At 47.3% G+C, this 72,089-nt stretch overlaps 1 protein-coding gene across 2 annotated transcripts; it reads right to left on the bottom strand.

The window, feature by feature from the left end:
• Nucleotides 1–17,825: 17,825 nt before the first annotated feature.
• AKAP8L (A-kinase anchoring protein 8 like) lies at nt 17,826–70,958 on the bottom strand. Of its 2 annotated transcripts, XM_044995067.1 has the most exons (13): nt 70,361–70,958; nt 45,129–45,161; nt 42,308–42,536; nt 38,433–38,901; nt 37,804–37,927; nt 37,552–37,598; nt 36,909–36,945; nt 34,752–34,860; nt 33,553–33,694; nt 32,973–33,078; nt 28,731–28,861; nt 27,192–27,287; nt 17,826–18,799 (listed from the first exon to the last, which is right to left on the bottom strand). In XM_044995067.1, exons 1-13 carry the CDS (start codon nt 70,512–70,514, stop codon nt 18,434–18,436), a joined length of 2,043 nt encoding a protein of 680 aa, XP_044851002.1. In that variant the 5' UTR covers nt 70,515–70,958; the 3' UTR covers nt 17,826–18,433. The 2 variants fall into 2 exon arrangements, with proteins under 2 accessions (XP_044851002.1, XP_044851003.1); XM_044995068.1 differs by lacking the exon at nt 45,129–45,161 and having other exon boundaries at nt 70,361–70,957.
• Nucleotides 70,959–72,089: the final 1,131 nt, after the last annotated feature.

The raw sequence follows: 72,089 nt of genomic DNA, 5'->3' as shown, positions 1-72,089 counted from the left end.
TGTTGCAGAATACCAGTTTTCAAGACAATCTCACTATGCATGTGGGTTTTAGACCAATGTGAATATTACATTCAACTTCTTATTGGGAAACTGTATCTGAGAAGTCCCTTGACCTAATGACCCCAAATTTTCAATACAATGTACACCTCTACCTTTGTTGTGGCATACTAGCATTCAAGCTAATCTCACTATGTGCATGGATTTGAGAGTGTGTTGAAAATTTTAAAAAGCTCATTTTGTGGTAGGCAATATATTGGGAACCCTTTGATCAAATAACCCCAAATTTGTACCACAAATTTTATCCAGCTCTACTGTAACACACCTCTTTTTAAGGCAATTTCAATATGTATATGGATTATAGACCAGAAGTTCTCAAACTGGGGGTGTGTGGAATGTATTCTGGGGGGCGTGTGAACAGCTTTAGGAGAAAAAAACGTATAGCGTACATTTTACCCACAGAAATTAATAAACTAGTAAAGCTGATTCCTCCAGGCATAGGTCCTCAGCTGGCACTGTGCATTTTGATAGATTTCTGTTAAGCATGCACAGCATTATACAAAGTCATTGCCATCTGTATGTTAATCCATTTGCTACGACACGGTATGTACATTTCATAGAATCATAGAATATTAGGGTTGGAAGAGACCTCAGGAGGTCATCTAGTCCAATCCCCTGCTCAAAGCAGGACCAACACCAACTAAATCAACCCAGCCAAGGCTTTGTCAAGCCAGGCCTTAAAAACCTGGATGGAAAAAGGATGGAAATTCCACCACCTCCCTAGGTAACCCATTCTAGTGCTTCACCACCCTCCTAGTGAAATAGTTTTTCCTGATATCCAACCTAGACCTCCCCCACTGCAACTTGAGACCATTGCTTCTTGTTCTGTCATCTGCCACCACCAGGGCTGGCTCCAGACCCCAGCTCGCCAAGCGCGTGCTTGGGGCGGCGTGCCACGGGAGGGTGGCAGGCGGCTCTGGTGGACCTCCCGCAGGCATGCCTGCGGAGGGTCCGTTGGTCCCACGGCTTCGGTGGAGCATCCGCAGGCGTGCCTGCGGAAGGTCCACCAGAGCCGTGGGACCAGCGGACCCTCTGCAGGCACGTCTGCAGGAGGTCCACCGGAGCCGCAGGACCGGCTACCGCCAGAGCGCCCCCCGCGGTGTGCCACCCTGCTTGGGGCGGCGCAATTCATAGAGCCGCCCTTGGCCACCACTGAGAACAGCCTAGCTCCAGCCTCTTTGGAACTTCCCTTCAGGTAGCTGAAGGCTGCTATCAAATCTGAGGAGTCCATGTACCAGCTGGAGATAGCAAATGGAAAGAGAGTGGAGATTCAGAATCCCCATCCCAAATCTGGCCCTAGTCCATTGGGAAGGAGCCCTGCATAGACCTCTGCAGCATAGGAGATTCCCAGAGGTGTGAAGCAGTCATTCATCGCTATGGAATGTTCTCAGATGAAAGACAACACAGTTTGAAATATTAGCTCTGAGATGTGTGAACTGCTCCATTCATCTCAATGGATTCTCTCATCCACCTTCTTTGTCTTAGTGCTTTGATGCCAGTGCTAAGCACCAAGCATACTGATTCTCAGCTCCCCAGTGCCATTCAGCTCCATTCAGTGCCTAGTAGGTGAATTGAACATGCCTATTCTCAGTGTCCAGCACAGATCTGGTGCATCATGCCTCATGTTGCTCAGCCTGAGTTCAGCAAATCTAGCTCATCAGATCACACATTCATCTTGGCTCAGACGCCTGCACTGGCCTCTCTTGTTTCATTATCAATGTATCAGCTAGTCCCTGCCATATCAGCCCAGCCCCATGCCCACTATACTGGGTTTCATGTCACAGACGTAGGACGAGTCTACACTACAAAATAATGTAACTTAGGTCTTACATTGTCTTACATGGTCTTACATGGTACTTAGACATACAGCCACCACAGAAATTAAATCACTTTTGTATGTCCACACTATACTCCTTGTGTTTGCAGTGCTTGCTTTGCTGCAGGGAACAGCGTGCTGTGGGTAGCTATCGCACTGTGCAACTTGCCATCATCTAGCACAGAGTGTTTTGGGAAGGGTTTGCAAGGCCTCATGGGGGCCTAATCTAATTTAGTCTAATCATAGAAGTGTGCTTGTCTTTAGCACTCAGATGCCCAACTCCCAATGGGGTCTAAACACAAATAAATCCATTTTACCCTGTATAAAGCTTATGCAGGGTAAACTCATAAATTGTTCACCCTCTATAACACTGATAGAGAGATATGCACAGCTGCTTGCTCCCCCAGGTATTAATACACACTCTGGGTTAATTAATAAGTAAAAAGTGATTTTATTAAATACAGAAAGTAGGATTTAAGTGGTTCCAAGTAGTAACAGACAGAACAAAGTAAGTCACCAATCAAAATAAAATAAAATGTGCAAATCTATGTCTAATTAAACTGAATACAGATAATCTCACCCTCAGAGATGCTTCAGCAAGTGTTTTTCCTCAGACTGGACACCTTCCAGGCCTGGGCACAATTCTTTCCCCAGGTACAGCTGTTGTTCCAGCTCAGGTGGTAGCTAGGGGATTCTTCATGATGGCTCCTCTCCTCCCTTTGTTCTGTTCCACCCCTTTATATATCTTTTGCATAAGGCGGGAATCCTTTGTCCCTCTCTGGGTTCCCACCCCCTCCTTCTCAATGGAAAGACACTAGGTTAAAGATGGATTCCAGTTCAGGTGATATGATAACATGTCACTGCAAGACTTCATTGCCCACTTGCCAGCACACAGGTATACAGGAAGACTTGCAAGTAAAACACACCCATCTGCAGTCAATTGTCATGGTTAATGTGAGTCATCAAGATTCCAAACCACCATTAATGGCCCACACTTTGCATAATTACAATAGGGCCTCAGAGTTATATTTCGTATTTCTAGTTTCAGATACAGGAATGTTACATTTATACAAATAGGATGATCACACTCAGTAGATTATAAGCTTTGTAATGATACCTTACAAGAGACCTTTTGCATGAAGCATATTCCAGTTACATTATATTCACTCATTAGCATATTTTTATAAAACCATATAGACTGCAACGTCACACCACCATGCCACTTTCTCTATCCCATAACTCCTCCCACAGCCTCCTACAGTGCTTTTGGCCCGTGCCATATCTCTGACAGACATATGGAGCTGTAGAGCTCAGCATGATTAAGGCTATGATTATGTCATGGAGGTCTCAGAATCCATGACTTCCATTCATCTCTGTGACATTTTCTGCCTCGGGGCTGGAGCTCCCATCCAGTCCCCCCACAGCTCACAGCCCCTGCCCTGGTGGGGGGACCCTGCAGCTGCCCAGCTGCAGCAGGGAGACCTGCATATCCAAGCAGGGGGACCCTGCAGCTCCCAGCCACAGTGGGGGCAAAGGGATCCCACAGCAGCCCAACCCCCACCGGCGGCCAGGGACCCTGGTGTTCCTACTCTCTGCAGGTGGCAGGGAAGCCCCTGGAGCTCCCTGCTGCTGGTGGCAGGGGCTCCCCAGAGCTGCTCAGCCACCACTGAGCACCCACTGAACCCACCTCCCTATTTTGTCAGGGATATTTTTAGTGAAAATCGTATTGTTGGGGACCTGGCCATGACTTTTACTAAAAATATCCCTGACAAAATCTTAGCCTTATTCATGAGTATTGCTAATACAGGATGCATGATTCTCCTGTATTTGCACAGCTCGAAGGAGTACTACAATTGGAATTGTGATGAGGAAGATGTGGAGCTTTTGGAGCACAATAACTGGAATCTGATGGACTAAGTGAAAAAAAAATGCTGGCTTGTTACTAGCGTTCACAGAACAGCTCTACATGGTGGATCACTTCTTCTGGGTGTGAGAAACAAGCACTGTTTGGTGGGATCGCATTGCAATGCAGTTTTGGGTTGTCAAGCAGTGGCTGCAGCTCTTCTGGATGTGAAAGGCCACGTTCCTAAATCTGTGTGCTGAGCTTGTCCCAGACCTCCAGTGCAGGGACATCAGAATGCAAGCTGCATTGACAGTGGAGAAATGACAAGTGATCATGCTCTAGAAGCTTGGAAAGCCAGATTGCTATCAGTCAGCAATCAGTTTACAGTTTGAAAATCCACACAGCTTTGAGTTGGCAACGCCAGAATGTGAGCCATTGTAATCCAAGTGTATAAGGTTATTAGTGTTTCCTTCTACACAAGACTCTTGGAAATGTCTGGGAAATAGTGAATGGCATTGCAACAATGGGATTCCTAAACTGTGGTGAGTCAATAGATAGCACACCTTATCCCTATTTTGGCACCATCTCATCTTGCCACAAATACCCCTACATAAAGCAATAATTTTCTGTGGTTATGCAAACACTACTGGGTCACAGGGGACATTTCACTGATATCATCGTGGGCCGGTCAGGGATGGTGTGAGATGCATGCATCTTTAAGAGCAAGGGTATTTTCAAAAAGCTGCAAGCAGGGACATTCTTTCCCAGTTGGTGGATTGCCACTGGCAATGATGAAATGCCAGGAGTGATCCTGGGGGACCCAGCCTACCTTTTTGGCCTCCTTGGCTCATGAAGCTGTACACTGGTCACCTCAACAGCACCAATGGAATATTCAGCTACCGACTCAGCAGGGTTGTTGGCACTGTGTCTTCACTAAATTGAATCTCAGCAAGAAAGACACTCCCATGGTCATAGCTGCAAGTTGAGTACTGCATAATATCTATGAGGCAAAGGGAGTAAAGCTGCTACCAGTGTGGAGGGGCAAGGTGGACTGTCTGTCTGCTGAATTTGAACAGGTAAACACAAAGGGTATGACTACGTTTTAAAGTAAGCCCAGAGTAAGTAGAACTCAAGTTCAAAGACTCTGGGTTTGTTAACCTAGGGCTTGAACGTCTACACCAGTGGTCCCCAACCTTTTTTGTCTCGCGCGCACAAGACGATGAGCCACGGAGGATCATGGCGGCGGATGAGCATCCGCCGAAATTCCGCCAACAAGCAGTAATGTCAATAGGTGTTGCTGCCGAAATGCTGCCAAGTAGCGTCATCCAGAGGCGTCACCACCGAAATACCGCCGAAAATCGGCATTTCAGCGGCAACGCCTTTGGATGACACAGCTTGGCGGCATTTCGGCGGATGGTCATCCACTGGCCAGTATGTGGGTGCACTTAGACGCCCCTGGGGGTGTCATGGTGCCCACAGGCATCACATTGGGGACCCCAGTCTACACTCATTTGTAACTCCAGGTTAGGAATTGTTGAAACCACAGCTGGTCCCAACCTGGGGCTCCAGCATCTATACTTCATTATGTAGGCCTAAGTCTGCATATCCTAGTCTTCCTAGCGCACTCCAAAAATGTGGCCACTCTATCCCTTTGTTCACATTGCCATGTGGGAAAACTTGACTGTCCACCAAACTTGACTGTTCAGATGACAAAAAGACAGCCTGTGGGATTGTGGGATACTGCTGATGGACCTCACAGAGCATGAGTCTAATGGGACTATAATGCAAAGCAACGGGGTTTGAACCCAAGGCCCCAGCTTGACTCAGGCTCAGACCTTCCACCCGTTGGGTCCTGGGACCAACCCCTGGGTTAGTGTGATTTGTGTTTAGACAAAAGGAGGGTTAGGCTTGAGTCTTAGTTTGAACCCTGGGCTTATATTATAGTGTAGACATACCAAAGGCTATTAGAAAGGCCAATTATAGAGCTCGGCAGCTGAGGAAGGCTGTAAAAGACCATTTCAACAGTCAGCCACAGTAGTGTCTGACGCTTTTATGAAAGTGTTTGTTGTGCACACTTTCCAAGATTAACTTTGCCTCCTACTATAAATTCTATAATGGTTGGTGTAAACTAATAAATATGCGGGGGGTCCTTTGCCTCCTGCTATGTATTCTGTAATTCTTGGTGTAAATTAATACATGAGGGGAAGAGGGTTGCCTACTTGATTGTGTGCAAAGAAGCAAGGAACAAAATTAAAGTGCAAACTATCATATACAAGTTAAAAAGCTTTTACCAACACCTCTCGAAGAACACAATAGGTGATTCCAAGCTATATCTGTTGGAAGTAGGTAGAAGGTCACAGACTCCAGGGACGGAGTACAGCCCTGCGGAACCCGTCATCCTCCCTGGTTTGGAGACAATCGCATAATGCGAGGTGAAAGTGTGAACTGAAGACCATGTAGCAGCCCGACAAATGTCCTGGATGGGGACATGGGCCAGAAAGGCAGCCAACGAGGCCTGCGCCCTAGTAGAATGTGCCCTCACAATTGACGGCGGGGGGATTCCCGCCTGGTCATAACAGGTACCGATGCACAATGTGATCCAATTGGAGAGCCGCTGAGTGGAGATCAGCCGACCCTTCCTGCGTTTGTCCGAGGTGATGAACAGCAGCGAGGATTTTCTGAACGGTTTTGTCAACTCATGGTAGAAAGCCAGAGCCCATTGCACATCCAGCATGTGGAGGTGGCACTCCTCACTGGATGCATGGGGTTTGCGGCAGAGGACCGGAAGGAAAACATCTTTACCCATGTGGTAGACAGAGACCACCTTTGGGAGGAACGAAGAATGTGGGCAGATCTGGACCTTATCCTTATGTAACACCATGTATAGGGGCTTGGACGTCAGGGCCCTGAGTTCCGAGACCCGCCTAACTGATGTGATCACCACCAGGAAGGCTACTTTCCATGACAGGTGCGACCTGGAGCATGTAGCTAGCAGCTCAAATGGGGGGCCCGTAAGGCAGGCCAGCACCAGGTTAAGGTCCCACTGTGGGACTGGGGGCCTGAAGTATGGGAAGCGCTGATTCAATCCCTTACGGAATCAGCCAGTCATAGAATGGGAGAATATTGTTTGGCCCTGCACTGGCAGGTGGAAGGCTGATATGGCCACCAAGTGCACCTTGATAGATGAGGGCGCCAGGCCCTGGGCTCTAAGGTGAAGGAGGTAGTTCAGAATGAGCTGCATTGGGGCAGCCAAGGGGGAAACGCCCTGCTCATCCGTCCATGGGGAGAACTGAGACCACTTTGCCAAGTAGGCCCGGCACGTGGAGGGTCGCCTGCTTTCTAAGAGGATGCGCTGAACCCCTTCCGAGCACGTCCTCTCCTCCCGGCCTAACCAATGAGCAGCCACGCCGTGAGGTGGAGTGCCGCTAGGTTGGGGTGAAGGCGGCCCTGGTCCTGGGAGAGCAGGTACGGGTGGGATGGCAATGGCCTCAGCGGGGCGACCGCCAGGCCCATGAGGGTCCTGTACCAATGCTGCCTGGGCCATGCCATGGCAATCAGTAGGACCCGAGCCCGGTCTGTCTTTATCTTTTCCAGGATCTTGCCTATCAGTGGGAACAGGAGGAAAGCATAGAGAAACCGGCCCAACCAGGACAGTAGGAAGGCACTGGAGATAGTGCCCCATCCCAGCCTCCCCAGGGAGCAGAACCAGGGAGAGCGACGGTTCTGCCGGGTCACAAACAGGTCTACCTGGGGAGTTCTCCACTCTTGGAAAAAAGTCTGTACACCACCTCTGGGTGAAGGGACCACTCGTGCTGAGAGGAGAAGTCCCTGTTTAAGCGATCCACCCACGAGTTCCGGGCTCCTGAAAGGTAGTAGGCCGGTAAGCAAATGTGGGCTATACTGAAGTCCCACAACCTGAGGGCTTCCTGGCAGAAGACAGAGGATTGGACCCCGCATTGCCTGTTGATGTAAAACATTCAGGCTCTGTTGTCCATGAGAACCCTGACCACCTAGCCTTCCAGGTGCTATTGGAAGGCCATGCATGCCAGCTGCACTGCCCTGAGCTCCTTGACGTTTATGTGGAGGGCCAGGTACGGTGCAGACCACAGACCTTGGGTCTGAACGTCCCCCACATGGCTCCCCACCCCAGGTCCAATGCATCGGACACCAGCTCTATCTACAGTGCCCTGCCTCTGAACAGGACCATGTGGAGCATGATCCCTGGGGAGGATCACGATCTTAGGGAGGTGATTACCGGTTCAGGCACAGTGAGGACTTTGTCCATCCTGTCTCTGGCCTGGAAGAATGCCAGGGCCAATCAGAGCTGGAGGGGCCTTATCCTAAGTCTGGCGTGGTGGACCACATATGTGCACGCTGACATATGACCCAAGAGCTAGAGGCATGCTCTGGCTGTTGTCACTGGAAACTTTGTGACCACGTTGATGAGCCCTTTTGGGGTCTCGAGCCTGTCCTGTGGGAGGGAGGCTCTAGCCGACGAGGCGTCCAGGACCGCCCCGATAAACTCTATGCATTGTACCGGGACCAATGTGGACTTAGCATTGTTTACCAGCAGGCCCAAAGTGGCGCACGTGGACAGAAGGAGCACCATGTGATCCCACACCTGCGACCAGGAGCTGCCCTTGACCAACCAGTTGTTGAGGTAGGCTACTACCACCAACATACACTTTGTAAATACCCTGCTTGAGGAGAGCCTCGTGAGAGGGGTCCCCCAGGAGGGACGGGGGCAGAGGGTGGTTGGGCAGGGTGGAGGTAAACTGGAGGGTATAACCCCAGGAGATGGTGTTGAGGACTCATCGGTCCAAAGTCAGCCACAACCACTCCTGGAGGAAAGCACACAACCGGTTGGAGAAGGGAACCTTTATTGTGGGTGGATCCCTGATAAGAACTGGCAACCCCCGGGCATCCCGTCAAAACTGCTGTTTCCCTGCCTGTTTGCCCTTGGAGGACACAGGCTAGGGGTCAGGCCAAGACCACCTCTGAAGGCGTTTCTTATAGTCCCATGACTTTTTATAAGTAGGCTCATATTTAGAGTGGGCGGCCTAGGTGGGACCCTGCTGTGGCTTAAACTTAGGTTTAGCCAGAACATAGTGACCCAGAGTCTGAAGTGTCATGCGGGAGTCTTTCAGGCCTTGCAGTTTTATATCTATTTGTTCTGCAAACAGAGCTTTGCCGTTAAACAGAAGGTCTTGCAAGGAGGTCTGCGCCTCACTGGACAGCCCAGAGAGCAGGAGTCACAACGTCCTCATGAACACCGCAGAGGCCATGGACCGCACAGCTGTGTCCGCCACACCCGACACTGCCTGCAGGGTTGCCCTGGCAGCCGCTGTACCCTCCTCCACCAGCGCTTTGAATTCCTTCCTGTCACGCTCCTGGAGGGAGTCCTCGAACTTGGCCCAGAAGAGCCTGATGGTTCGTCATCTGTAACTAGAAGCTCGAGGACAATTTTTTTTTTCCTTCCAAATGAGTCCAGCCTCCTTGAATCTTTATTTTTCAGTGTAGGGGCTGGTTGGCCCTGCTGCTCCCCGTGGTTGACCAACTCGATCACCAGGGAGTTAGGGGCAGGGTGGGTGTATAGGTATTCATGTCCCTTGGCAGGCACAGAATACTTGCATTCTGTTCTCTTAGAGATGGGGGCCGATGAGGCTGGGGTTTGCCACAGGGCATTTGAAATTTTCGCCACCCCTTTGTGGAGAGGCAAGGCCACCCTGCGTGGTACCGAAGCAGACAGTACGTTAAACAGGACCCACCCACACTAAAGGTTCCCTTCTCCAACCGGTTGTGTGCTTTCCTCCAGGAGTGGTTGTGACTGACTTTGGACCGATGGGTCCTCAACACCATCTCCTTGGGTTATACCCTCCAGTTTACCTCCACCCTGCCCAACCACCCTCCGCCCCCATCCCTCCTGGGGGACCCCTCTCACGAGGCTCTCCTCAAGCAGGGTATTTACAAAGTGTATGTTGGTGGTAGCAGCCTACCTCAGGCGCTGTAGGGTCCAGATCCTCTGCCTGGAGGTGAGGCTTGATGCCACCCTTTTTAATAGTTCTTGGTGAGCCTTAGAGTCCTCCTGCGGGACAGAGGGACTGTAATTGCCTCATCAGGGGAGGGCGAGGACTTTGCATGTCCACCAGCACCGGAGGATCCACCACTTGGTTGGTTTTGGGCACGGTGCCGAGGATGTACGTCCCACCGACTCCTTCCTCTGACATTGGGAGAGGGAGGCCAAAGGCCCTTCTGAGGCTTCAGCCACCGAGTAAATTCCCACTGGGGGCTGCACTGGGGGCCACGATGCCCACTGGTACCATTGCACTGGCCACGGGGCCCGGTGCCACTGCACCTGCTGTGGCACCGGCGGAGCGGGCTGTTCGGCCTGAGCCATCGATGGACGGCTACGAAGGGAGGCCGAGCTGACGTATGACCTACCTCCGTCCCTGGACTGGGAGGAGCGGTGGCACTGGGAGCGGTGGCACTGGGAGCAGTGCTGACCCTGAGACTGACACCACGACCTCGAAATGGAGGACCGCAACCGTCGGTAACAGCTGCTCAGCGATCGGCTCCAATGGGCAGATCTGTGACAGCGACTCGCTAGTGATCGACGCCTGGGGCTGCGGAAGCGGTGCTGTGGCGGGGTCGTGGTGTGGGACAATGAACGGGAACGGTGTCAATGTTTGTGTCGCAACCGGCTATGAAAGCCCCTCCGAGACAAGGACCTTCGGCCGTGTCTGCCACGGTCCCATTGGTGTTCGCTTCTCCAGGTGGAGCGGTGCCTGGAGTCTTGGTCAGACAGAACCCAGCCAGACAACCTGGTGGGAGTTGATGGTGACCCACATTGACTATGCATGGAATGGTTGCTGAGCGCCGAATGAGAACATTCCCTTGACTGAGACTGGTACCGAGTCAGGGGCGACTGAGGAGATCCCAGCGGCGGCTTGCCTCTAGAGCATGGGGCCAACATTGGCGGTGCTCATGGTACTGGCATGGACATGATGTCCCAGGCCACCTGCAGGGCCTCCGGCGTGGAGGGCATCTGGACATCTGGGGAAGCCTGCTCCAACTAGGCCAGGCTACTCTGCTTGACTTGAGTTGGAGATCTACAGGCCGATGGGGATCGAGGACTGCCCAACACGGGTCTAGTCTCTGCCCCAGATTTACTCCAGTGCTGCATTGGAGAAGGCCTTTTCTTAGCCTTCTTGACATGCCCCGTGGACAGGGAGCGGTGCTGACTAGTAATGGCGCTGAGGGGTCGCTGTGCACCAACATCACAGTGCTTGGTGCCAATTCAGAGCAGCGCGCTGGAGTCAGGATCAACGCTGACTCCATCAGGATAGCCCGGAGCCTAATGTCTCTCTCTCGGTCCAAGGCTTAAACAACTTGCAAATCTTACAGCGATCGCTGAGATGAATTTCACCCAAGCAGCGTAGACAGTCCGTGTGCGGATCACTAACTGGCATCGGGCACCTACAAGTGTTGCACGACTTAAAACCTGGGGCATGCCCCGGCCTGGGTGCACTAGCTGAACTAAATTATAACTAATTGAGTACTAACTACAGGTCACATATGCTGAACGAACAAGAGTTCTGGGGACAAGCTACAGCAAAGCTAGAGCAGAGCAGTTTCGAAGCACCTTCACTGGCGGCAAGAAGGAACTGAGGGTGGGGGGAGTGCGCAGCGCCCCTTATACCACACCATGGAGGCGTCATTCCATGGGTTGCTGGGGCACTCCCCTACAGGTACTGCTAGGGGAAAAACTTCCAACACCGGTGCACGTGGCGAGCATGCATACCTATTGTGGAATACACATGAGCAATCACTCAAAAAAGGATGTATACCTTGATCCCACATGGTATGTTGCGGGATGTAGGGAGCAGCAACCATGGAGTTCTCCAAAGACTGGAAAGGCTACTGAGTCCAGGGTCTTTGGGTATGTAAGTCAATAATGCTTTGCAACATTTGAGTTTGGTGCCTGAGGAAACCTATCATCTCCATATGCACCTCTTGGTTCTTCTGCTTCTCCTGCAGCAACTGCTCTCTCCATTCTCAGTCTTTCTGCATGGCCGCATTTAGATGGGTCCTCCAAGTCCTTGTTCACTGGGCTGTAAAGGATGGAATATCCTGCAGAACATATTCTCCCTAGTCCTCTTCTTTCTCTTCCTGATCAGTGTCAGATGTTCACTCAGCATGGAGGGGGCACCCCTCAAGGCCACCATGCCAGAAGTTGCTAATTAAAACAGACAAATGCACCATTAGATTTACTGTCACAACAAAAAGGGAAAGATAAGTCTCAAAACTCCCTTACATTATTCCCATAAATCCTTTTAATAAGAAATGCTTATTGGCACTTGAGCTTTGCAGTGCCTCATGACAGCACCGCTCTGCAGCTTAAACCATGGTGAGTGTGGCCTGGGGGGGGGGGGATTCTGTTGCAAGGAAGCTATAACCTTTAGGGCCTGCTCCCTGGGGACTGATATAGGGAAAGTACAGTGAATATTAGCTCTATTTTCACAGGCAATGGTGATTTTAGCTGATATCTCACTCCTAAGGGTGACAAAGGCACACAGAATCCAACTGCTACTGGCATGCTGAAGCCACCTGAGATCACATGCCACTAGCCTGTTTACTGTAACAGTGTCAGCCAAACTCATTGCAGAGTGTCATGGGAAGGTCTCCTAGAGCAGTGAAAGAAACAAGACTGCGATCCCTAGCAATATTCATAAGAGGACTGTGGAGTATGTCCATGAAAGTTTCATCAAGATGTCTCAAGAGGCTTAAAGAGACATCCCTAGTCAGATAAACAAAGTATTCTGCATTCCCCACCCCCTGCCGAGCCCAACAAGAAAAAAAAAATGAAAGGTGGATGCTGACTCTACCTGTTTGTTCTACCTCTGCCTGAGCACAGAACACTGATATAGATGTGCAATGTGTAACTGGACTGCTACAGAATTCTTTTTGAATTTATTTCCTAACATTGTATTTTGTAACATTAAAGCAATTAGAACTCAATGTCTCTCTTCTATAAACTTGTGGATGGGATGGGAGACATATTTAAATGGGGCAGGAAGGGAGATGAGGTTTCAGGGGGGGAAAAAAAACAAACCAAAAAAACCTTTGTAAGGAACAATGCATGTACACACTTACCCAAGCTCTCTTCTTGCTCATTAGCGGGCTCATCTACGCTCACCTGGCTTGACTCCATCAGAGTTTCAAACAGTTCCTGGTTCATGGCATAGGTTGAGTCCCCCTGCTGCATTCCCCCTGCCCCCTTGCTGTTTGTGGTAGGGGTCTCTGCCTTGGGCTCCTCTGAAGCTGTCCACAGTGGTCCTCGGAGTGCTGGTGGGGTCACGGCCAAGTATGGCATGCAGTTTGTTGTAAAAGTGGCAGGTCTGCAGCCCAAGGTTTCTTGTTGACTTCTCTTGCTTTATGGTATGCCTGGTGAAGTTCCATCATTTTCACATGCCCCTGCTGCTCAGCCCTGTCATGCCCCTGTTCCAGCACCCCTTGTGAAATCTGCAGTGTTGATATTTCAACAGCTGTTCCATTTCTGGGCTCACACTGCCTTGTCTCTCCACAGTGTAAGAAGAGCCACAACTTTTTGCTTGCTCCACAAAGGAGCTGCATGTATGGAACCAGCATGGTCAGATGTACACAACAAAGGTGAGCTGCTAGGTGTACTCATCAAGGCAGGCAATCAGGAAAAGGCATTTAAAACATGAGGGAAGGGTGGTTTAAAGTGGGGGGTATGGAAGTCTCTGACCCTTGGGCAGTGGAGTTCAAAAACTGATCAGAGCAATCACTGTCATGGGGACAGGATCATGACAGCTGGGGTTGGGGTAGTCCCCCCATCCTGTGAGTATGGCCTACATTCTTTGTTCCTACATGTACACATTTACATTTAGCTGTATTAAAATGCATAGTTTGCTTGTGCTCAGCTTATCAAATGATCCAGTTTCCTTTGTATCTTGAGATAACCGGCTCTGTGGATGAGGGGAAAGCAGTGGATGTGCTATTTCTGGACTTTAGCAAAGCTTTTGATACAGTCTCCCACAGTATTCTTGCCAGCAAGTTAAAGAAGTATGGGCTGGATGAATGGACGGTAAGGTGGATAGAAAACTGGCTAGATGGTTGGGCTCAACGGGTAGTGATCAATGGTTCCATGTCTAGTTGGCAGCCGGTATCAAGTGGAGTGCCCCAAGGGTCGGTGCTGGGGCTGGTTTTATTCAATATCTTCATTAACGATCTGGAGGATGGTGTGGACTTCACCCTTAGCAAGTTTGCAGATGACACTAAACTGGGAGGAGTGGTTGATATGCTGGAGGGTAGGGCTAGGATACAGAGGGACCTAGACAAATTAGAGGATTGGGCCAAAAGAAATATGATGAGGTTCAACAAGGACAAGTGCAGAGTCCTGCACTTAGGACGGAAGAATCCCATGCACTGCTACAGACTAGGGACCGAATGGCTGGGCAGCAGTTCTGCAGAAAAGGACCTAGGGGTTACAGTGGACGAAAAGCTGAATGAGAGTCAACAGTGTGCCCTTGTTGCCAAGAAGGCTAATGGCATTTTGGGTTGTATAAGTAGGGGCATTTCCAGCAGATCAAGGGATGTGATCATTCCCCTCTACTCAGCACTGGTGAGGCCTCATTTGGAGTACTGTGTCCAGTTTTGGGCCCCACACTATAAGAAGGATGTGGATAAATTGGAGAGAGTCCAGCGGAGGGCAACAAAAATGATTAGGGGGCTGGAGCACATGACTTATGAGGAGAGGCTGAGGGAACTGGGATTGTTTAGTCTGCAGAAGAGAAGAATGAGGGGGGATTTGATAGCTGCTTTCAACTACCTGAAAGGGGGTTCCAAAGAGGATGGATCTAGACTGTTCTCAGTGGTAGAAGATGACAGAACAAGAAGTAATGGTCTCAAGTTGCAGAGGGGGACGTTTAGGTTGGATATTAGGAAAAACTTTTTCACTAGTAGGGTGGTGAAGAACTGGAATGGGTTACCTAGGGAGGTAGTGGAATCTCCTTCCTTAGAGGTTTTTAAGGTCAGGCTTGACAAAGCCCTGGCTGGGATGATTTAGTTGGGTTTGGTCCTGCTTTGAGCAGGGGGTTGGACTAGATGACCTCCTGAGGTCCCTTCCAACTCTGAGATTCTATGATTCTATGACCTGTGCTCTTCATTATTTACCACCCTCAAGGTTGTGTGTCCTTTGCAAACTTTATCATAGTAATTTTGTGTTTACTTTCAGGTCATTGGAAAAAAAAAAGTTAAATGGCATAGAGCCAAGAATGGATCGCTGTGGTACCTCACCAGAAACACTCACTCGATGATTCCTCATTTACAATTATATTTTGAGATCAGTTAGCCTTTGTTTAATCCATTTAATGTGGGCCATGTTATTTTTCTATCATTCACATTTTTTAATCAAAATATCGTGAAGTACCAAATGCCTTACAAAAGTCTAAATATATTACAAACACCACCATTACCTTTATCAACCTAACTTGTAATCTCAAAGATATCAAGTTAGTTTGACAGAATCTATTTTCTGTGACATGCAGCCAGTGCATTCTGGGGCCAGGATAATGACTGCCAAGGAGACAGAAGCAGTGGAGGAGGAGAGCTGAGCAACATGGGGATGGTGTGGTTTTAGTTTTTTTATTTTTTTAAAACCACAGGAATTAAATTCTCCAAAAACTTAATTAACACAGAGTTAAGGTTGTCCAGCACTGACACATACCCTTCCAGAATATGGAGAGCAGCTAAATTTAAACCTCTGAAAATCAGGAAATACCAAGATACATGCCACCCCCACAGCACAATCTTAAGTCTGCCCCCTGGAGCTGGCAATAGCCATTAGAATGGTTCAGTAAGGGGGAAGGTCCTTTTCTGCAGAACTGCTGTTTAGCCAGTCAGTTCTTCACTCGGGAAACTGTACCCTAGTCTACAGCATGTTTGATGGCTCTCTCTCACACATACAGCTACTATCATGCTGGGCACAGTCCATCACCCAAACACCTATGCAGGCTGCTGCATTAACTGCTATAGGGAGGAACAGCAACAGTGATAAATGTCTGCTTCATGCTGATGTATTTAGGGAACACAACTTTTAAAAAATTTAAAGAGCAAAACAGAGAAGTAATACCTGCTTCTAACTGGTATTGTTCTAAGTAGCAGGTGTAAAGTTAAGAGGACCAAATTCTTTTTTTTTTTTTTTTTAAATGTGACTACAGCTTATAGATTTTTTGCAAGATCCCACTAAATATACTTTTTTTAAAAGTGTGTTTTGTTTTTTTTAAAACCTTTGAGTATCACCCCAAGATTAGGTCACTAGCCAGAAAACCCATCTTCAGTATAGTACTTCTAGCTTTACCTACTTAAAAATGCCATTAGAATTTGAGTCACAGGCAAATTCCCAAAACTTCACTTGTTTACAAAAATTGGCCTTGGCCTTTCCTATTGTGATGGATGACTATAACATCTATTGCAGAGCCAGGAAGAAGGAGAAGTCTGCAGATACTTGCTGAGCTCCAGAAAGAGGAAGAACTGGTGTGTTTGTGGGGGATGGCAGGGAGTGAAGATCAACAATTGTAAACAGAGACTAATATAGTCTCAGCCAAATCAGGGAGCTGCATGAAAGAGTTGAGTCCAATTTTTATATGGATGCTAAGAAGCAAGATGTTATCTTACTTGCCTTTGAGTGCTAGGGGATGGGTGAACTGGAGGGTGAGTTGTAGGATATCAGTGGTGGTTCTAGGAGAGCTAGAAATAAGAAATCCGTATGAATGAAGATGGGTGTAAGAAGAGTTCTGGTGCCTAAAATGAGGTAGGGAGAAACAGAAACAGTTATTTAAAATGCCATTTGATGTATTCTAACATAATTGGGGTATATGAATATTCATATGTTTAACTCATTTCTACATATATTTTTTCTAAAAAGTAATCTTAGCAACCTTTTAATCCAGTAAATTTCTATGGATTTGACAAAATCCCACTTTAGTATAGTTTTTTCAGTAACTTACTGTAGTCAACCTCCTAATTCCTTTCTCTTCATAATTAATACCTTAAAGTCAAATTCCTGAAGCCAACGTAGGTATATGCATGTAAGCACAGTCTTAGAGGCCTTGTTCAAAATGGCAATACGCCACAAGCTTCCGATCACTGCATGGTGAACTATCCCAGAAAAAAAAAAAAACAACCCCTACTGATCAGGCTTAAAGTGGCCTCTGGTATCAGGCCACATTTAAGAGGTCAATAGTGACTACTATGCCATACTGGTGTCCCTACTTCAGACCACTGTAGTAAACATTTTGAAATTTGACCCTGTGCCTCAACATTTACACTAGAACAGGTTTAACAAGCTGCTTGTCATATTAACACTGTGTTGCAAGATCATGACAGAAAATTCTACACCTATAGTTTAGAAGCTGTGCAGTTCTACTGTATACCGATAACTAGGCTAACTTCCACGTTATGGAGGAATGAATGCAAGTAGGGAGGAAGAAGAAGTCAGGTTTATAAAGAAAACTGATCAGCTACAGCTACCAGCACTCTATATTCAAGGGAAGTTCCACAGATGTTGGAGCCATTAAAGAAGCCCAAGGCAGCTTGTCCCAAAATGGTGCCCTGCCATCCAGCAGAGATGTGCCCCCCTTTTCTACACATGCATCCATGATGGCGCATAAGCCAGCACAGATTTGTCTCTACAAAATTGGTTCAGTTTCCTGCAGGGGCACGCTTTGAAATATCATGGAAGTGTTAAACTTTTGATTTGTGAGCTTGACAAATATACTCAGAATTAAAAAGTCAATGACAACTTTAGGAAATATTTGTGAATATTCACAAGGCACAATTCAGTTGGAGATCTCAGAAGGGTTATATTAGCCTTACAGATGAGAACAAACAAAAGAGAAGTGACTTTTTCCAAATCAGCAGCAAAATTGAGTGGAGCTCAGATCTCAGTGCAGCAGACCACAGCTATTGCACAGCATTGCTTCAGTTTAGGAACAGTTCCATTTCAAGATCTCCACCTATTAAGAGCATCACCAGGATACATACTACTCACCTCCACCTTCAGAAATTAAGGCGCACACAGAGGGGTAATATCAGTGTAGTGCTTTATCTCCACCCACCGAAAACATTCACCTTTAAGTGAAAGCATTTTACAAACAATACAATGTTGACACCACTTATTTTTGCTTTGCATTAAAAAGGAAGAGTAAAACATTGGGAAGAGTACTACAGTCACATGGAAATTATGCAGAATTTTACAGCATACACTGTAGATTTTTAAACCCTGGATTTGAGACTCCTTTTGCTTCCAGGAAGGCTGGCTAAAGGACAACCCACTCTTTTTAAATATATAAAAGTTTTACAGGAACAATAGTAAGAGGTTTAATCTGCCGGATTGTGATTTAGTACGTAGTGCATTAGGCACAATTTGTTTTGTACACATGCTCAAAAGGAAATTCTTCTAGTACAAAGCCATCTAAAAACTTGGACTGCACAAAACCTAGCTACTAAAATGAAGGTTTGGTAAAAAAAATCTATTTCCAAAAACACTTTACAGATAGAGGCTTTCAACTGCCATAACTAGGTGAAAGTTTAGTAGAATGATAACCAAAAACATACTATGAAGTTTCACAGATAGTTATGCTTTAAAAAACTTAATGCTGGGTCTTAAACAGGTCAGCTTTCTCATCCAGAGTCTACTCCAAGGGCTCATCCTCTTCTGCTGCAGTAACTCCTTTGCTTTCTTCCTCACTTCCTTCCAGCAGTTGCTCTTCCTCCTCAGCAGTGAGGGTTTCCTCTGCAACTTGTGAATTCTTCTCCTCTGTGTAGCCTGCTTCTACTTCTGCCTGTGCCTCTGCCTGAATCTCCTCTTGCTCCCCATGATTCTCAGTTGCTTCTGGGTTCTCCTCGTGGTCTTGGCTTTCCTCATCTTTATTTTCTTCATCTTGGTTTTCTTCATCAATTTTGTTTCCATCTGCTCCTTCAGCATTTCGACTTGTTCCACTCTCTCCTTCCTCATGCTCCTCTTTCTCTTCTGGATCATCTGTGAAGGGATTCTCACCCTGTAAGTCAAAACAGAATTATGTTGAAGCTGGACAGATTCGCGGCAGATATTAGCTAAGACCTTCTCACTTAATTTCACACAAATGCCAGGTACATGAGATCCTCCTTCAGGGCATGAATATTTCTGATCACTAGGCTGGAACCAGCACTTGGAAGTTCCCTGTACCTGAAAGTATTTGTACATAACCAGAGGGTTTAACCCTGGCCAGCTGTAAGTTAGTGAACTTTATAGCAGTGTGTGGTGAAGGTACCCATGAGGTTTGCCTTGTTACTGAGAGTTAATTTTATATTATGTGGACATTACTTGTAGCTCCCCTGTTGTTCCTTCTCCCAGCAAGGTCCAATAAACTATTGGAGTGCCATGCTTCTGCTGATATAAGCAGACTGCTTTCAGACCAACGAAGTTACAAGAAAAGTAAAAAAGACTTGGTATACTTGGTCTATTGAAAGCAGAGCTGTTTGTAATGTCAGGAACAGGGGATGTTCAGATTCTGGGAGTCCTCCTGACAAAGCTGAGCTATTGGAGATTTATTCTGTGTCAAATGTAAAATGATACTCTCCCATCCCCTATTTTAGAAGGTTTTTACCAGGCCTCATCTATACTGAGAATTCATACCAGTTACAGACAGCAGTGTCACTGTACTGATACAAACCGGCAAAACTGTTATAAACCAGTGTTTGCATTGGTGCAAATCACCTCTTCTCAAAGCAGGGTGAGCTGCAGTGGCACACACTGCAGCTTAGTGTGGACAAGCAAAACTACAATAGGTGTATGTGGTGGTGCAGCTACACCAATGCCTACATTGGGGATTTCAGACAGCCAAGAGCTTAGTCTTGCAACCCATTTCCAATTCTGACGTGATTTAAGCAACCAACATTCAAGAAGTCTATCCATAGTAGAGTTGGATACCAATCTAAAGATGAGGTTCCAAGCTACCCAATGTTGTTCAGCACCAATGCTAACTGACAGTTTGGAGAAGAACTACTAAAAACCAAGCTGTAACTGAAGACAGGAAGATACAAGCCTTATTAGAATGCCAATGATAGAGGCATTTTAAGTACTAACAGAAAGACATGCTCAAACCATGAACACCACAGATCAGCAAAGCTATAGACAAATGCTATCACAAGTGGAAAGCCAGGCTTTCTAACGATGTGCATACTATTAGTTCCTAGCCCTCATGCTTGGCAAGGTATTAGCCTTCAGAATGGTCACTAAACGCAGAGACAAGTGGTGACTTTTTGGTGCTAGCCCTGGACTTTCCAGACAGTCCCAACCCATGGACCAACTATTGCCTTGGCATCAATGACAAGTTTGTGTGTTTATGTGGATCATAGGCCCCAACCTAAAAAGGAGTGGGTTACTCACCTTGTGCAGTACTTAAAAAGTTTGAGATGTGCGTCCCTGTAGGTGCTCCACTTCAGATGTTGGTGAGTTTCGGTAGCAGTGCCTGGTCGGGACATGCATGTGCAGTAGCGGTCTCGTGGCACTGTTGGCGCCTCATCTCGTGTGCACACAGTCTGACCCCTTCAGTTTCTTTTCTACCGTCGAGTCTTTAATGCAAACTCTGAAATAGAGGGGAGGGTGGCGGCAGTGGGGCTACTTCTTCGGGTGCTGACCCTGTGGGTGGTCCACTTCAGGTGACTGTAAAGCAGTGCCCTACTGTGGATGGAAGGGCTTCCGAGTTGTATTCATAGTTGATGCTAGCACTGTTAGGCCTAGTACTGCATCTGAGTTTTGCATTATTGCATAGCGATTAATTGAATGTGTGTTCAGACGCCCAAGCAGTGGCCCAACATATCTCTGTGATTGATAAATTATTTAAAAAGACTGTTGAGGTCCACATTGATCTGTTCAAATGGGCTCCGATCTCTGTCTGGGATTCTCTTTTTTGCTGTTGATAGCACAGATGGATGCAATTTGAAATCCATTTTGAAAGTCGTCATTTTGATATTGCGGATCCCTTTGACCTTTCAGCCGTGGAGACGAAGTCTTCAGAGTGGTTTCATTCTATCTAGATAGAATGCTAATGCATGTCTAACATCTAGAATGTGGAGGATGGTCTCTTGTGCAGTCTCATGTGGTTTAGGGTAAGTGAACTGATTGGTTGAACTGACAACTGAAAGGATGATGAAACCTTGGGGACAAATTTTGGGTGTGATCATGTCACTTTGTCTTTCAGCCTCTATTTCACAAATTTGTCGTGCAGAAATAATCACGACCAGGAATGCAACTTTCATTGAGAGGTGTAGTAGAGTACAAGTCGTAAGTGGGTTCGAATGGTATTTTGGTAAAGCCTCTAAGGAGCAGGCTTAGATCCCATGCTGGTGTAGGGTTCTGTATTCCCGAGTGCATGTTCTGTATTCCCATGAGGAAATGCTTTGTGATCGGATGTGTGAATAATGAGACACCATCAATCTTATGATGGAAAGCAGTTATGGCTGCTAGATGTACTTTAACCGTACTTGTGGAGAGTCCTGATTGCTTTAGTTCCAATATGCACTCCAAGATCAAATTAAGTGGTGCTGTAAGTGGAGTTATGCGTTTGTTTTGGCACCATATGGAGAACTTCTTCCATTTCTGTAGGTAAGTTGCACAAGTGGATGTCTTTCTGCTGAGTAAAACCTGTTTTACCTGTTCCGAGCAGGTTAATTCTTCGTGTTGGAACCATGCCTTCAGATCAAATTTTTCCAGGTTTTGATGGAGGACTTGACCTTCGTCTTGTGAGAGGAGAGCCCGTCACAACAAGAGCGTGTATGGTGTGCAGATCGCCATGCAGATCAGGTATGGGAACCATGTCTGTCTGGGCCACATTGGGGCTATAAGTATGATCTTGGCTTCGCCATTTGTATCTTGTGTATTACTCTGGAAATTAAAGGTATCGGTAGGAATACATATAGGAGAGATTTGTTCCATCTGATGAGGAAAGCACCCCCTAGGGATTGTGTTCCCAGTCTTGCTCATGAGCAGAACTTTGGGCATTTGGCATTTCATGCTACTGCAAATAAGTCGATGTGTGGGAACCCCCATGTGTGGAATGTGTTGTATGATGTCATTCAGTTCCCATTCGTGTTCTTGGGAAAAAACTCTCTGCTTAACGTGTCCGCCGCTGTGTTCTGCCAAGCTGGGAGACATGATGCTGTAATGGTGATGTGTTTTATGGACCAGTTCCATAGTTTTATGGCTTCTGTGCATAGGAAATGAGATCAAGCTCCCACTGTTGGTTTACGTAAAACATACATGCAGTGTTGTCATCATGACTTACTGTTTTGTTCTGGATTTTTAGGAGGAAATGGTTGCATGCATTGTGAACTGTGTGTAATTGAGTCTCCATGGGAGACCACTTCCCTTGGATTGTATGTTGGTTTAGGTGGATGCCCCAGCTGATCTGTTGTGATCAGTATGGATGGTGAATTCTGCTGGAATGGGATCCCCGCACATAAATTTTGTGGACTTGTCCACCACTGTAATGAGTGTTGGACTTTTGGTGTTAGTTTTAGGATTTGTACAGTCTGTGCTTTCAGACATCCCTGTAGGCAGCGCATATATAGTCGAGCATGTTTTACTACGAAGGTGGTGGCCTCTGTATGTCCCAGCAGTTGAAGGAAAGTGTGTGCTGATACCTCTCGGCTGTTTGTGACCACTGATATGAGAGTGGTCAGTGCTGCGAATTTGGTAACTGGTAATGATGCCTTGGCCTCTATGGCCTCCAGGTATGCTCCAACGAAGTCCAATTGTTGTACTGGGTTTAGAGTAGATTTCAGTTAGTTTATTTGCAACCCTAGGGTGTGAAAGAGGGTTATAGTCCTTTGGGTAATATTTACTGTTTCTGCTTGAGTAGGTCATTTCAGTAGGCAGTCATCTAGGTATGAAGATCAATATTCCTTGTTGGCACAAACGTGATGCAACTACTGCTAGGGTTTTGGTAAAAACTCTCAGGGTTCTTGAAAGTCTGAAAAGGTAGCACTCTGTATTAGAAGTGGTCTTTCCCTACTGTGAATTGTAGAAACCTTCTGTGTGCGGGATAGATGGTGATAAGAAAATATGCATCTTGTAGGTCGAGGGCTGAGAACCAGTCCCCCTTTTCCATCACTGGGATAATTGAGTTCAGTGTGACCATTCTGAATCTGTGGGTACGGACAAACTTGTTGAGTTTTCTGAGATCTAATATGGGTCTCCATGCACCGTTTTTCTTCTGAGTCAGGAAATAATGGGAATAAAATCCCTTTCCCCTGTGCTGTTTTGGAATTTGTTCCATGGCACCCAGTTGTAGAAGATGCTTTATTTCTTGTCATAGAAGGTGCTTGTGAGAAAGGTCCCTAAAGAGGGACAGGGAGAGGGAAGGAGGACGGGTAGGTGGAATGGAGATAAAAGGGATGGCATAACCTGTTTGAATGATCTCTAATACCCAGTAGTCTGTGAAGATGGAGGCCCACATATGATAGAATGGTCGTAGCCGATGACCAAAGGTCTGGGTTGCTGGTAGTACTGGTGCTAGTTGTTGGGGAAGGTCAGCCAGACTCTCGACCAACATTTCTGGTGGTGCTTGGGATGCCACGGACTGAGACTGGGAAGGACAATGTCTTTGTGGCTGCCATCTGTCTCTGGTTGTCATATGGCCTCTGTTGTTGCGATGTATGGTCTGTTACAGGAGTATGGTTGGCATCTCCTCTGTCTGTTTGAGTGTGTGTAAATGCCGAGGGTTCTCAATATCACTCGTGAATCCTTCATGGAATGTAGGACTTCATCTGTCTTGGCAGAGAACAGCTTGACCCTAATCAAAGGGGAGGTCTATCTTAGTTTGGAGTTCTCACAGGATACATGAAGAACGTAGCCACAATGCTCTGCGTATTACTATTCCTATTGTGTGTGCAGCTGTGTCAGCGACATCATGGGATGTTTGGAGCGTTGTTCTGGCTATGAACTGTTCCTTATCAACAATTGCTTGGAATTATTCCCTCTTGTCTTCAGAGGTTTCATTGAGGAACTCGTTCGGTTTAAAGTAATTATCGTGGTCATATTTCGCTAGCAACGTTGGCTGTGCAGAATTGCTGAAGAATAGACTTTCCGCCCAAACAGATCTATTCTCTTCCAATCCTTGTTTTGAGGTGTGGATCGGGATTGGAGTTGTTTACCCCTGGCTGGCAGCATCGACCACTAAGAAGTTGGGCTGTGGGTGTGAAAAAAGAAAGTCCATTCCTTTATTAGGTACATAATACTTTGTCTGCAGGTTGGAAGAATAGTGGTGGGTGTTTGCCCCACCGTTTCCATCAAGGCATCATTTATTGGCAGGGCTCTCTTTACCATAGAAGAGGTGTGTAAGATTTTTAAGAGCTGGTATTGGGTCTCAGTTACCTCCTCCAGCAGAATATTCTGCTGGTGTGCCATTCACCTGAACAATTCTTGAAAATGTTTAAAAAGTCACCTGTGGCAGTGGAAGCATCACCGATCATCCAGAGAGGATGATGAATTGTGAGCAAGTGAGGTATCTTGTTCTGTGGATTCCCCTCTATCATCTCCAGTCTCCTCTGATACCTCTGGTAATGGTTTTGTTGTTTAGCTTATATGTCTCCTGTGAGGAATGGGAAGTTTGGAGAAAGGAGACTTGCAGGCTTCCCACGGATCCCATTGTGGCCATTGTATAGGGAATGGCATGGGAGGGCACATCCAGGGATGGTGAGCCAAGGATGCATGCCCCTGGTAAGCTGCTCTCTGATTCTTGTGTAGGACATTGGTATCCGGTGCCTGATGAGAAGACTTCCTCCTCAAGGTCCTCCCCATCTTCACTGGAAAATGGTAAAGCAGTAGGGGAATCTGGTTGGTCTGGTGCAGTTGGTACCGGTGAGCTGCTGGTGCCAAACAGAGGCAATCTGGGAGTAGAGGTTACTTCCATGTCTGCCTTATGTGTAAGAGGACACAATGCCATTGTTTAGGGTGCTGTTTCTTTCCGTGCCAACGCTTTAAATAGTAGCTAAGTCAGTGCAGATGGTTTCTGCATAGCCTTAGTCAGTGCTGGTGGTGTCGTACTTGATATCTCTGTGGACGGTTCTGATGAAGTTGGTGCAGACATTGCCAGTGGCGAAGGCTGTGGCACGATGTCCTCTGTAGGAGTAGTCGGTGCTGTGGAGGAGGAGGCTATTTTGTGCCTACCACTTGACTCCTTTCCCCTGCTGGCAGAGGTCCTGGTACGGAGGAGGTGCCTGTGCACTCTGCCTGGAAACCATTGCTTTTTTTTTTTTTTTTTTTTTAAACTGTTCTCTGCTTGGGGAGGATGTGGCCCTTTTCCTTGATTTTGTAGAGGAATTGGCACTTACTCAGTCCACCAAGGATGTACTCAGAGAGTCCTTTGTCGAGGGTTGTCTGGGATCTGAGGTGGACGTTAGCGATTTCTCCATTAAAATGACTAAGTCAGAGATACCTCTCTCCTCGCTTGAGTTTTGATGTTGCTGCAGCGAGCGCACTTTCGTGGTATGTGAGACTCACCTAAACAGCGGACGCATTTTGAGTGCCCATCTGAAATCGGCATTGCTTCCTTGCATGAAGTACATCTCTTGAAACCTCGGGATCTAGGCATATTTTTGATGTCCCTCATAGGATGGGAAAAACGGGAGGGCATTTTTTTTTTTTAAGAAAGCTGTCAAACAGGAGTAACTGAAAGTTAACTAATTTAACTAATTATTTAGTTAAGACGCAGTTAGAAATTCTAGAAAAGATGTTAGATTACTACTTCAGTGTTGCTGGAGAGCTCCATCTCTGACCAAGGATGGTTGAGAAGGAACTGTAGGGGTCGGGCTGTGGGCGCCCTAGATGAAGTGCCAACGGCACTGCAAGACAGCTACTGTGCATGCACACCCCAACCAGGCACTGCTATAAAAAAGCTCCAATCAATGGCACTGGAATGCACTGACACTTGAAGTAGAACACCCACAGGGACAGCACGAAGGTGGTTAAGTTGTTTACCTTTATAATATTAAATATCACTCTTCTGAGAGAGAGAGCAGGCCTGCTGCTAGTAAGCACTGCTCCTTACTTTTATCCTCCTGGCCCCATCTTAATGCACAAAGGTAGTCTGGATTATGGGAGAGGGTATGCATCAAACATCTAGCTTTAAACTTGAGCTTCTTACCCAGAAATCCATTTCAACACTAGCCAACAGTTTACAGCACCAAGGGAAGTCAAATTAACAGCTCTTGAAAGTATATACTATCTTGAGTACTCAAACTGACACTAATACCAACAGTAATAGGCTAACAATGCTACATTTTTGCTAGTGACCCAGACTATAAAACTGCCTAAATTCTATTCCATTCAACTGAAAATGGACACATTTCTCATCCCTTGAAGACCTGGACTTTGCAGAGGATGTCGCACATACCCAACACCATATACAAGAACAAACAACTCGACTCAACGCATTCAGCCAGCAAACTGGACTGAAAATCAACCGCAACGAGACAGATGATATGACCTTTAATGTTGCCTCACCATCACCAGTAACGGCTAGAGGATTATGTTCTCACCAATATAGAAACATTCACATACTTGGGCTGCACCATCAGCCAGGACATCTGGACAAAATCAATAACGCCAGGAACACCTTCAGGAGCTTAAATACAGTCTGGAAATCAAAATCAAACTCAAGATTTATCAGAGCTGCGTACTTTCAGTACTACTTTATAGTGCAGAATGCTGCAAAATGAGAAAGTATGACATGTCCAAACTGCCTTCATTCCATACAACCTGCCTCAGAAAAATCCTCTGCATCTTTTGTCTCAGAACAATCTCAAACCAAGATCTATTGACACAGTGCAGCCAAGAGGATCTGGGTACCATCATTGCCACGAGGGGTTGGAGATGGATGAGTCATGTGCTTCAGACAGAAACTGATTCCATCACAAGAGTAGCAATAAGATGGACACCTGAAGGCAAATGAAAATGAGGCCACTCGAAAACAACATGGCAAAGAGTTGTGGAATCCGACCTGAAAAAACCTGGGGCACAGCTGGGAAACCACTGAAAGACTTGCCAGAAACAGACAGGAGTGGAAGAGTGCCCTAAACGTCAGAGGCTTAATAGGAACATGATGATGATGATGAAACGGAAAATCTTAAAGGAAGAGCCTACCCCTGTTCATTCAGGAATTAGGAGCAACATTAAAAGGTGGGACACAGTAGAGATGAGGAAGCTAGTCATACATACTATGAAAGTCCTTGAACACCACTCAGCCAACCCTTAGGGATCCGACATTGAATTGGGAAAGTACTTTGGAACTTCAGCCTGAGAATTAGCTAGCAAGAAACTTAGTCAGCAAAATGCAGCTAGTCCAAAAATTCTGCAGTGCAGAAGCTGCACTGCTCAATCCAACTCAAAGCTGCTTTTCAGGTATTTACCTTCAAATACCGCTCCAATTTCTTGCTGATTAGTTTGTTATTGAGAATACTTCTTGCAACTACTAAAGATGATTTCTTGGACTGCTCCATCATGGCCTAAAGGGAACAGGAGTATTTAAAGAAACCAGAGTTAAGTTTTGAACTGAGTCATGTAACACTTCAGTAGTTGCTTCTAGCCCAGTGGTTCTCAAACTGAAGTCCGAGAGGGTACTCCAGGGGGTCTGTGAGTCATATCTGGGGCCACTGAGCAAATCCTCCCCCTCCCTCCCAGTGCCCCCTGCATGCCACGGAACAGCTGTTCAGCGGCGTGCAGGAGGCGCTGGGAGGGAGGGGGAGGAGTGGGGATGGGGCACGCTCAGGGGAGGAGGCGGCGGAAGGAGGTGGGGCAAGGTTGGGGCCTTGGGCTGAGCAGGGGTTGAGCACCCCCAGGGAAAATTAGAAGCCGGCTGGGGGGGGTTTCTGCAAAATATTTTAAATCAAAATGGGGGTCCTCAGGTTGCTCAAGTTTGAGAACCGCTGTTCTAGCCACACGTTTCAGTTATTGCAGACATGCTGAATGACTCTAGATGTGTGACACAACCAAGTTTCCTATCTGCCACCATCTACCACCCCACCAAATTTAGTTTTCAGCGTACTCCAGCATTTGTATTGACAATGCACAGCTTTAGAGGTAATAGGCATGTGTGACTACATCCCATCTTTCCCTTGGTGCCAAGTGTGGCTTTTTTGGCCCTGGGGAGGGAATCTCATCTTTCAATCCTCTTGTGGGCAGGGGGTAGAGGTAACATGAGCATTCTAAAAAAAGCATACATAGTGGAGGGACATGGAGCACCTGAACAACTCTGCTGCTGCCAGTGGCTTCCAAGGCACTCAGCTACCCCATTGCACCCTCAATATCGGGCACTGCATTAATTGGTAGCCATTTCATTGCTAATGTGCTTTAGTGCTAATATTTAAATAGTCATTGGGCTTCAGAATCAACACCTTCTTTAGATGTATGGGACAATTCAGAGCCATCGGCTCAGATTATCTGTTTTAGATTTAGGAAGGCTATTTATACATGTGAGGTTCTCTTTAAAACCAGAAGAATCAAATCATCAGAGGATGGATTCTACAGCCAATGGGTTGCAGGAGATATGGGATCCTGCTAGCATGTTACACCGCTGTTCCTCACAATATGAAGAGATTACTTTTCTGCTGACCTCTTACAAGAGTGAAGATCAGTATTCTACAATAATAGACCACCACCATTGCAGTATCACAACTGTGAGCTGTTACCATATAGAGACCACTACTGCAGAAAGCTTTAATAAGGCTAGTCCTGGTTTTAGGTTCCATTTTCCCATATAGCTCATAGGCTGTATGACTGCAATCATATCCAGTTTTTAGCATTCAGCAGCTTGTTTTATTAAGCAAAACAAAACCCTGCAACCTGGATTTACCATGCAGGGATAAGCTGATCTCCATATCTGCCCAGCCAGCTGTAGTGGTACATTGGCATTTATATATACACACAAATTTAACCAGCTGAACGCTTACTCTGCGGTTGTGGTTGTGGTCAAGGGACTTCAGGTGCTTCTGGATAATTCCATACTGCATTGGGATGAAGAGGTCACATGCAGCACAGTGAGCAGCCTCCACCTTTTTAATAAAGTGTTCCATGCCAATATCTGAGGAGAGACAAGAGTTTTGTTCATCTAACTTGAGTTGTGGTGGCCACATCACACTTCAGGGAGTTTTGCAGCTTTTTCTGTGAGTTCACTTATCTTTAATATATTCATGCACCCCTGGAGACTGGTTTCCTACAACGTGATGCTCAGTCTTGATCAATAAGGATGAGGGGGAGCATTGCATAGCCATAGTCTAACAGACCTGAGGCCCAGAGTATGGCTGTACACCTCAAAGATGAATGCTGGTGGTCACTGCTGCATCAGTGCTTTGACTATAGCATGCAAAAATGTTTCCAGCTAGTTGATCTCCAAGCTAGCTTGTAGGACACAATTGTGTACTACATCAGTGGTTCTCAACCAGGTGCATGTGTAGCCCTGGGGGTATGCAGAGGTCTTCCAGGGGGTACCATCAACTCATCTAGATATTTGCCTAGTTTTATAAAAAGCACTAGCAAAGTCAGTACATACAATGACTTGTTTAAACTGCTCTGTACTCTATACACTGACATGTAAGTATAATATTTATATTCCAATTGATTTTATGATATGGTAAAAATGAGAAAGTAAGCAATAATTTTCAGTAATAGTGTCCCATGACACTTTTTTAAAAATGTCTGATTTTGTAAGTAAGTAGTTTTAAAAGTGAGGTGAAACTTTGGGAGTACACGAGACAAATCAGACTCCTGAAAGGGATACAGTAGTCTGGAAAGGTTGAGTGCCAGTGTACTACGTTACCTGCTATTGACACACACCTCAGTGCCATCCATGGGCGGCAGGTTATATATTTGTGTGCGGCCCGGGCCCCAGCAATATTCAGGGCTGGGCGCCCTGCTCCAGCAATAGTTGAAGCTGGGTCTCTCCCTCGGACCTGCCTGGATCGGGCCCCGGGCCCCGCAGGTCTCCCCCCGCCGCCGCGACCCTGCCTGGAGCAGATCTCAGCCCCCGCCTGCCCCCCCCCGCCTCCCCGCGTGTTCCGCCCCCCCCCCCTCCGCTGTGTCGCGTCCCTGCCTGCTCCGTGCTGCTGGAGGGCTCCGAGCAGAACTGCTGTCTGCTGCCGCAGGGTCCTAGTGCCTGCCCAACACTAATGGCAAGGCAGGCTGCCCTTACCCTGAGCCTCTCCAACGCCCCAAACCCTCAGCCCCAGCCAGAGCCCTCTGCCCCCCTGCACCCTAATCCTCAGCCCCAGCCCTGAGCACCCCCACATCATGAACCCCTCATCCCCCTGCACCCTAATCCTCAGCCCCAGCCAGAGCCCTCATCCCCCTGCACCCTAATCCTCAGCCCCAGCCCTGAGCACCCCCACATCATGAACCCCTCATCCCTCTGCACCCTAATCCTCAGCCAGAGCCCTCATCCCCCTGCACCCTAATCCTCAGCCCCAGCCCTGAGCACCTCCACAGCATGAACCCCTCATCCCCTGCACCCTAATCTTCAGCCCCAGCCCTGAGCGCCCCCACATCATGAACCCCTCATCCCCAGCCCCACAGCCCTCACCCCACACTCCAAACCTCTGCCCTAGCCCTGAGCCCCCTCCTGCATCATGAACCCCTCATCCACAGCCCAACCCTCTTCCCTAGCCCTGAGCCCCCCGCATCATGAACCCCTCATCCACAGCCCTCACCCCACAGCCCAACCCTCTTCCCTAGCCCTGAGCCCCCCCGCATCATGAACCCCTCATCCCCAGCCCCACAGCCCTCACCCCACACTCCAAACCTCTGCCCTAGCCCTGAGCCCCCTCCTGCATCATGAACCCCTCATCCACAGCCCAACCCTCTTCCCTAGCCCTGAGCCCCCCGCATCATGAACCCCTCATCCACAGCCCTCACCCCACAGCCCAACCCTCTTCCCTAGCCCTGAGCCCCCCCGCATCATGAACCCCTCATCCCCAGCCCCACAGCCCTCACCCCACACTCCAAACCTCTGCCCTAGCCCTGAGCCCCCTCCTGCATCATGAACCCCTCATCCACAGCCCAACCCTCTTCCCTAGCCCTGAGCCCCCCGCATCATGAACCCCTCATCCACAGCCCTCACCCCACAGCCCAACCCTCTTCCCTAGCCCTGAGCCCCCTCCTGCATCATGTACCCCTCATCCTCAGCCCCACAGTCCTCACCCTGCACTCCCTCCTATCCCCAAACTCCCTCCCACTTCCCACACACCCCTTCCCAACCCCAAACTCCATCCCAAAGCCTGCACCCTTCACCTCCTCCTGCACACCCACCCCCTGCCCCAGCCCAGAGCCTGCACCCAGCACCCTTCCTGCACCCTAATCCCCAGCCCAGGATCTGCACCCCAGACCTCCCCCGCCGAGCCCCCTCCCAGAGCCTTAGGCAGGTGGGGGCGGAGTTGGGGGGGCGGAGTTGGGGGCGGGTTCTGGGCCCCACCAAAATTTTTACAAACTTGCCACCCATGGTGCCATCTCTCCTAGAAAGAGGATATGACTTTCCATTTAACTAATGTCTATATTTTAGTCTAACACAGGGGTCAGCAACATACAGGATGCGTGCCAAAAACGGCACTCAAGCCGATTTTGAGTGGCACCCTGCCCCAGTCCCAGCCCCCAGCCCCACTCAGCCCCCCACCCACTGCTCTCCCCTGTGGGGGCAGGAGGCAGAAGCTTGGTCTTGCGGCAGCCAAGCTTTCCCCCTCCCCTGCTTCTTCCCCCAGCGTGCTGCTTTCCTGTCCCTCCTCCTCTCCTTCCCTGCGCTGATCAGCTGATAGCCCTTGCTAGGGGAAGAGTGGCAGCGTGCTCGCTGCTCCATAGAGGAGGCAGAGAAGAGGTAGGGACGGGGCCTTGGGGAAGGGGGTGGAACAGGGCATCTCCCCTTCCAGCCCCCTGCCATGAGCCGCTCATGGCAGGGGCCTGGGAGCACCCCCACGAGCAGAGCACTCCAGCCCTCTGCCCTGACCCCTGAACCCCACCCCCAGCCTTCGGCCCTGCACCCTCCACCCCCCCTGCCCTGCACTCCTGAACCCCCCCCACCACACCCAGCCTTCTGCACTGCACCCCCCCACACCCCCACTGCCCTGACCCCCCCCACACACCCAAGCCTTCTGCCCTACACCCCAGCCCTCTGCCCTAATCCCTGAACCCCCCCGCCCACACCCAGCCTTCTGCCCTAACCCCTAACAACACGCCCCACCACCCCCAGGTCTGGGGCCCCGGCTGCCGGCCTAGGTGAACAGAACCCCAGGCTGGCAGAGAGCTGAGCAGGCTGGCGGCATAAGATCAGCATTTTAATTTAATTTTAAATGAAGCTTCTTAAACATTTTGAAAACCTTGTTTACTTTACATACAACACTAGTTTAGTTATATATTATAGACTTATAGAAAGACCTTCTAAAAACGTTAAAATGTATTACTGGCACGCAAAACCTTAAATTAGAGTGAATAAATGAAGACCCGGCACACCACTTCTGAAAGGTTGCCGACCCCTGCTCTAACATGAGAAATAAGGCTCCCGTATATTCATCTGCTGATTATTCTTGTGTGAATTTAGAGCTCTCCAAAATAAGAGCAAGTTACTACAGCATGCAAGGTAAATATTAGAGCATAAATACAGGAAAAGACTTCCCATCTTGCACAAAGTAGTACTGTTGAAGAACCACCAGCTACATACACGTGCTTCTGATCAATATTTCAGTTTTCCGTGAGAAGCTTTTAAAAGCATGGTTCCATTCTGGAAGTTTACTATGCAATAAAAGGTGCCTCAACAGGACACTCCATTTTTGAATAGGATCAGATGATTTAAGTAACAAGAATACTTTACTCCTGTTGGCACTGTAGAGAAACCTTTATTTCTTCCTGTTTATCAGTCTTAGTGGGACTGACTGGCAACAACAATTAGGTTGTACAGGTTCCAAGAACATAATGTGCTTTGCTAAACCTTTACTGGTAACAAAAGAAAGGAAATAATCTAGTTTGATTCTCAGATCTCAGGATAGCTTTAACCATGCTTTACTTGTGAACTGTGCACATTTTAAAAACTCAGACCACCACAAAATAGGAACTTCATAATGGCTTTTGTTTTTCCCATTTTCTGAGGGAAGCTGCACATTAAGGTAGCTTCACAAAAAAACAAACCATGAAGATGCAGGGAGACTTGCTCTTACCTTGGGTAAGATCTTGGTCTTTATAGATCTGTTGAATAACTGCATTAATGTCTTCAATTGCTTTACGGCGTTCTTCAGTTTTCTTTGTTTTGTTAGCAACATAATCCTGTATTGTACAAAAATATTTGGTATTAACTTCAGCTGTACGTCTGACCATTAAATGTGAATTCAAAAATGCAAATCACAGCATGTATTGTACTTATTCTACACAGCAGTTGTGCCTTTCATCAGGGCATTTCAAGACCTTTGCAGCCCCTTAACCCAGCTCTAACTGTTCTCTTGAAGGTAGTCAAGGACTAAAGTGCAGAGGGTAAGTAATATAATCAAAGTCACAGTGCAGTTGGCATAGAGCTGGGAATAAGAACTAAGATCCTGATGTCCAGTCCTGTGCTCTAATCACACCTGTAGTAGTAGTTTCACACCTAAGTTTTCATAATCTTGACTATTTGAACTATCCATTCACATCCAACTATCAACGTTTTTGTGTGTTTGTTTGTTTTTGTAGGTCTCTGACAACCAACATGAAATAAAGGTGCACTGTTTAGCCTGAAGTAATGGGAAACTTAACCAAAAGATTCACCTGGAGGAAATCAGCTGTCTGCTGTGGCAGTTTTGTTCCAACAAATTTGAAATGCTCCTTGTGGAATTTGCTTTCCAGATGAACATTCATCTCATCCTCATAGAAGGTCCGATATTTGCACAGTGAACAAACAAACTGAATCCTACCAAGAGAAAGTTAGAACCAAGTGAGAAATCAAACCCCAAGCCCCAGGGTTCCATTCCAGGCTCCTTATCAGCTTGAGGATACTAGTCATTTCCTACTAGTACTTAGGGGTACAATTAAAAAAGAGCATAGCTCATTCAAGAGGACAAGTCTTATACCTGGGTTGAATGGTCACATCCTTCCTACAGGTTTTAATACAGATTTTAAGGCCAGAAGGGACCATTAGCAGCAATTAGTCTGACATCTTGTATAACCAAGGGCAAAGAATTGCAGTAATTCCTACACCAACCCCAATAAATTTATGGGACAGCTAGAGAGGATTTTAAGAAGGATGTCTGTCTTGATTTAAAGATTTTTTTTTTCATAATGTAGAATCCATCACAGCCTGTAAGTTGCTCCAATGGTTAATTATCTTCAATGTTAAAGTTGTGCAACTTACTTCATGTGAACTTCTCAAGTTTCAGCTTCCAGCCACTGGATCTCATTATGCCTTGGTCTATTAGATTAAAGAGCCCTATGGTCAGAGAGCTCCCTGTGTAGGTAACTAAGGGCTTAGAGAGGACTCTCTCAGTCCACCTATTTAGTTTATCAAATATAAGGCTAAGCCACACTGTAAGGCAGGTTTCCAGTCTGTGAATTATTCTTTTGACATTTCTCTGAACCCTTCCCAATTTTCTAGTTTTTTTTTGTTTTTTTTTTTTAATTATTAAAGAAATGGACACCAGAACTGGACACAATATTCCAACAGTGGTCTCAGCAGCATCATTCACAGAGGAGGAGGTATTGATTAGAGTTCTCCATTTTATAATTAGCTAACAGTCATTTGTACTTTTGCCTTACCAGCTCCCTATGAGGTGTTAAGCCAATTTTACAGATGGAGAGACTGATACAGAGAAGTTCAGGTAACTACTCCGGGTTTTTACAAAAAAGTCAGTGGCAGAGCCAGGGACAAAAGCCAGAACCCAGATGCCGAGGCCCATGTTCTAAACATTAGGCAATCCTTCCAGAATTCTCAGACAGGATGTATACTGTGTCACTGGAAGAGGAAGATGTACCTTTCTACCATGCGATCCCGATGCCTCTTTTTCTGCCTCTCTTGAGTTTTCTTGCCTGCCTGCAATTTGCGCTTGATTTGACTGATCTCTTCTTGAATTGTTAAAGCACCTAGATGTATAAAGCAGGTTGTGTTTCAGGGCACTATTTGTGGACACCAACTGATTAAGAGGATTCACCTAGACAAGTTTAGTAGCCAACTTGACTGACCCATATAGCTCAGAGATGACAGTTATAGTGAAGTGTTGGAAAGAGCTGCTCCCTTAACAATTCCTGCTGTTGGCCAATTAAAAGGAGCATTGCTAGTCTATTAACTGATGTCCCATCACTCTCTGGCCCAGACTTCAGAAAGGCTGAGCTTGGGCAGGATGGTGAGAATACCTCTTCTGATACAGTTTCCTAAACTATCATTTCTGATAGTGATATAATGCCCCTGGTTTTATGGGGAAAAGATGGCCCATTTTAGACAGTTTTAAGAGGCAACCACTCTCACCCCTTTGGCTTCTGTGCACACGGCACACAAGAGATGAAGGTTGGCAGTGAAATAAGAACTGAATTCCTCCTATTAAAAAATCCCAATTTTTTTCAAAACAGGGAAGTAGCTTCCACTGTTATACTGGAATGGTACCCGAGAACCCCTTTGGTTTCCCAGCCAAGGCTTCTTATATGTTTTTTATACTGCTGCCATCACATTCCACTGATAGCACAGTATCTAACTTGCAATTGCTATCAGGTTTCTATTTAGATAGGTTCTTCCTCTGGTGAGAGGTCACCATGCTTCTCTAAGCAACCCCCTCCCCAGCTGCTACAACAGTGTTGGCACATCAAACTATCCCATGGACTCTAACCAACTAAAACAACGAGGAGTCTTTGTGACACCTTAGAGACTAACACATTTATTTGGGCATAAGCTTTTGTGGGCTATAACCCACTTCATCAGATGCATGGAGTGGAAAATACAGTAGGCAGGTATAAATACACAGCCTATGAAAAGATGGGAGTTGCCTTACCACAGTGTGTGGCGGGTGGGGGGTCAGTGCTAACGAGGCCAATTCAATTAGGGTGGATGTGGCCCATTTCCAACAGTTGACAAGAAGGGAAAATTACTTTTTGTAATGCTAATGAGGCCAATTCAATCATGGTAGATGTGGCCACATCCACCCTAATTGAATTGGCCTCATTAGCACTGACCCCCCACTCAGTAAGGCAACTCCCATCTTTTCATGGGCTGTGTATTTATACCTGTCTACTGTATTTTCCACTCCATGCATCTGATTAAATGGGTTATAGCCCACAAAAGCTTATGCCCAAATAAGTATTTTAGTCTCTAAGGTGCCACGAGGACTCCTCGTTGTTTTTGCTGATACAGACTAAACATGGCTACCCCTCTGAAACCTCTAACCAACTAGTATTTCTTTAAGGTACTTATAGAGCCCCATTCCTATAGCATCTGAGTGCCTCACAATCTTTAACACCCCTATCAGACAGTGAAATACTTTATTCCTGTATTACAAATGAGGAACAGAGTAAGAGAAACAAACACTTACCCAAGGTCACATGCCTGTGGCAAAGCAAAGATTTGAACCCAAGTCTCCCAAGTTCCAGGCTAGCACTATAACCACTAATCACCCTACCTTGTCCATGGGACCCCTCTTCTTCATAGCAGAGAGACACACTATAAATCTCACATGAGACCTATAGCACTGGCTAGAAGCCAGGCAGTCACCAGATGCTGTGCTGGATTTCCCTATGTTTCCTAAAGCACCTCAATCATGACCTGTAACATCCCCTAGTATTCTAGGCCTAACAGCGTGCCAACAGACAGATATCCATTAGGGATTATGTACTGTGTACAGAAACCAGTGCAAGCTCTAGAGTGCTGAAAGATTAGAGCTTTAACTCCGATCATCATAATCCACCACCTTTAGATTTGTGTACAAGCTACACCTCAGAGAACAAAAGGAGGAAGACTGTGCCTGAACCAAGTCAGTCAACAGACTATTACTTGGAGCCATTTCCTCCACAGCAGAGTCCTTTATTGGCAGAAGGTTTATGCTGTACAGAAGTGTAAGGTCTGAAGAGCCTTAGCACATCCCTTGATGAAGAAGTTCTTGGCTCATTTCCCAAGAATGCTTTTAAAGAATTACATTCAGACTCACCTTTCTCAGAATCTTTTCCTTCTTCATCTTCACCCTCCTAAAATACAATTTCAAGAGGTTATCAGCAATCCCTAGCTATAACTTTTGTCTTGGAGAAACTAAGTGCACACTAGTTTTACATCTCTTAACCATCCTGCTCCCCAAAGAGACTCCCTCCTGACTTCAGATAGCAGGGTTCCCTGTCTGAGGAACACATTTAGCCTGCGGTTTGGCAACAGTACTACACACTGTTGATTTCTAGGTTTCCTCCTCCTATTCCTAGTCATTTTCATAAATTCTCTAGTCACGTATTTTCAGCTCTTTGGAGCAGGGCCTGTGTCTTGCTATGCACCTGTACAGTGCTCCAATCAATCTCTCTTGGGGCCTGCAGGTATTACTGCAATACAAAATAAGTAATCTCAGGAGGATTTACAACCTTCAAGCTTTCTTACATGAGGATCCAATCACCCTCCTCCTCACCAATCCCAGCTCTCTACCACTGAAAGGTAAGAAGTAGTTCCCACTCTCACTGCAGGAACATTCATTTGGTTTTTAATGCTGCCACCACAACATTCTGCCCTCAACTCTAGTTACATGGCCACTCATCCACTTCCCTCAAGCATTATGGTCTTTACTGTGAATTACAAGTGTCAGTTTCACTTACAGCTTTGGAGCCCTCCTTCTCTGCTGCTTCTCCTTCAGTCCCTTCCTCTGAAAAGCACATCACAAATGGTCACCATACAAAAAGTAACAGCTGGGTAGCTCAGCAAAGAATGGTATTAACAATTTTACCACCAAATTAAATATTCAAGAGAAATTGAAATGTCAGAGCCAATTACTACCTGAAACAAAGGCACTCTGATAATGTCACATGACTAAGAGCTAACTCATTAGGAGTCACCAAATAGGTTCTTACCATTCTCAGAGTCGGAGTTGTCAGAGCCATCAGTTTTTGCTGCCTTGCTATCAGGTTCATCAGTGCTGTCAGTTTGTTTTCTCTTCTTAGAGGTAGGGTCCTTCTTGATTTTCTTTTTCTGTGACTAGAAAGGAAAATATCAGTCCCCAAATGTACATGCTGACACCATCTCCTGCCAGCAGCAAATAAGTCTGCATGAAGCCACCTTAAAAGGGCTTTATATTGAACTAAACTTCCCAGAAAACACAGTTATGCTTCTGACAGGCAAAGTCAGTCAAGACAGATAACATTTGCCACAGTCCTTCACAGCAACCTTCCTTCAGCATATCAGATTAAACTACAAAACTATAGCACATTTACTTTCCTAGCCTTACAATAAGAGCATTAAGGTTAAACATTCTGGATGCTAAGACTGCACTATGAATGAATGTGGCCTCTTCAAACCATTTAGAAAACACCACGATGCCAAGCAAATAATGCACAGAAGTACAAATTACACTGTGGAAACTAAGTATGGTATTTCAGAGAATAGGGCCCTTTGCACTCAGAGCTGGACAGTGTAGTTTGTTGGGAAGTGAACAGTCTCTATATGAGGTAAATGGGTGGGAGGGGATTGCACAGGTACTTACTTTAAAGTCTGCGTCCCACATTTTCCAGTTTCTCCTCATTCGTTGTTTCATGCCGCCTCCTCCAAAGCGCATGTTTCCAGAGAAACCTCGCATTCCCTGGAACATGCTGAGTTCTGGGATAATGTTGTGGGAGAAGAGGGATGGGAGCCTAGAGGAGCCGTGAGGGCCATGGCCCCGTCCTCCCATTGGCTGTGGCAGCTCATTCCACTGTCCGCCCATGTGCCCGGAATATGAAGATGCCATGGGTCTGTTATTTCGCCCGTCTCTGGCCCAGTTCTGACCCCGCTGGCCAAAGTTGTCCCGTGCTCTGTTCTGGTACTGGTCCCTGTGGTTCCCATAGAAGCTGTCATAGCAACCTTCATAGGCATTTTCGGTGTCATGTTCAGCTTCACTGTAATCATAGCCAGATCTGTATAGATCACGGTCGTTCAGTGAAGACCTTGAGTCGTAGGACTCATATGTATTATACCTGCAAGAGTCACACAGCAAGCAAGGAATCCAGTCAGTAGCATATAAGGCACCACATTACAGCCTGCCGAGAAATGGCAGGAGAAAGATTAAACAAAACCAACAGAAATGTTCGTCTCATTTATATCAAAAAAGGCTCTGAGGTTTCACTCAACACGGGAGTTTTTCCGTGTGATTCAGCAGTGGGAGAAGGGCATAAATAGAATGGCAAGGAGCGGCAGGGATTCAGTTCAACCTCAGTCCATCACTGAAGGACCACAGATACCTAGTCAGATTTACATATGCCTAAAGTGCCAGGAAGGCCACACCAAACTAATCTTCAATTTCTGTTAAAATTACTGCGTCACACACTGATCTTTTTTAAAAAGAAAAGTTCCCAAGCTGAGCAAAGGTACCTCAGTTATCAGTAGCTGTGGATTTTCAACCATGCAGACATTCAGATTTCAATTTAATACATTCACCACCTGCCCTCTATTTAGCTATGCTTAAGTCAAACTGAACAATCCAAATAGTTAAGAACAAATGCAGAGCTAGTTAGGCCACAAAGTAATAGTCCTGCTTCTCTTCCCCCACTCTATTCTGAATTGTTAGGAGGAACGGCTTAATTTAGGCCTTGTCTACACAACAAAGTTTCTGTGTATGATGCATGGTGTGAATTTAAGCCAACAGTCATACTGGTAAAACCTCCTCATGTGGGCATTTATTCTGGTATAAGAGTGCCTTTTCTTGATTTAGCTTGTGTCTCTTGGGAAGGGTTTTTACCCAGTCAACTTTCCCATGTAGACATGACTTTAGAGTTATTACTGGTCACTGTAGTTTCCACAAAACCAGTTTTTAACCAGGACAGTTTCAGAAGAAAAATACAAAACCTGCAGAGGAGTTTTAGACTTAAATTCTGTAATATCTAAAGTAGTGCCTCTGTACATCTTATGCAGTGGCTGACAGACTCAATTTGCAGCAAAGATGATATATCAAAGTTTAAGGGGAGGCTCCACACTCTTCATGATCACATGCTACTTTACCAGATGAGCCATAGTGTGAGGGAAATCTACACCCACCAAGACAGAACACAAACAGGTTCACACATTACACAAGGAAGCAAGAACACAAATGTCAAACTAGCACTGACCACTGGGGCACAACCTCCAGTAGTTATGCTCTATAGCAAGGTTTTGAAAGCAAGGAAATTGGAAGGAAACAATGGCTGGAGGAGGAAACACTAACTCCAAAGCCAAAAAAAAAAAAAAGCCATTCCATCTACTGATATGAGAAGAATCATCCAGACTAGCAATCACCAAAAATCCTCAGATGGTAAAGATACAAGTGCCCATTTACAGTAAGCCAGAGCTTTCAACTGCAGCAACTGAATAGCCCTCCCCACACTCTGCTTTTTAGGCAATGAGACTGAAGGCTAAAAACTGAGGTTTTCTAAACCACTAATTTCATCCTTTTGTCCCTTAAATGGTTTACTACATTCACTCTGAATATTTGATATATTTTCTCCAGCAAGAGCTAGAATCTGTTAACAGGGCTGGATTACGAGCCCAGTATCATCTATCATGACAGAACTATGCATGGTATCTTGCCCGATGTTTGGGGCTTGGAGCAGAAGATCCCAATTGTGTGATGTCTGAATAATGGACAAGGGCTGGAACATCAAATTCAAAAGTTCTCATTTTATTAAATTAGAACCCAAGAGTTTAGTCAATTAAACTATTCACCTGCTGCCTTGCAACAGTCCTTTCCACCCTCTACAAGAGAGGTACAGATTCATAGATGAGGCCAGAAGATATCAGTGTAATCATCTTTTATCTCAAGTATAACAGGCCAAAGAACTTCCCTACAGCATCTCTTTTAAAAAAATATCTAATCTTGATTTAAACGTTTTACCCTTGGTAAGTTGTTCCAATGGTTAAATACCATCACTGTTGAACGTTTGCATCTCAATTTCAGTCTAAGATGTGTCTAGTTTCAGCTTGTTTAGCATTGTCTACTAGATTAAAGAGGCTGCTATTATCAAATATTTTTTCCCCAGGATGGATTTAAAAAAAAAAAACAAACCCAACTCTGATGTACTTTACATGAGTGCTTTTAAACAGAATACTCCACCAAAATCTATTTGATGCAAGACTTCAGAGGAGTAATTCCTTAAAAACTTTGTGAAGCCTACTGTACATTTGTCCTCTAGTCCATAAACACGTAGCAATTTTGCAATATTCAAAAGTCATTACTATTGAATTATACTTTTGGTAAACATATCCCAAGTTCTTGTGATAAACTTTTTATAAAGTTTTTATAGTTTTAAACTTGGTTGGTTAAAACAAAAGTACAGATGCAACAATAGCCAACTGCAAACAAACCAGAATGCACTCCAACACAAAAGAATAAAGTATAAAAGTCTCTTGCAGGACATTTCTTACTACTAACAAGCTATGCTTTCATTCTAGAGAAGAGGTTCTGGTTTGCTTACATTATATGGAATTTAGTTTAAAGTTATTTTGACAATGTCTCTGCATACTTAGTATTTGAACAGTAGCAGACAAACTTCAAGTTCTCTACAAAATATAGATGTCTCCTCTACATAGATGTAAACCTGATATTGTTCAAATTGATACTTGTACATAAGCAAAATACTCAGATGTAAAAATACTCAGAAACAGATTTGCTGGGATGATTTAATATTTCACATAAACCTAGAATGAACAGCAGTGTTGTAGAAGTATTAAATTTTGAATATAAACTAATTTTGAAATTTAACATGAGAAAATCTTTGTGAAGTGAACAGTCCTTATTAGTACTGCATATACTTCAGATTTAAAACATGGTCAAAACCTCACTTGATCTTTTCTGGACATCTGTACTGTATTCCCAACCAGCAACCCAAACCTGGAACAAAAATGTCACTTCTAGGTTAACAATTAAGCTTAAAATCAAATGAGGGACACAGGGAAATGAATGTTGTGGCAATGCTATAGAAATGAAATACATCAGCAGGCTCCCAGATATAGAAATATTAAGGAATCCCTTCTTTATTCATCTCCAGTTTAAAACTGTGAGAGGATTCTTTTTTCCAAGTTAAACATATCCTTCTATTACTGTAAAGATTGCATCACAATTCAAGTACCTGTCACCAGACTATTAAGACTTCACTACTCAAACTGGGATACAAATGACTTATTTCAAACATATAAACAAAAAGAAGGAAAATCCAGCTAAACCAATTCCCTTTATCTATCTGTTCCTCTTGAAAACCAAAATGTGAAGACAAAGTGAGAATGAGGTCAAAATGAGAAAGAAGTGAGAGGTGGCAAGTCTAATAGTCAGCAGAAGTTTAGAGTAGCGGTTCCCTCAGGAAAAGACACTAACCTGTCTGTACTGAATCTTTTCATCTTGATCTCTAGACTCACCTGTCTCCACCTGAGCCATAATGTCCTCCTTGCATTGTGTCCGTTTCTAGATGAGACACCATATCTAAGCGCTGGTTCATTTTTGCTATAACAGCATCAGCGCCAGTGGAAGCGTTAGGGTCTGTGTCTGAATTAGGCATTTCCCAAGCGTTTGAAGTGGCCATACCATACCCATAATTGCCAGAGTTATCTTGACCGTATCCATAGCCGTAACTATATCCCTCGTATCCTGAAATGAGAAAGTGTCATTGAGAATTCCAGTCAAGCAGCTGAGCGAACATTTCTATCCAAGTTCAGACACAGAAGTCCCAAGAGTGCCCCTTTTAATTTACATTTAACCCATTCTTCCCCTTACAAGACACCTGCCAAGGTGTGTTAGTGTATCTGACACCCGGACTTGAAGGTCAAAACACACATGGGAGAAACTTCACATCAAATCCCAGCAATGTAGACTATTACTATAATCTGCCCCAACTAATATTTAGCCCTCAGTTTTCATTCTTGCTCTCACTCATGGTCAGGGCAGGCTGCAGTGTAGCATACATAACGCCTTCCATGGCAATCCATTTGCCTGATAAAAACAGATTCCAGAGAGAAAACATAGTCCAGTCACCCTCAGAAAGAACAGCTAGTGTGGCATGGACATTTAGGCATGTGTAAAGAGTGTAGGTTGTGAGAGAAGAAATTATAAGATAACGTATTTAAGACGAGCCTAGTTTAGTTCAAAGTGGGCTTGTCTCTATGTCAGTTTGACATGAAGTTGTACTGCATCCATACCCAGTTATGTTCTGACTTCATAGCATAAAATTCATACCTCTAAGCTAGGCAGTCAGTTCACATTATAAATCACAGTGATTTGTTCGAATTAGATGACATTGTGTCTGGGGTCTATTCTTCTAGAGACGCATAAGAATTCGTGCAATTCTAAAAATGGAACAATAACCCCCCACTAACTTTGACTAGCACAAATATCACTGATGTCACTTCTGTTCCCTCTCTTGCCCACACGTAAATGAGAGAAATGGCCCTCTCAGTTGTATGTTATCTCAGGAGTGATGGAGAACAGCTTCCCCAAATGCAGCCCACGGCATGCTACTTACAAAGCAGATAGGGACAGAAAACCGACTAAAATGGCATCAGTGTTCTACGCTGTTTTCTCCCTTTTAACTTACATTTTAGGTTTGCTCAGTTCACCCATCAGCATGTCCTACTGCCAACCCTGTAGTTCTAGGATTCTTAGTAACATGCAAATTAAAGCAGAGATTTGCTAATCTGAATTTGAGTCAAAAAGCTATTGTGAACAAATTGTGATTTAGTAAGTAAAACAGACAGTACCACAAGATGTACTTTGTTCTAATGTCTTTTGTAGTTTATGAATATTTAATAGCATTAGGAAGTAGCATGAGCTAGTGGACAGAGCACTTACCTAGGAGTCAGGATACCTCAGTTCTATTCCTGAAATGCCACTGACCTAGAATGTCTTTGGGGACATAGGCGCCAACTCCATGGGTGCTCCAGGGCTGGAGCACCCATGGGGAAAAATTGGTGGGTGCAGGCAGCTCCCCGCCCCAGCTCGCCTCCGCCTCCTCCCCCTGAGCGCACCGCAACCCCGCTTCTCCTCCCAGCGCTTCCCATCACGAAACAGCTGTTTCATGGCGTAACAAGCTATGGGAGGGAGGGGGGAAAGAGTGGGAATGCACTGTGCACAGGGGAGAAGGCGGGGCTGGGGTGGAGATTTGGGGAAGTGGTCCAATAGGGCATGGAGGGGGTGGAGTTGAGGTGGGGACTTTGGGGAAGGGGTTGGAATGGGGGTGGGGCAGGGGTGGAGTCAGGGTGGGTTGAGCATCCACTGGCACCAGGAGAAGTTGGTGGCTATGTTTGGGGAAGTCCTTAATCTCTCTTACCTTCCCTTTGTCTTGTCCCTTTAAACTGTAAATTCTTCAGGACATGGACTATATCGCAATACACCTGTTCAGTGCCTAGCATAACAGGACCCTGATCTTAGATGGGGACCCTAAGTGATACTATAAACACAAGTAGTAAAACAACGACACTGCTAGCAAGCTCATTTTACTGTATATTTTGCCAAAACAACTAGATTGAAAAATGGGGGGGGGGGGGGAAATCATGAATATTTTCTGGTTTTTACAAAAATAAGTTTTCCAGCTAGCTCTGAAGATAGCGAAAAGGTCATAAAATCCTTGGTACAACACTGACTACAGTTTAAACTACCAGTTAGTGATATAAAAAACGTACTATGCTGCTCTGCTAGTCAGTCTTTAAGGAGTGGAGAGAGGCTTCCTTGTGCTAATTAAAGCGTATAGATTAGTGAGATTCTACCACACAGCTGGACATCGCACTCTAGTCTGAGCACAGTGAGCATGGCCTCTGGAAAAAGACAAATATTTATAAAGGGAGGCCTGTTTCAAGTTTGGGTCTAAATGCAGACGCAGTGACATTTTTCGTGTCTCTCTGGCACAAGAACTAGAAATTCAGTCTTCTAGCATGCTGTGACAGCACTTTAACGTTCAGTGCCATTTCACAGAGAAGTGATGTAAGACAGAAAGACTGAAGGATACAAACTGCTGACTTCTGGAACAGAAATATCTGGTTTTGTTGATGCACAAGGCAGAATAGTAAAGACTGTCACAGTTATAGGGGCTCTGCAACGCTGACCGAAATAGAGTTGCATGTGACCTAAGAGGATATTATTCAGGCATGGGGAACAGATTTGAGCTGTGAAAAACTTCAATTTTATAATCATTTTTCTGACTGATAATATTATCATGAAAAAATGGCATTAAGATTTTACTATACTTGCCTCTGTTTGTCCCAGAGTTCCAGTTGCCATAACCTAGAAAAAGACCAAAAGGTGGTCAAAACCCAAATTATATGGCAGGGGTCGGTAACTTTCAGAAGTGGTGTGCTGAGTCTTCATTTATTCACTCTAATTTAAGGTTTTGCATGCCAGTAATATCTTCTAAAAAATGTCCCTTTCTATAATATATAACTAAACTATTGTATGTAAAGTAAATAAGGTTTTTAAAATGTTTAAGAAGCTTCATGTAAAATTAAATTAAAATGCAGAGCCCCCCGGACCGGTGGCCAGGACCCGGGCAGTGACAGTGCCACTGAAAATCAGGTTGTCTACCCCTGTTATATGGTACGCTCTAGCTAGAACAGCTGGCATGAAGGAGAATCTATGCTATTTAAAATCTGATCATCAAATGCACCCAAATAAACCTGACTGTATCACAGTGGATACCCCTAAAAAGAGATCAGAGCTTGACAAACCTATATTACTCTGGAGGAATTCTGTGCCACTGAGCATACAGAATTCATGTCCTCTGCAGATAAGGATGGGGAAGCAAAGGGAAGTTGCAAGAGCAGTCATGTGGTAACCGGTGCCTGGAGCAGCCAGAAGAGAGGTAAATCACTGGGGGGGGGGGGAAGGGCCCCCCGATGAGTGTAATTTAGGGAGGACAGGGGGTATTGCCCCCCCAAACAGAAGCGTGGCATGGGGGGCTGTGTGGGGTCACATGCCACTGCCCATTTCTGCAAGTGCAGAGCTGCCTGGATGATGGAGAGTGCCCCTCCTGCTAGCTGACTCCGTCTCCTGGGTCCTGGTGCCAGTCAAACCCCTTTTCTATGTGTGCTGGGAGCCATCCTGTTTTCCATACAATGGTGAGTGCCACTGGTGGGTCGTGGCAAGGGTGGTGGGGGGGGAGGAGGAGGAGAGGCAGTGGGGAAGAAAGGGGGACAGGATTGGATAGGGGGAATGGGGTGTAGGAGTGAGATAGGAGCAGGGGACAGTGCGGAGAGGGAGAGGCAGTGAACAAAGGGATAGGATAGGGAAGAGAAGCGGATGGGGGAGGGATCCTGGCGCTGGTGGTGGCAGCAGCAGCTGGGGCTCTTCTACTAAGCAGGTCCATCGAACCCTCACCCTGAGAAACCGCACACCTGGACCCTCACTGAGTCCCAGCCAGTTGCACCCAGCCCCCCCCTCGCTGAATCCCATCTTTCCCCACCTGGACCCCCCTTGCAGAGTCCCATTGTCCCTGCATCTGGGACCTTCCTTGTGCATCCAAATCCTCCACTGAGTTTTCTGCACTCAGTGTGCCCCACACAAAACCCTCTTACCCCACATCTGGATCTCCCTAGACTAAGCCCGCCACAGTTGGACCCTGCTGGGTTGAGCCTGCCTGCCCATAACTCATGCGCTTGGTGCAGAGCCCAAGGGTGTTTCTGCAGCAGGCCCTTCTGCTGTATCAGCTACAACCTCACTGCAGAGTCCCTGTTCCATGGGTAATCTCTCACCTCTGTGCAGCCAGTGATCTGTGCTCACCACTGCTATGCTGGAGCCTCCACATTTATTTATTAATATTTTAAAATTCTGCAAATTTTATTTGTTGTGTACAGAAATTTTCTTGGCACAGAATTCCTTCGGAGTACCATATCCACAACAAGTAGGAAACATGCTCTAGATAGTAGTGTCCTTACTCATCAGTTTCTGTACAATGTTGTTTTAATTCAAGCTTAAATTTCTAGCACTTGTGACTGCAAAGATACCCTTCCAACTGGAAACTGGTGAGTTTTCTCTTTCAAGATCTACAGCAAGATGCAGCTTGGAACAAAGACTGTTATTTGCCCAAGGCCTAGATCACAGCATCATCTTGGACTGGAAGGGAAGGAATCACTCACTAACAACTTGCTTTGCATCTGGTCATCCAGTATTAGGGATGGGATATGCTCTCCACTGCCTGTGCCCTAACTAGGGGCTGGTTTACAGCACAAACTTATTTGTCACTTACTGGACATAAGGAGGAAGGGTAGTGTAGATACTAGTCTAACAGGTGATACTGGTGGTAGAATGTCTGTGCCTAATCGGATAAAGAATGTGAGAGAAGACAAACATAAAAAATTAAGATGTTTGTACACTAATGCGAAGAGCCTAGGTAACAAAATGGAGGAACTAGAGCTATTGGTGCAGGAAGTGAAACCAGATATTATAGGGATAACAAAAACATGGTGGAATAGTAGTCATGACTAGAGTATAGGTATTGAAGGGTACGTGCTGGTTAGGAAAGACAGAAATAAAGGCAAAGGTGGTGGAGTAGCATTGTATATCAATGATGAGGTAGACTGTAAAGAAATAAGAAGGGATGGAATGGATAAGAGAGTCGGTCTGGGCAAAAATCACATTGGGGAAGAAAGCTACTAGAGCCTCCCCGGGATAGAGCTTGGGGTGTGCTATAGACCACCGGGATCTGATTTGGATATGGACAGAGACCTCTAATGTTTTTAATGAAGTAAATACTAATGGGAATTGTGTGTTCATGGGAGACTTAAATTCCCAGATATTGATTGGAGGACAAGTGCTAGTAATAATAACAGGACTCAGATTTTCCTGGATGTGATAGCTGATGGATTCCTTCACCAAGTAGTTGCTGAACCAACAAGAGGGGATGCCATTTTAGATTTGGTTTTGGTGAGTAGTGAGGACCTCATAGAAGAAATGGTTGTAGGGGACAATCTTGGTTTGAGCGATCATGTGCTAATTCAGTTCAAACTAAATGGAAGGATGAACAAAAATAGATATGTGACTAGAGTTTTTGATTTCAAAAGGGCTAACTTTAAAGAATTAAGGAAATTAGTTAGGGAAGTGGATTAGACTGAAGAACTTGTGGATCTAAAGCCGGAGGAGGCTTGGAATTACTTCAAGTCAAAGTTGCAGAAACTATCAGAAGCCTGCATCCCAAGAAAGGGGAAAAAATTCATAGGCAAGAGTTGTAGACCAAGCATCTCAGAGAGATGATTAAGAAAAAGCAAAAAGCCTACAAGGAGTGGAAGATGGGAGGGATCAGCAAGGAAAGCTACTTTACTGAGGTCAGAACATGTAGGGATAAAGTGAGAAAGGCCAAAAGCCATGTAGAGTTGGACCTTGCAAAGGGAATTAAAACCAATAGTAAAAGGTTCTATAGCCATATAAATAAGAAAATAAAAGAAAGAAAAGTGGGACCGCTATACACTGAGGATGGAGTGGAGGTTAACGATAATCTAGGCATGGCCCAATATCTAAACAAATACAGTGTTTAAATGAGGCTAATGAGGAGCTTAGGGATAATAGTAGGATGACAAATGGGAATGAGGATATGGAGGTAGATATTACCACATCTGAGGTAGAGGCCAAACTCAAACATCTTAAGGGACTAAATCGGGGGGCCCAGATAATCTTCATCCAAGTATATTAAAGGAACTGGCACATGAAATTGCAAGCCTATTAGCAAGAATTTTTAAGGAATCAGTAAACTCAGGGGTTGTATCATATGACTGGAGACTTGCTAACAGTTCCTATTTTTAAGAAAGGGGGAAAAAAAAGTGACTCAGGTAACTACAGGCCTGTTAGTTTGACATCTGTAGTATGCAAGGTCTTGGAAACATTTTTTGAAGTAGTTAAGGACATTGAGATCAATGGTAAGTGGGACAAAATACAACATGGTTTTACAAAAGGGAGATCGTGCCAAACCAACCTGATCTTCTTTGAGAACAGGTCCTCAAGGAATCAATCCTGAACCACTTAAAGGAAGGGAAAGTGATCAGGAACAGTCAGCATGCATTCACCAAGGGCAAGTCATGCCTGACTAACCTAATTGCCTTCTATGACGAGATAACCGGCTCTGTGGATGAGGGGAAAGCAGTGGATGTGCTATTTCTGGACTTTAGCAAAGCTTTTGATACAGTCTCCCACAGTATTCTTGCCAGCAAGTTAAAGAAGTATGGGCTGGATGAATGGACGGTAAGGTGGATAGAAAACTGGCTAGATGGTCGGGCTCAACGGGTAGTGATCAATGGTTCCATGTCTAGTTGGCAGCCGGTATCAAGTGGAGTGCCCCAAGGGTCGGTGCTGGGGCCGGTTTTATTCAATATCTTCATTAACGATCTGGAGGATGGTGTGGACTGCACCCTTAGCAAGTTTGCAGATGACACTAAACTGGGAGGAGTGGTTGATACGCTGGAGGGTAGGGCTAGGATACAGAGGGACCTAGACAAATTAGAGGATTGGGCCAAAAGAAATATGATGAGGTTCAACAAGGACAAGTGCAGAGTCCTGCACTTAGGTCGGAAGAATCCCATGCACTGCTACAGACTAGGGACCGAATGGCTGGGCAGCAGTTCTGCAGAAAAGGACCTAAGGGTTACGGTGGACGAAAAGCTGAATATGAGTCAGCAGTGTGCCCTTGTTGCCAAGAAGGCTAATGGCATTTTGGGTTGTATAAGTAGGGGCATTTCCAGCAGATCGAGGGATGTGATCATTCCCCTCTACTCAGCACTGGTGAGGCCTCATTTGGAGTACTGTGTCCAGTTTCGGGCCCCACACTACAAGAAGGAGGTTGAAAAATTGGAGAGAGTCCAGCGGAGGGCAACAAAAATGATTAGGGGGCTGGAGCACATGATTTATGAGGAGAGGCTGATGGAACTGGGATTGTTTAGTCTGCAGAAGAGAAGAATGAGGGGGGATTTGATAGCTGCTTTCAACTACTTGAAAGGGGGTTCCAAAGAGGATGGATCTAGACTGTTCTCAGTGGTAGAAGATGACAGAACAAGGAGTAATGGTCTCAAGTTGCAGAGGGGGAGGTTTAGGCTGATATTAGGAAAAACTTTTTCACTAGTAGGGTGGTGAAGAACTGGAATGGGTTACCTAGGGAGGTAGTGGAATCTCCTTCCTTAGAGGTTTTTAAGGTCAGGCTTGACAAAGCCCTGGCTGGGATGATTTAGTTGGGTTTGGTCCTGCTTTGAGCAGGGGGTTGGACTAGATGACCTCCTGAGGTCCCTTCCAACCCTGAGATTCTATGATTCTATGAAGGTAACAAATTTTTTAGACAAAGGAAATGCAGTGGATCTAATTTACCTCGATTTCAGTAAGGCATTTGATACAGTTCCACATGGGGAATTATTAGCTAAATTGGAAAAAGACAGGGATCAATATGAAAACTGAAAGGTGGATAAGGAACTGGTTAAAGGGGAGACTACAACGGGTCATACTGAAAGGTGAACTGTCAGGCTGGAGGGAGGTTACTAGTGGAGTTCCTCAGGGATCGGGTTTGGGACCAATCTTTTTATTACTGACCTTGGTACAAAAAGTGGGAATGTGCTAATAAAATTTGTGGATGACACAAAGTTGGGAGGTATTGCCAATACAGAGAAGGACCGGAATATCATACAGGAAGACCTGGATGACCTTGTAAACTGGAGTAATAGTAATAGGATGAAATTTAATAGTGAAAAGTGCAAGGTCATGAATTTAGGGATTAATAAGAATTTTTGTTATAAACTGGGGACACATCAGTTGGAAGTAACAGAGGAGGAGAAGGACCTCGGAGTATTGGTTGATCACAGGATGACTATGAGCCGCCAAAAGAACAGGAGTACTTGTGGCACCTTAGAGACTAACAAATTTATTTCAGCATGAGCTTTCGTGAGCTACAGCTCACGTCTTCGGATGCATAGAATGGAACACACAGACAGGAGATATTTATACATACAGAGAAAATGAAAAGGTGGAAGTATGCATACCAACAGGAAGAGTCTAATCAATTGAGATGAGCTATCACCAGCAGGAGAAAAAAAACTTTTGAAGTGATAATTGAGATGACTCAGAGAAGGTGTGAGGAGAACTTAACATAGGGAAATAGATTCAATTAGTGTAATGACCCAACCATTCCCTGTTTAAACCTAAGTTAATTGTATCTAATTTGCATATTAATTCGAGTTCAGTCGTCTCTCTTTGGAGTCTGTTTTTGAAGGTTTTTTTGTTGCAAAATTGCCACCTTCAAGTCTGTCACTGAATGGTTAGAGAGGTTGAAGTGTTCTCCCACTGGTTTTTGAATGTTATGATTCCTGATGTCAGATTTGTGTCCATTTATTCTTTTGCGTAGAGACTGTCCAGTTTGGCCAAAGAATAAATGGACACAAATCTGACATCAGGAAGCATAAAAGACGGTTACTCACCGTAGTAACTGTTGTTCTTCGAGATGTGTTGCTCCTATCCATTCCAGTCAGGTGTGCGCGCCGCGCGTGCACGGCATCTCGGAACTTTTTTACCCTAGCAACTCCGGCGGGCCGGCTGGCGCCCCCTGGAGTGGCGCTGCTATGGCGCCTGTTATATACCTCAGCCGGCCCGTCTGCTCCTCAGTTCCTTCTTGCCGGCTACTCCGACAGTGCGGAAGGAGGGCGGGTCTGGAATGGATAGGAGCAACACATCTCGAAGAACAACAGTTACTACGGTGAGTAACCATCTTTTCTTCTTTGAGTGATTGCTCCTATGCATTCCAGTCAGGTGATTCCCAAGCCTTACCTAGGCGGTGGGGTCGGAGTGAGACGTGGCGGAATGTAATACCGCGGAGCCGAAGGCTGCGTCGTCTCGAGACTGCTGCACCAACGCGTAGTGGGAGGCGAAGGTGTGGACAGAAGACCAGGTGCCGCTCGACAGATGTCCTGGATGGGAACATGGGCCAGGAAGGCTGCGGACGAGGCGTGCGCTCTCGTCGAGTGAGCGGTGAGGCGGCATGGTGGCATGCGAGCAAGCTCGTAGCATGTCCGAATGCATGCTGTAACCCATGAGGAAATCCGCTGTGAGGAGATCGGCTCGACTTTCATACGGCCAGCCACCGCTACGAACAGCTGGGTGGAACGCCGGAAGGGCTTCGTCCGCTCGATGTAAAAAGCGAGCGCCCTGCGGACGTCGAGGGTGTGAAGCTGTTGCTCCCGAGGCGAGGCATGCGGCTTCGGGAAGAAGACCGGGAGGAAGATCTCCTGATTGAGGTGGAAGGCTGACACCACTTTTGGGAGGAAAGCCGGATGTGGTCGAAGCTGCACCTTGTCCCCGTGGAAGACGGTGTATGGCGGACTAACCGTTAGAGCACGGAGCTCAGAGACTCGCCTCGCCGATGTAATGGCGACAAGGAAGGCTGTCTTCCAGGAGAGGTAGAGCAGGGAGCACGTGGCCAAGGGCTCGAAGGGGGGACCCATCAGCTTGGCCAGCACGAGGTTCAAATCCCAGGCCGGGGCAGGACGCCGCACCGGCGGGTACAAGCGGTCCAGGCCTTTAAGGAAGCGGGAAACCATCTGGTTGGAGAAGATGGACCGACCTTCCACAGATGGACGAAAGGCGGACACTGCTGCCAGGTGAACTCTCAAGGAGGAGACCGCAAAACCTTGCTCCTTAAGGTACCAGAGGTAGTCCAGGATGGTAGGGACAGGGACTACGAAGGGATTGAGGCCTCGCTGGTCACACCAGAGCGCGAACCGCTTCCATTTCGCCAGATAGGTGGAGCGAGTGGAAGGCTTTCTGCTCTCTAGCAGGACTTGTTGTACTGCCGCCGAACAGTCCCTCTCTGCGTGGGTCAACCACGCAGGTACCAAGCTGTAAGATGGAGGGACTGCAGGTTCGGGTGGCGGAGTCTGCCGAAGTCCTGGGTGATGAGGTCCGGCCACAACGGATGGGGGATGGGATCCCGAACGGAGAGCTCGAGCAGCAGGGTGTACCAGTGCTGCCTCGGCCAGGCCGGAGCCACGAGAATGACGCTGGCTTTGTCCCTCCGAAGCTTCTGCAACACTCGGTGTACGAGCGGGAACGGAGGGAAGGCGTAGAGGAGGTGATCCTTCCAGGAATACAGGAAGGCGTCCGACAGGGAGCCCGGCGAGTGACCCCGGAACGAGCAAAACAGGTGGCACTTCCTGTTCTCCTTGGACGCGAATAGGTCTACTTGGGGAAACCCCCACTTCTGGAAGATTGTGTGTACCACATCGGGACGGAGGGACCACTCGTGGGAGAGGAACAACCTGCTGAGATGGTCGGCCAGCGTGTTCTGCACTCCCGGAAGAAAGGACGCTTCCAGGTGAATGGAGTGGGTCACGCAGAAGTCCCACAGGAGCATCGCTTCCTTGCAGAGGAGGGAGGAACGGGCTCCGCCTTGTTTGTTCACGTAGAACATAGCTGACATATTGTCCGTGAACACTGTCACACAGCGGCCTTGCAGGTGGGTGCAGAAGGTGCGACAGGCCAGACGGATCGCTCGCAGCTCGCGGACATTGATGTGCAGAGCGAGCTCCTGGGGCAACCACAGACCTTGGGTGTGAAGATCGCCCAGGTGAGCTCCCCAACCCAGCGCTGAGGCATCCGTGGTCAGAGTGGCGGACGGGCGAGGAGGATGGAACGGGACTCCCGCACAGACAATCTCCGGGTCTAGCCACCAGTTGAGGGACTCGAGTGTTGGCCTGGAGACTGACCACCATATCGATGGGATCTCGATGCGGCCGGTACACCGACACGAGCCAAGACTGGAATGGGCGGAGGTGAAGCCGCGCGTACGCGGAGACATACGTGCATGATGCCATGTGGCCCAGGAGGCGGAGGCAGGAGCGCACCGTCGTGGTCGGGAAGGAGACGAGGTCCCGGATGAGGGAGACCATCGTCTGATGTCGAGATCGCGGTAGGCAAGCTCGGGCCAACGAGGAGTCGAGGACCACTCCGATGAACTCCACCCGCTGCGACGGGATCAAGGTGGACTTCTCGGTGTTGATGAGAAAACCGAGACGTCGGAAGAGGGACAGTATATCTGTCAACTGGCCCATCACCAGCTGTCGAGACTGTCCGCGAACCAGCCAGTCGTCGAGATACGGGTAGACATGTATTCGATGACGGCGGAGGGCTGCAGCAACCACCGCCATGCATTTGGTAAATACCCTCGGTGCGGTGGAGAGCCCGAACGGCAACACGGCGAACTGGTAGTGGGCGTTGTTGACCACAAACCGGAGGTAACGTCGATGGGGAGGATAGATCGCGACATGGAAGTAGGCGTCCTTCATGTCGAGGGCGGCAAACCAGTCTCCCGGATCCAGAGAGGGAATGATGATCCCCAAAGTGACCATGCGAAACTTGGGCTTGAGCAGGTACTTGTTCAGCTCGCGAAGGTCCAGGATAGGACGTAGCCCCCCTTTCGCTTTGGGGATGAGAAAATAACGGGAGTAGAATCCCCTGTCCCGCCTGTCTTGAGGCACTGCTTCTATGGCACCCACGCTCAACAGAATCTGGACCTCTTGTAAGAGGACTTGCTCGTGAGAGGGGTCCCTGAAGAGGGACAGGGAGGGTGGGTGGGAAGGCGGGGGTGAAACAAATTGAAGGCGGTATCCCGACTGGACTGTTTGAAGCACCCAGTTGTCCGTTGTTAATTGGGACCACGCCGAAAAGAAATGGGAAAGGCGGTTGTAAAATAAAGGGGTAGGATCCGGTAGGGAGAGTGATGGGCCGTCCTCGTGCGTCCCATCAAAAGGCCTGCTTGGACCCCTGAGGGGCCTTGGAAGAGGCCTGGCCCTGGCTACGCCTATTGCCGGAAGGACGACGGCGATTTGGAGGCGGTCGCCGGCTATTGTACGGGCGGTAGCGTTGTTGGTGGAAGGACCGTGGGGGTTGCTGCCGGAAGGACCTGCGCTGTGTTGCCGGCGTGTGCATCCCTAGGGTGCGGATGGCAATGCGACCGTCTTTCAGGGTCTGGATCCGGGAATCAGTCTTCTCGGAGAAGAGACCCTGAGTGTCAAACGGCAGGTCCTGTAGTGTATATTGCACCTCCGGCGGCAGGGTGGAGGACTGCAGCCAGGCGATGCGCCGCATCATCACGCCGGAGCCTAAGGTCTGAGCTCCCGAGTCCGCAGCGTCGAGGGCGGCCGTGATGGAGGACCTGGACGATTTCTTTTCCTCGTCCAACATCGCCGAGAACTCCTGGCGGGAGGCTGTTGGCAGGAGCTCTGTAAACTTCGCCAGGGACGTCATGATGTCAAAGACGTACCTGGCGAGGAGGACCATCTGGTTGGCGATGCGCATCTGTAGGCCACCCGCCGAGTAGATTTTGCGGCCTAACAGGTCCATGCGCCGCGCGTCCTTCGACTTGGGCACAGGGGCAGGTTGACCGTGCCTCTCCCTGTCGTTGACCGACTGGACGACCAACGAGTCCGGGGTTGGGTGAGTATAGAGATACTCATAGCCCGTGGGGGGGACTGAATATTTCCGCTCGACCCCACGAGCCGTAGGGGGGATGGACGCAGGCGTCTGCCAAAGTGTGGTGGCGTTTTTCTGTATTGTTCGCACAAACGGTAACGCCACTCGCACGGGAGCCTCTGCACCGACGACGTTCGTGATAGGGTCCTCGTCCTCCTGAACCTCCGCCACCGGAAGAGCCATAGCCGTCGCCACGCGGCGAAGCAGGTCTTGATGGGCCTTCAGGTCTATAGGCGGTGGCTCCTTGGTAGACGCTCCGGCCACCGCCTCGTCCGGTGAGGAGGACGAGGACAAGCCCTGGACAGCGACCTCCGTCGCAGGACCTGCGGACTGTTCATCGGCTGGGTCGGGCTGCATGGCCCCCTCGCGGTCAGGCTCACGTGTAGGAGAAGGGGGCGGCCGGCTAACCGTCGCCTCTGGAACCGTGCGCTCGGAAGCAGGGGCTTTCGGGGGCAATGGCACCCCCTGAGCCTCGTACTGGGCCCATGGCACCCAGAATCCCCACTGCTGTGCCCCCTGAGGTTGGCCGTGCGGGGTAGGCGGAAGGCGGGCAGTGCTGTCCACCGCGGAGGCGACCGATGCAGAGCAGGATAGCTATGGCGGTGCCGAGGCGCTGATCGATTGCGCTGTCGATCGAGGCAGTCCGGCCCCGGACGGAGCCGAGGATCGGTGCCGGTCGTCACGGTACCGGGACGGTGACCGAGACCAACGCGTGCCGCGGTGCCGGGAGCTCGACCGGGAATCGGACCTGCGGTGCCGGGAGCGGCTGCGCGGGGAACGGTGCCGGGAACGGTGCCGGGACGGAGACCTTTGTCGGTGCCGACGCGATGGCGATCGGGACCTGGTGCGACGCCGGGAGTGCGACCGGTACCGTGATGACGAGCGGTGCCGAGATCGCGATCGACGGGACGGTGATCTACGGCGGGACCGGGAACGTGACCGGGAGGGTCGTCCGTGCCGTCTGTCCGGAGAGGGCGGCCGGAGCATCATGGCCGGTTTTCCTGCCGACACTACAGCCCGCGCCGGCGGTGCCGGGGGCCGGAGGCTCGGTGCCTCTATGAGCTGTATTAGCTCACGCACCGAGGAGAATGTCTCCGGCGTAGATGGCAGCCCGGGCTCGACCACGGTCGGTGCCGGGGAGCGTGGTGATGCCGGACTCGACGACCCTTGCGGCGCCGGAGTCAATGGCCCGGTGCACATCTTGTGCACAGCCACCGCAGGGGTCGCAGGTGGCGCAATTGTCTTCGCTGAGTCCTCAGCGCGGGCCTTAGCAAGTGCCTTCGCCAGCTTGTGTTTTCTTGAGGGCGAGAGCGAGCGGTGCCGGGTCTTCGGAGCCGCTGGCTGAGGCAGTGGGGCCGCGGTGCCGGAGCGGCTTGGTGCCGCCGGTGCGCTCTGCACCGAAGAAGCTCTCGGTGCCGGCGCGGCCGGTGCCAGGGGCTGGAGCAACGCCTCCATTAGGAGTTGTTTCAATCGAATGTCCCGCTCCTTTTGAGTTCGCGTCTTGAAGGCGGAACAGGAAGAACACTTATCTGTTCGGTGTCCTTCGCCCAGGCAACGGAGGCAGGCATCGTGTGGGTCCCCGACTGGCATAGGCCTCTGGCACGCTGCGCAGGGCTTAAAGCCCGGTGCCTTGGGCATGAGCCCGCACCGGGGGAGGAAAGGGAGGGGATACCCCCCTTAACCCTATCCTAAAACCTAACTAACTAACTATGAAAACTATCTACACTAAGTACTAACGAACTATATACAAAGAACAGTAGCGAGAGCTACGGTAGTGGAGGACAGAGAGCACTCCACAGTTCCAACTGGCCGTCACGGGCGGTAAGAAGGAACTGAGGAGCGGACGGGCCGGCTGAGGTATATAACAGGCGCCATAGCGGCGCCACTCCAGGGGGCGCCAGCCGGCCCGCCGGAGTTGCTAGGGTAAAAAAGTTCCGAGATGCCGTGCACGCGCAGCGCGCACACCTGACTGAAATGCATAGGAGCAATCACTCGAAGAAGAACATCATAAACCGGACACTAGGAAGTTTAGACTTGAAATTAGATGAAGGTTTCTAACCATCAGAAGAGTGAAGTTCTGGAACAACCTTCCAAGGGGAGCAGTGGAGGCAAAAGACATATCTGGCTTCAAGACTAAGCTTGATAAGTTTATGGAGGGGATGGTATGATGGGATAGCCTAATTTTGGCAATTAATTGATCTTTGACTATTAGCAGTAAATATGCCCAATGGCCTGTGATGGGATGTTAGATGGGGTGTAATCTGAGTTACTACAGAGAATTATTTTCTGGGTGTCGGGCTGGTGAGTCTTGCCCACATGCTCAGGGTTTAGCTGATCGCCATATTTGGGGTTGGGAAGGAATTTTCCTCCAGGGCAGATTGGCAGAGGCTGTGGGGTTTTTTTTGCCTTCCTCTGCACTGTGGGCATGGGGCACGGGTCACTTGCTGGAGGATTCTCTGCACCTTGAAGTCTTTAAACCATGAATTGAGGACTTCAATAGCTCAGACATAGGTTAGGGGTTTGTTACAGGAGCGGGTGGGAGAGATTCTGTGGCCTGCTTTGTGCAGGAGGTCAGACTAGACTATCATAATGGTCCCTTCTGACCTTAAAATCTATGATAGATGCCATCATACCAGTGCAGAACATGGATTAGCTGCAATGATAACCATGGCCAAAACAGTCAACACCATTTGATTTTAACCAGAGTTTCTGAACTCTTACTGCAAAATCCCTAGTACACAGGAATCTCCCTGCTGGGTTAGGTTCTGCAAGATTCAATAGGTGGGAATCCCTCTAGGTGGGCTCCCAAATTCCTATCCAGACCCAGAGTAGGACTACACTGGATCTGCTACAAAGAGCGTGCGTTTCAGAGACTTGTCACCAAAAAATTTGTGAACTGCTTTTATCTTAAATCATAGAATCACAGATTAGGATTGGAAGAGACCTCAGGAGGTCATCTAGTCCAACCCCCCTGCTCAAAGCAGGACCAACACCAACTAAATCATCCCAGCCAGGGCTTTATCAATCCGGGCCCTTAAAAACCTCCACCATCTCCCTAGGTAACCCATTCCAGAGCTTCACCACCCTCCTCGTGAAATAGTGTTTCCTAATATCCAACCTAGACCTCTCGAACTGCAACTTGAGACCATTGCTTCTTGCTCTGTCATCTGCCACCACAGAGAATAGCTGAGATCCATTCTCTTTGGAACCCCCCTTCATGTAGTTGAAGGCTGCTATCAAATCCCCCCTCACTCTTCTCTTCTGCAGACTAAACAAGCCCAGTTCCCTCAGCCTCTCCTCGTAAGTCATGTGCCCCAGCCCCCTGATCATTTCCGTTGCCCTCCGCTAGACTCTCTCCAATTTGTCCACATCCTTTCTGTAGTGGGGATCCCAAAACTGGACACAATACTCCAGATGTGGCCTTACCAGTGCCGAATAGAGGGGAATAATCACTTCCCTCGATCTGCTGGCAATGCTCATACTAATGCAACCCAATATGCTGTTAGCGGAGCTCTCATCCACTGTAATCCCCGCGTCCTTGTCTGCAGAACTGCTGCTTACCCAGTCTGTCCTCAGCCTGTAGCAGTGCATGGGATTCTTCTGTCCTAAGTGCAGGACTCTGCACTTGTCCTTGCTGAACCTCATCATATTTCTTTTGGCCCAATCCTCCAATTTGTCTAGATCACTCTGGACCCTATCCCTACCCTCAGAACATGCTGAGGGTGCAATCCATCCCATTATCCAGATCATTAGTAAAGACGGTTAGAGGTATGGAACGGATTCCATTTGAGGAGAGATTAAGAAGACTGGAACTTTTCAGTTCAGAAAAGAGACAACTAAGGGGAGATATGATTGAGGTCTATAAAATCATGACTGGTGTAGAGAAAATAGATAAGTGTTGTTTACTACTTCTGACTATTAATGTGTTATGAGCAGGTTTAAAACAAATAAAAGGAAGTATTTCTTCACACAACATACATCATACACAACCTGTGGAACTCCTTGCCAGAGGATGTTGTGAAGGCCAAGACCACAACAGGGCTCAGAAAAGAACTAGATAAATTAATGAAGGATAGGTCCAACAATGGCTATTAGCCAGGATGGGCAGGAATGGTGTCCCTAGCCTCTGTTTGCCAGAAGCTGGGAACAAGCGACGGGATGGATAAAACTTGATGATTACCTGTTCTGTTCATTCCCTCTGGGGCACCTGGCACTGGCCACTGTTGGAAGACAGGATACTGGGCTAGATGGACCTTTGGTCTGACCCATTAGGGCCATTCTTATGCTGAACAAAACCAGCCCCAGGACCGACCCCTGGGGCACTCTGCTTGATACCGCTGCCAACTAGACATTGAGCTGTTGGTCACTACCCATTGAGCCCCAACAATCTAGCCAGCTTTCTTTCCACCTTGTAGTCCATTTATCCAATCCACACTTTAACTTGCTGGGAAGAATACTGTGGGAGACCATACCAAAAGCTTTGCTAAAGTCAAGGTATATCACATTCACTGCTTTCCCCATATCCACAGAGCCAGTTATCTCTTCATAGAAGGCAATCAGGTTGGTCAGGCATGACTTGCCCTTGGGGAATCCATGTTGACGGTTCCTGATCACCTTCCTCTCCACTAAGTGCTTCAAAATGGTTTCCTTGAGGATCTGCTAAATGAGCCAAAAGCTCTTTAAAACTGGCATTATCATCTCCTCTTAGAACCTAGAATACACAAGTCTCCTGACTAGTTTTAGCATTTTCCTACATCAGCAATAGTGCGGCATTTCTAGCCCTGCCAGAGGCTGACTGACATGCTTCTGTTTCATGCTTTAGTCAGTTCTGAAACCTAAGATTGATCTCCCCTGTGGGACTGCAGAGCATTGTGTGAACAGGCTCTTAGCCTTGCAGCCAGCCCATGTAATCTGGATTCCCAGCAAAGGATTCTATGAGTGTTAGGAGCCATGAAGCACCAGGGGAAGGATAGCAGCTGAATTAGGAGCTCTGTTTCCTTAGTGAATTCATCTTTATTGGAGAGGAGTGAAGCCCAAGAGTTATAAGTTCAGGTTAGAGCCACAAATGCAAGCTGCATTCCACCCTGTGTTACAACTTTATGATGCTAGACTTCATGTCCTATTGGGGTCCATTGCAGTTTTGTTCCCAGACTGAGGCTATTATATATAATAGGTACTGGGTACAAGTTTTCTCTTCCGTAAGAGGGATAATGGGCCAGGTTCTCTACTAGTGTAAATTGGTGACACTGATTTACACAAGCTGAGGATCTGGCCCAATGCCTGTGGAGTTGGGGTAATATATTCCTGCCATTAGTGACCATGGTTGATAGCTATTGATTGCTTTGTACATTTTGGCCCATTAGATGTTGTTTAAACATGCTGATATATCAGAGGACTGAGTGACGCAGAAGACTGGCGATAGCAGATGGAACCTTTCATCTCTAAAGGCTGCCAGTTCAAATCTAATATTCACCAGAATGCATCATTAGCAGATAACAAAAATGAAGCTGTGTTTCTGTCCCTCTCTGGGTTCGGGATAATTTTAGTAATGAGCTGGTAGTTCTGAGCTTTATTCCTCACAGGACAGGTTTCCACATCACAAAAGCCAGCACCATAATGAACACCCTGGTTGCAAGAATCAGCAAAGAGGCCAAAACTGTCCTTGAGCTGGACAAACAATATGGTGACCTCCCAAAAATGAAGTAAACATCTACCTTATCTCTTTCCTTCCTCTACACCCCGCCACTATATCTCATGCAGCAGCTTGAGTTCACGTCTCCAGGTTCTTAGTCTGACCCTCTTCTAGGCGAAATATACATATAGGGCATAATTTTTTAAAGTATTTTGCATTGGCCTAATTCTGATCCCGTTGAAGTCAATGATTAAGCTCTAACGGGGAACTGGTAGACCAATGTTGAGCACTTTTGAAAATCCCACATGTATATTTTTGATACAGTGTATTGCATTGTAACGCATTTATTAGACACAGAAACAAAACCACATGTTAATAGCTTTTTATATTTATTTTAGAGCGGTGGGTCACATGACTGCAATAAAGTACAATTTTTCAGAGTCTAAAAACAAAAACTATTGAGCTTGATTCTGACCTCAGTGTAAATCTGGAATGACTTGAATGAAGTCAGTTACTTCAAAGTTACACCACTAGTGTAAACGAGATCACAATGTGGTACATTATGTTTTTGCTTGCAATTCACTTTATCTTGCCTCTTTTTGATGGGAAGAGGAGTCTTATGGATGAAGATTTCAGAAAATGTCCATGTCTTTTGTAACTGGAAAACAAGTGGCAGGGTTAAGCGTTGTTAAAAGTCCCTTGACCCAATGGAACTATATTTGCTTGCATCAGGTCTGAATTTGTCCCTATGTGTCTATCTTCCAATTTATAACAGTTCCCTCTACCCACCCACCATATTTTTGGCTGTTGTCCGTGCTGTATGGGTTTCCACCATTTCTCCTCCTTTTCACGATCATGGCTTATGTTTGTCTTGGTATTTCTTAGACGGTTGCAATTTTCATCGGGTGCCCTATTGGGGGGGGGGGGGGGAGATAATACTCCTGACCCACTTTGCAATTCTAGTTCCTGCAGCTGCCCTGGGAAATCAATAATCTTTGCAATACTCCACTGCAGCTATGCTATGAACAAGAGGCAGTGTTGTTTAGTCAAAAGGGCTGTGATTCTGGTCTGCAGTCTACACCTGGCTCTGGCACTGACTTGCTCTATGACTCTGAGCAAGTCATTTTATCTCTGTTGCCCTTATAGCCCTTTGTCTTGTCCAAAGTGTAGGTTCTTTAGAGCAGGGACAGTCTCTCACTCACTGCTTATACAGTATCTAGCGCAATGGGGCCCTGATCTGAGCCTCTAGATGGTATTGCAATATAAATAACTGTAACAACATAATTCATTTCATGAATGACCCAAAGACTCAAGATCATTTCAAATGAATCTGCCAGTTCCTCCATTCCCATGCACTGAGGGTTGGAAAAGAACTCAACTTTTGTCATATTCATTTTGCCCTCCTAACCATCGACCCAAAACATTGCTTCCTCTAACATGGCTGCGGGAGAAGTTCCACCCATCACAAGCATAGCCCAGCACTCTCTTGGGGGTCGGAAAAACAAGCGTACTTGCTTTTCATTTGAGAGGAGCTCACGTATGAGATTCACTTGACTTGATTTGGGAAAACCCTGCATGATAAAGTCCTCTTTCTCCCTCCCACCCTCTTTTGAAAAAGGAGGAAAAAAGCCTGAAACTGACTTTTTGTAGATTCATTTTACTTCCCTTAGTGCTTCACTTGGAATAAACCAAATAAATAAAAGACATTGAAAACAACAAACCCCGAAGCCTTTCTTTCAGTGTCACTGTTTCCATATACAAGAGTAAAGCAAAGAGGTTTCCAAATCCAGACTTATTAAATTAAGCTATTTCCTCTCTACAAGAGGTTGGCAGAACAAGGAGCAAGGTTTGAAGTTTTATTTCTCATCAGATTTCACTTGCTGAGCACATGGGATAGCTCAGTGGTTTGAGCATTGGCCTGCTAAACCCAGGGTTGTGAGCTCAATCCTTGAGGGGACCACTAGAGATCTGGGGGGAAAAAAAAAATCAGTACTTGGTCCTGCTAGTGAAGGCAGGGGGCTGGACTCAATGACCTTTCAAGGTCCCTTCCAGTTTTAGGAGATAGGTATACCTCCAATTTAAAAAAAAAAAAAAAAGCCAAGTAAAATGGTCCGAAAAGAAGAAGAAAAATAAATAGAAGCAATCAAGAAAGGGAAATATCCCTTTGGTATGTGTGGCAGAGAATCCAGGACAGCAACCCACGCATACAAGGTGCTTCCAGGGGGTCCTTTCATTCCTCATCACATTTCTGATGGTCGAGCAGAAATAGGGTTACCAGATAGCAACTGTGAAAAAAATGGGATTGGGGTGGGGGGGTAATAGGTGCCTATATAAGAAAAAGTCCCAAAAACGGGACTGTCCCTTTAAAAATGGGACATCTGGTCACCCTAAGAAGAAACCTAGTCTCAGCTGCATACATATTTAGGTTACATGAACACAATTAACACTTCCTGCCACTGATCCGCTGCTTCTAAACTCTCCATCTTCCTCTCCTCCCTCAGGTCGGCCCATCCCATGTGTTTCCATGTCTGGTAGCTGAAAACGGGGTCTTGTTGTTCCAGATTCATCTCCCCGCGATTATTCTTGCATCTCACAGTTCAACAAGAGAGAACATCTCAGGTATGCTGGAAACGTCAGGAATCTGAACAGCCCACCTTCTGAGAGCTAATTGCTCCTTATAGTCTTATCCTGGGTGATAGAAGCCCTGAGCCAACTGCACTTAAAGTATAAGAGAGGACTATCAAAGACTTCCAGAGGAGCAGAATTAGGTCCACAGAGAGTACTATAATCAGGACACTAGACAGAATCCATTCCAAGAGGGCACCAACATCCATTGCTGGATACTCTCTTTATTCCATTGCATGAAAAGAATGGGATTTCTCTGCTTGCCTCACAATGGGGCAGAATTCCCTGGCTATTTCTTTTCATTCAGAAGCTATCATGGACAAGTTCTAGATAGAGATTCAGCATGTTTCAGTCTCTATAGTCATTCAATACCAGGTTTCCACTGCCAGATCTCAACCACAGTCTGGATGGACAGCTGGGGTAAAAAGGGGATTCAACTGCATGATTGTTGTGAAGATCCATTGCAGCACTTTGAGATCTGTACATGGAAAGGGTTACCTAAGCCTTTAGAGAAGGAAAAGGAAGAATAAGTTATCTTATTAGATCTCCTTGGGCAATTTAAGTAAGAAGAATTAAATTAGCTAAATTGGAATTTAGCCAACATCTTTCCTCGGCAAAAAGTGCAGCAACATTTAAATGACCACAAACGATCAAGGCCTTGGTTTTAAGTCTTCTCCAGAAGGCATGTATATTATCTAAATATTATGTATATTATACACACCTTCAATATTAGGCCTCTCCATGCTGTTTTCAATATGAAGAAACTACTCCACCTAGAAGGACAGAGCAAAACTCATCCGCTATTTCCTTTCTACCATGGGTTTCTTCCCTGGACTCCACCCAATAGACCTCTGCCCTCATATGTCAGTAACTCCTTCCAAGAAGCAATTCAGTTCTTCTGGCTACTCATTTTGAGCTCATGCCTAGCCACCTTTTGCTTTGCACTGACGGCTGGGCTGAGACCAAGAGCATTCATCACGTGTTCCACATTAAAACATAAGCTCTTTGTAGGAACCTGTTATAGCAAAGCAAATGAGTGCACATGTTCTCTTAGGGTATGTCTACACTCAGGGTCCCACAGCCCAGCTCCAGCCCAAGCCTGGACATCTACATTACAATTTTATAGCCCTTGCAGCCTGAACCCTGTGAGCCTATGTCAGCTGACCCAGGCCAGCCACAGGTGTTTTATTGCAGTGTAGATGTACCCTAAGAGCTAATAGTCTCCTGGCTCTTTTTTATGGAGCTTTAGTCTGTCTCTATTATGAAGCTGAGTATATTTTGGAAGGCTCTGTCATTTGGGAGTAATTATCACATTAGAACAATTCAGGCTTTGGACACACCAAACTGAAATAAACCAGGATCTTTTGTAGACCAAAATCACCTCTCATTTGTGAATGGCAAGGAATTCCCTCGACATTTAACAACTTTTTTTGGTCCCCGAAAGCATTGAGAATTTTAAAATATTAATATATAAAAAAGCCTGGAGAGTACCCCATGCCAGAATGATCCCTCTATGAGCTACAGTTTGAAATAGTTTATCAGTATAAACAATCCAGATATGTGGACTCTACTCAGATCCTATGCCACCAGCACTCCCAGCTATCTCCGTGACACCACTGATTTCCTGAGAAAACTACAATACATTGGTGATCTTCCAGAAAACACCATCCTAGCCACCATGGATGTGGAGGCTCTCCACACAAACATCCCACACACAGATGGAATACAAGCTGTCAGGAACAGTATCCCTGATGATGCCACAGCACAACTGGTTGCTGAGCTCTGTGACTTAATCCTCATGCACAATTATTTCAAATTTGGTGCAATATATATACCTCCAGACCACTGGCACTGCTATGGGCATCCGCATGGCCCCACAATATGCCAACGTTTTTATGGCTGACCTGGAACAATGCTTCCTCAGCTCTCGTCCACTCACACCCTTACTTTGATGACATCTTCATCATCTGGACCCATGGGAAGGAGCCTCTGGAAGAATTCCACCACGATTTCAACAGCTTCCACTCCACCATCAACCTCAGCCTGGACAAATATACACAGGAGGTCCACTTCCTAGACATCACGGTACAAATAAGTGACAGTCACGTTAACACCACCCCACCCTATACCGAAAACCTACTGACCGCTATGCCTACCTTCATGCCTTCAGCTTCCATCCCAGACACACCACACGATCCATCATCTACAGCCAAGCGTTGAGGTACAAATGCATTTGCTCCAACCCCTCAGATAGTAACTGACACCTATAAGATCTTCACTAAGCATTCTCAAAACTATGATACCCGCATGAGGAAATAATGAAACAAATCAACAGAGCCAGACGTATACCCAGAAACCTCCTGCTGCAAGACAAGCCCAAGAAAGAAACTAACAGAACTCCACTGGCCATCACCTACAGTCCTCAGCTAAAACCTCTCCAACGCATCATCAGTGATCTACAACCAATCCTGGACAGCGATCCATTGCTTTCACAGGCCTTGGGAGGCAGGCCAGTCCTCGGCCACAGACAACCTGCCAACCTTAAGCATATTCTCACCAGCAACCACACACCGCATCATAGTAACTCTAACTCAGGAACCAATCCATGCAACAAACCTCGATGCCAACTCTGCCCACATATTTACACCAGCGACACCATCACAGGACCTAACCAGATCAGCCACATCATCACCGGTTCATTCACCTGCACGTCCACCAATGTAACATACACCATCATGTGCCAGCAATGCCCCACTGCTACGTACATCGTCCAAACTGGACAATCCCTAAGGATAAATGGACACAAAAGTCATATCAGGAATGGCAATATACAAAAACCTATAGGAGAACACTTCAACCTCCCTGGACACACTATAGCAGATTTAAAGGTAGCCATCCTACAGCAAAAAAAACAAAACAAAAACAAACAACTTCAGTACCAGACTTCAAAGAGAAACTGCTGAACTTCAGTTCATTTGCAAATTTGACACCATCAGTTCAGGATTAAACAAAGACTGCGAACGGCTAGTCAACTACAAAAGCAGTTTCTCCTCCCTTGCTGTTCACACCTCAACTGCGAGAAGAGGGCCTCATCCTCCCTGACTGAACTAACCTCATTATCTCTAGACTCATTCTTGCCTGCATATTTAAACCTGCCTCTGGAAATTTCCACCACATGCATCTGACCAAGTGGATATTCACACACGAAAGCTTATGCTCCAATACATTTGTTAGTCTATAAGGTGCCACAGGACTCTCTGTCGCTTTTTACAGATCCAGACTAACACGGCTACCCCACTGATACTTGTCACCACATAAATGTGTTTTCTAGGCGTACAATGATAAAAATATATGTATATTGAATCATTACTATGTTCTACCCCTACCCCACCTCCTCCTTACGAAGTAATCCTATAATCCATACAAGCATTAACACAGATCTCAGATTAATGCTTCAGATTCCACAAAAATGAAAACTGAGAAAGCGTCTAGCAATATATTTTTGTTCAAGTTTCAAATCTATTAGTAGTCAAACCATTTACTAGATTCTTGTCAAGTACAGATTAATTAGCTCTTAATATTTGCAACAGCCTACAAAATTGCAGTCAAGCAGTACATCCTGAAAACCTTCATCTACCAATATAAAATGAATTCTTGTTTTGAGGAGAGCTACATGCGTCACATCACTTTTACCCTATTTCTACATGAAAGCACAAATATAAGACTTTCCCTACAAACTGTATAACAGACAGGCAAAAGTTCTATAGTTCCTTCCAATACACACCACATCAAAGCTCTTTACCATACTACTTAATAGGGATTCTTAATTTTTTATCCACTGATGACCCCCCAAACCAACCACTTCTTCTATAATGCCACATCCCAGAACCTTTTGTTCTGTTTCAGCAAGAGTGAGCAGTTTGCTTTTTCAAGTTCCTTCGCATATGGTGGAGAGCACCCAGAGCCACAGAGGCAGGGGGACACACACAGAACCCCCAGTCAGAGGGTGGGTTGCAGAGACTAAAATAGAGGGGGATGCGCGGGTGGCATTCAGGGAACTCGTGGGGGAGAAAGAGGGATACAATGAGCTGGAGGTGCATGTTATGAGCTTGACATACAGAAGCAACAAATTCTATGACCCTCTAGTTATGTTATGTATGGCTGAAATCAGTTTTTACAGTCAATCATTTCATATTTAAAAATACATCAAGCAAAATTTGTTCATAACATTTTCCATAAGAAAGTACAACTTTCCCCTGTAAGATAGATTCAATAAACCAAATAACTGGAGCAATTTGTATTCAGAAGGTCCTTCAAAACCATAACAAATGGAAATAGTTTTTACATTAAGCCTTAGAGTCTGTAGAAAATGATAGCAGTTCCATGACCCTAAGTTTGAGAATCATTGCTATACATGCACAGCACTGAACAGGCTGCCACCTTGGGGAAGAAAGGGAGCAATCCGGTGGCCAGCTATCACAGTGCACAGTTGAGGTATGGGTGTAAGTGAGAGATTGTCACCACTGATCAAGGCAAACCCCTTATATTTAGACACAAAAGAGTCAGGCAATGCAGGAGTTACAAACCCAATTATAATATTAATTTGTCCAAATCGCAGTATTGGAAGGTAACATTTTGAACATTCCAAATACAATTGAGTATATCAGAATAAGGCAAATTTCATAACTAGATTAATAGTCTTTTAGCAGTACAGTATTATTGAGTCTGAGCTCTGTGTTACAGACCCTACATCACTAAGATTAGTACTTTCTCTACCTCACCCCAACCTCTCTCATTTTATTTAATACAAAACATGTAACCCAGCACATAAGGGCAGTTAATTGCAACCACACTGAGGAAGAAGGAAAAAAAAAATCTCAAACCTGCAGCAAAATGCAGCAAAGCTACAAATTCTGGGCTCCCAGCCTAATCCCTGAGACTCTGTACAGAACAACTTCAACTACACAATCTTGAGCTACCCTTTCCTTTGTTTCAACAGAGGGTAGGAGAAGCAGGGACTGATGCCCCTCTCATATGCAGAATCCCATGTGCCTTGTCAACCTGGCTGGGTATAAATCTCAATTTCTCTCTCCCAAGCTCATCAGTTGAAAGATGCAGGGGGAAGGGAAGAATCTGTGCCAGCTTGATCCTGCTTATTGCGCCCCCCCCCCCCCAGCTCATCAGCCAGGGATATTGGTACCAACTTCTTCTCTTTGTTTATTACATAACCTCCAAAGCCCATGCAAGGGTGTGAGGGAGAAAGGAGAGAAGATATCACCATCACCTTCTCCACCCTTTTAATACCCCATTCCTTCAAGCAATGGTGAGTGTATGCAAGGAAGCAGTGTAAATTTCTTCCTCCATCCACCACTGACAAGACGATGCAGTGACGGTAAGGTAAGGGTATAATCAATTCCACCTTTACTCTCACTGTCTCCAAAACTCACAACTGACAGAGAATATTACCAGTGCAGGGTTTCCCCCTCCCTCAATGCTGCATACAGGGGGAAAGCATGTCAGCTCCTCCTCTAGTTATTATACCCACTCACCAGAGGCCCATTCAATGTTATGTATGGCAGAACAGTACTGCCAATGTCTCCTCCTGGTTATTAAATCCCCCCAGAGCCTGTGCAATGGTGTGGGTGTGTCTCTGTCCCCCACGCCTTGTATATCTTCCCGTATGTCCAAAACCCATGTAATGCAAGATGGGTGATGGTGTATGTGAGGGGTGTCAGTGGCAGATTTCCCCCCCGCCCCTGGCAGGCCACAGGCAATTCTGTTATGTGGTGTGTGCGGAGTGGTGAGTGCCAGCTCTCCCCACACAGTACTTCACAATGCAGATGAGGTATGTATGGGTGTATGTGTCAGTGCCAGACACCCCCCTCCCCAAGCTCCATAACACACTGTGTGGTGGGGATAATGTGTGTGGGGGGAGTAACAGGCCCCCTGTAATGCTATGCAGTAGGAGTATGGGGTCAGTGCCCCACCAGGCCCCACATTGTACAGTAGGAGAACGGGTTCTGCACCAACACCCCACCAGGCTCCATACCTGTCCCCCTGCAGGCCCATACTATGCCATGCACTAGAGGGTCAGAGCCAGTGCTGATCCCCGAGCTGTGCCATGCAGCAGGGGGTCAGGGCCTCCTCCCCCCTTAGGGCCCGTGCCAACCCCCATACCATGCCATGCAATACAGTGGTGGGGGAGGGCAGTGGCACCGAATGCCATGGCATGCAACAGGGGATCGGGATCAGGGCCAGCCCCACCCCAAGTCCCCAGGCCATGTTTGTGGTAGTGTATCAGGATCAGTGCCAGCACCAATCCCCTCAGGCCCTGTGCCATGCGGTAGGTGGTCGGGGTCAGTGGCGGCAACACAGCCGCCGCCGCCACCCCCTGCAGGTCTATGGATGTTTGTGCGATGGGTCGGGGTCAGAACCCCACAAGCCCTATGCTTATGAGGCGGGTGGAAAGTGACGGTTAGGCCCCCTTCCACCGTCACCTCAGCCCCACGGAGGAGGCAGTGCGCAGTAAGGAGCGAGCGACTGGGCCAACCCTTCGCCCACATCCAGCCCCCCCGCCCAGGGCGCGAGGGGGGGGGGAAGAGAGCTCGGAGTAGGCCCCGCAGGCCGCCGTAAGGGACAGGAGAGGAGGGGCAGCGCCGAACCCCCCTCCCAAACGGGGGCAGCCGCCATCTTGCACCCAGCCGACCCCCTCCCCGAGGGCCCGGCCCCAGCAGCCTCTCACCTGAGTAGCTCATGACAGCAGCTCCACGTCCCACTCTCACCTCACACTCCCACCACCAGCCCGCTGCTGCCTCCTGCGACAGACGGTAACGGCAGCTGCCGAGCCCCGCCTCCCGGCCGCATTGGACGCGCTGCTCCGCCCACCCGCAAGTCATTGGTGGCCGGGGCTGCCACGCCCGCCCTATTCTCCTTCCACTGGGGAAATTTCCCGCAGTGCTCTGTTGCCGTTAGAAGAAAAAAGCCATCAATCAAAATCACTCTTACTTTCCATAGGCTAGACAGATGTAAATCAAGAACCGCTTCAACTGCGAAAGGTGGACATTAACGTCTATCGAAAAGATTTTAACAGATCATTGGTCAAGATATTTGTCAGTCATTAGACGCCAAAGCAAGGAGGGGGGATTGGGTAAGATAACTGTCGATCGGGAGGCAGAGTCAAGGCGATATCCTGCTCTCTGGTTAGTCAGAAGTAGGCAGGCTAGGTTGGCTTGGGTGTACACGGACCCGATTCACAGATGGGACGATGGCAGCTCGGCGGGGAGGTGATGTGCGGACCCTTCTTAGGGCGAGGACCAAACCCAGGCTGGCTAGCCTACGGTGCCTCAGCAGGGACATGGGGCAATGCAGCTGTCAAAGCCTTCGTGTCGGGCTACCTGACGCGGGCTCCCGGCGCCGGGCTACGATCCAGGCACTACCCCCAGGTGCTCGCCTCACGAGGCTGCCCGAAGCCCGAGCCGGGCTCCCGAGCTGTGGAGCGCAGCCGGCTGGAACCTGGTCGCACCCAGGCCGGCCCCGAGGGTGGCGGCGCCTGACCCTACGGGGTGGGACACAGCAGAGTTAGCGGAACATTCAGCAACTGCGCACTGAGGCGTCTGCCCAGGAGCAGGGGCAGGATCTCCAGCGCGGCAGCTGCACGCCACGAACAGGGACTGGGGCTGTGCTGGGGAGGGCACCACAGCCAGAGCCGGCTCCAGGCACCAGCTAAAAAAGCAGGTGCTTGGGGCGGCCAATACCAAGGGGTGGAATGTCCGGGTCTTCGGGAGCAATTTGGCGGCAGATCCTTCAGTCCCTCTCAGAGCGAAGGACCTGCTGCCAAAGAGTGGAGCAGCACAATCGCGCTGCCACGGCTTTTTGTTTGGTTGGCCACTTGGGGTGGCAGAAAACCTGGAGCTGGCCCTGACCACAGCGGGCCAGGGGAGGCTCGGTGCTGCTCTCTGCACTTCACATGCAGCTGGCAACGTGCTGAGGAGCAGCCTGGGTTCAGGCTACGGCCCCATCTTCCCCCACTTGGCCATCAATGGGCCTTGCTGAGTGGGGCCCTGCCACCTGTTCCCCTGCAAAGTCAGACATGGGTCCTGCAGACCAGGCTGTGGCTCCTCTTCCCTCCACAAAGCCATCACTGGGCCCCACATACCGAAACCCAGATGTACTTTCCCCCACCAAGCCATTGATAGGCCCTGCTGGCCCAGACCTGGCTCCACTTTCCCCTGCCAAGCCTACCCTGGGCCCCACAGACCTGGGCCCAGTCCCATGTTCCCCTGCTGAGCCATCAATGGGCCTTCATCCCCCCTCATTCTAGGTCTGAGAATGCCTGTGTCTCCTTAGCCTGGGCCTCCCCCACAGGCAATGTCCACCTCCCCATTCTGAGGTGGGCCATGCTCCCTCCCACCCACAGGGCAGGGAGTTGTCCGGAGACCAAACCAAGGGTGGTTCCTTGTTCAGAGGGGTAA

Source organism: Mauremys mutica, chromosome 20, assembly GCF_020497125.1.
Source record: "Mauremys mutica isolate MM-2020 ecotype Southern chromosome 20, ASM2049712v1, whole genome shotgun sequence".
In the NCBI taxonomy this organism is placed as follows: domain Eukaryota; kingdom Metazoa; phylum Chordata; order Testudines; family Geoemydidae; genus Mauremys; species Mauremys mutica.
This window is presented reverse-complemented; position numbering and strand designations above follow the sequence as displayed.

Coding starts and splice junctions, on each gene's coding strand:
- AKAP8L (XM_044995067.1), bottom strand. CDS start 70,514: ATGACTTGCGGGTGGGCGGAGCAGCGCGTCCAATGCGGCCGGGAGGCG. Junction 37,928..38,432: donor TGTGGGACGCAGACTTTAAA/GTAAGTACCTGT, acceptor TTTCCTTTCTAG/TCACAGAAAAAGAAAATCAA. Junction 33,695..34,751: donor CGGGATCGCATGGTAGAAAG/GTACATCTTCCT, acceptor TTCTCTTGGTAG/GATTCAGTTTGTTTGTTCAC.